The following is a 72,089-nucleotide window of genomic DNA, read 5'->3' on the forward strand; positions in this document are numbered from 1 at the left end:
ATTTGTATTGTAAACCATTATGTAATGGTCGTGTGTAAACAGGATATTTTAGATTATCATTATTTGATAATCTACGTAAAACTTTTTAAACCTTTATTGATGAAATAAAGGTTATGGTTTGTTTTAAAATGAATGCAGTCTTTGAAAAACGTCTCATATAGAGGTCAAAACCTCGCAACGAAATCAATTAATATGGAACGTTTTTAATCAATAAGAACGGGATATTTCAGATGTCCTCAACACGGATTAGATACTTTTCAAATAGTGCAAATCTTCTATAAAGGTGTAGACATCGCTACAAGAAAAGACATCGACATAACAGCTGGTGGTTCCATTATGAAGAAAACCGCAACTGAAGCTTACAAAATTATTGATTACACAGCATCCCACTCTCATGAGTGGCACCAAGAAAAAGATATCGTTAGATCATCTAAAGCGGCTAGAGCCGATTCTAGCCATGATTTTGATTCCGTTTCCGCAAAAATAGATGCTTTCGAAAGACGAATGGAAAAGATGAATAAAGATATTCACGCAATACGAATCAGTTGTGAGCAATGCGGTGGACCACACTTATTGAAAGATTGTCACTTTGAACCAACCATGGAACAACGAGAGAATGTTTCCTACATGAACCAAAGGCCGGGAAATAATTATCAAAATAATTATCAACCGCCAAAGCTAAACTTCAATCGAAATCAAAACATTCTTTACAATCCAAATGGACCAAACAACAACTCGTATAACCAACAAGGTCCGAATAACCAACCAACTCAAAACAACACTTTCAATCAACAAAGACCTAGCTTGTATAAACCACCACAACAAACCGAAGAGAAAAAGCCAAATCTAGAAGAAATGATGGCAAAGCTAGTTGAATCTCAAACACAATTTATTACATCTCAAACCCAAACAAATGATAGGTTTGATCAGTCATTAAGAACTCAACAAGCTTCCATTTTGAATCTAGAAAAACACGTAGGTACTCTTGCTAGCATGATAAGTGAGAGGGAACAAGGAAAGCTACCGAGTAATACTGAAGTAAATCCTCGAAATGAGAATGTTAATATGGTTTCAACAGACTCTGAAAAACCAGCTCCAGAAGATGGGAAGGTTTTAAATGTTAGTAACAATGAAGAAGTTACACCACCACCACCGCCACCCAAGTATGTAAAGCCAGTGGTGGCACCATATAAACCACCCATCCCGTTTCCAAGAAAAGGAGTTGAGTATGAGCAAGTAATAGGTAATAAAGTTGGTGATACCATTGGAAAGAAGAAGAAGAAGAAGAATAAGAAAGTGCAAGAAACAAAAGCCGTAAAAGTAAACCCGGTGAAGACAGTTCCACCAAAACCTCCACCTAGGGTAGGTGATCCGGGTGAATTTATTGTTCCTTGTCTACTTAGTGATTGTGTCATGTATGATGCACTAGCAGATTTAGGTGCGAGTGTAAGTGTTATGCCTCTTTCCTTATATAAGAGATTAGGTGTAGGTAAGTTAAGTCCAACGGATATGAGTGTTCGACTCTTTGATCAAACCATTAAGCACCCAGTTGGAATTGCTGACAACCTACCCATTCAAGTAGGCAATTTAACCTTTCTAGTCGAATTCATTGTCATTGACATAGAAGAGGACCCAAACATTCCTCTAATTTTAGGTCGACCATTCTTAGCGTCCACCGGGGCGTTCTTTGATGTAAGAAACGGTAGAATGACACTTAGTAGTGGTGACAAATCAATCACCTTTATGATTCGAAAGTCTAAATCTCCACCAACCAAAACCGTTGAACCAATAAAAATGATTGGTAAGAACCATGTTGTTTTACCAACTCCAACGGTAGTGCTTAACAATAATAAAACGCCTAAGTGTGGGGAAGATGAAGTAACACCTAATGATGACATGATAACAAAGAACCCCGTTGTTGATACGAAATTAGATAATCCCGTTATTAATAGTTCAATGAAGAAACTTATTAAACGGATTCGCGATGCTAGAACCAAGGGGAACTTTAAGTTATGTAACCGATTAGTATCCAATCTGTCGCCTAAAGAAAAGGCGAAGCTAGTTGAAATTGTGGATATAACACATGAATCCGACCAATGGCTTAAAGAAAAAGTCACGGATATGCAAGTTGATTATGGACCAAGAGAAATTGACAATGAAGCTAATCACAATTTCGACACCACAGCTACCTAAGTGTGGGGAGATTCAAATGTTCTAAAAAGAAAATGCTGTCTAGAATTAGTTGTTCTGTTCTCGTGTAGTTCCGAGAATGGAATCCGATTGGTCTTTTCCGCTAGCAGACACTAAAGAACTAGTTTTCTTCCCCCATTCTGAATTTTTTTTTGTTTTGTAGGTTTTATATTAAATTAATATGCTTTTTAAAATTTATGTTTTGTGTGTTTTTTTTTAAAAACAAAAATGTACTTTATTTCATTAAGTTAAAAAAATGATTTCTAAAATTCGTCGTGAGTTGAAGATTAGGTCGTTGAACCGAAATTGCTTTACCCGAGGGCGGGACGAAAAATTTTGTTATCATTTTTTATAATTTTATTGATTTAAAGTATGCCAAAAAATACTATGTTTTATAAATTTTTGAACGTGGGGTTATATACCAAACTTCAAAAATATGTATATATGTTTGTATTTTGTGTTATGTACAAAACAGGGTAAAACAGCGCACTTTCAAAGACTAGTATTAAGTTCAGCAAAAGCTAATAATTTTGACGACAATATCAAATGTGAAATAACAACAATATGTTTGCAAACTCGGTATTTTTAATCACTTTTCTACGCTAATCACCCTCATGAATTTATAATTGTAGTCTGATTTCATGCAAATGAGGGCATTGCATGATCTCAAGTGTGGGGAAAGGTTATAAATTCTCTCGGGTTTACACTTGGTTTATTTGCCAAATTTTGTAAAAATTTGAAAAATTTTCAACTAAACGAATTCAAAATCATGTTTATACATATTTATGAACGATGAAAACTAGGTGTTAATATCGAAATTATCGTTACCTAGAAAAGGACATAAATTGAGAAACAACCCAAAACGCTTAAATTCATTTAAAATGGAATTGAAGAGAATAAAAAGGCAAAGAAAGAAACTAAGTGTGGGGAGAATGTACCAAGTTATTTAATTAAAAAACTATATATCACATGTTTCTGTAAAGTTATTGCAGGTGCTTTTGTTTTGGACGATACTAATCAGTTTTACCCGATTTATTATAATACTTTTGAAAGAAAAGATGGATCTACACGATGAATCAATTCCATCATTAAAAGGAAGTAAAGTCTTCCGAAAAAGACACGCGCTTCTTGATTTAGGTCATGAAGTTGTCGTCCAGACCAGCTGTAGGTTGACGAAAAATCTAGAAAAGTCATCACTAAAATCGGCTGGAAATCCAGGGACCTCAGCATCAAACAGGGTAGCCAAGTGGTCAGATTTATCCTAACTATGAGAAGGATTTATCTCGTATAATGGGGGGGCACCGTGCAAATTAGCTGGATAAGACTAATGAATCAGATCCCCAGAAAGGATAATCTCCTTAAAGATTAAAAATCAGCTTTTAAGCCTGATATTAATCAATCCTTGAGATTGACCTTAAAGATTGAGAATTCAAACTCATGGAATTCGATGATATCTAAACTCGAGCTTGAACGAGAAAATATTTTGATCAAAAATTACAAACCGATTTGTTTTCTGAAAAACCATTTTCAATGCGTTCATTACCATTGAACGTAAAATCCTAGGAATTCACCTGGAATTCATTAGGTCACCTGAACCAAATCGGGTGTCAACCGTAAGAACGGTGGTTGCATAGCATGGTCAGAGACAGGACCTTGTGCCAGACCGAAAAATCATAGGATGATCTTTACTATCGCTCCTACCAAGGATAGTTCTAGCATCCGACACGTTAAAAGACCATAATCATCTGCATGTCACGGGACATTGCCTTAACAGTTTCTTGTTCATCGCTTTCCTTTACAACCGGACGGTAGTTTGCCGAAAGGTAATATACGGAACAAGTAAACTGGATGTGTGCTATTCGATACCGGGATAGCAGTGGATTACACGAACCTAAAAGTTTTAGCCAAAATATTGATCCACAAATATATTTTGCAACACCGATGATGGATCAAATCAGAAAACTTGTCTAGGGTAAAATCTAGCTTGAATTTTCAAAAGATCAAATGTTTTCATAAAGATCCAATTTCCTTAAAGGATCTAAATTTTTATAGTCATGTGGGACTGTAAACCGCCTTTCAAATGTGCACTTTGCTTTGGAAACCGAAAGTAAATCGGCTATTTGATTGCAAGTGTCGTTGACCTAAACCCAAGGCAACTGTGGATGACACACCCACCTTTAACCATATCGTTACTATCATTGTTTATACCGCCATATCAAAATCACTGATGTATAAAGTGTGAAGAATAAAGAAGTGATTTGTATGTTTTTATTTCAAGACTATATTGCTTGAGGACAAGCAACGCTCAAGTGTGGGGATATTGATAAGGCTAAAAAGGAACATATATTTCATAGCATTATCCCCCAAGAAAGACAAGATTTTAGTTGCAATTGTTCCATTTTCAAGTAATATTCGTTTATTTTAAATAAGTGCGAAGACAAAAGGCGAAAACGACGATTTGAAGACAAAAAGGTCCAAAAAGCTAAAAAGTACAAGATACAATCAAAAAGGTTTAAATTATTGATGAAGAACGTCTAAAAATGACAAGAGTACAAGTTAGAAAATGCAAAGTACACGATATAAAATTGTACGAAAGGACGTTCGAAAATCCGGAACCGGGACATGAGTCAACTCTCAACGCTCGACGCAACGGTGTAAAAATTACGAGTCAACTATGCACAAGAATAAAATATAATATTTAAATAATTCATAATAAGAATAATATTAAATAATAAAAAGTTGTTAATTGAGCATAGTTCAGGGGTCATAAATGAAAATTCAAATTTATAATTTGCCTATAAAAGGCTATGTAATTCGATCGATATAGGGACACCTTTTTCTATCATATTTCTATCGATCCATCTATCTATTATCAATATCAATTATCAATATCTATATTCTATATCTCTATCATAATGTTAATGTAATAAGATATAACAATAATCTTAATTTTAATTTTAAATTATGATAATAATAAGATTTATGATAGAGATCGTTTGAGTGTGTAAGTCGAAATTCTGTCCGTGTAACGCTACGCTATTTTTAATCATTGTAAGTTATGTTCAACCTTTTTACATTAATGTCTCGTAGCTAAGTTATTATTATGCTTATTTAAAACGAAGTAATCATGATGTTGGGCTAATTACTAAAATTGGGTAATTGGGCTTTGTACCATAATTGGGGTTTGGACAAAAGAACGACACTTGTGAAAATTAGACTATGGGCTATTAATGGGCTTTATATTTGTTTAACTAAATGATAGTCTGTTAATGTTAATATAAAGATTTACAATTGGGCGTCCCTATAAATTACCATATACACTCAATCGGACACGATGGGCGGGGTATTTATATGTACGAATAATCATTCATTTAACCGGACACGGGAATGGATTAATAGCCACTAGAATAATTAAAACAGGGGTGAAATTATGTACAAGGACACTTGGTATAATTGATAACAAAATATTAAAACCTTGGGTTACACTCAGTCGACATCCTGGTGTAATTATTAAACAAAGTATTAAAATCTTGTTAAAGTTTAAGTCCCCAATTAGTTGGAATATTTAACTTCGGGTATAAGGATAATTTGACGAGGACACTCGCACTTTATATTTATGACTGATGGACTGTTATGGACAAAAACCAAACGGACATATTAAATAATTCAGGACAAAGGACAATTAACCCATGGGCATAAAACTAAAATCAACACGTCAAACATCATGATTACGGAAGTTTAAATAAGCATAATTCTTTTATTTCATATTTAATTTCCTTTATTTTATATTTAATTGCACTTCTAATTATCGCATTTTTTAATTATCGCAAGTTTATTTTATCGCACTTTTATTATTCGCAATTTTATTATCGTTATTTACTTTATGCTTTAATTTAAGTCTTGTATTTATTTTTAATATTTTACATTTGGTTTTAACTGCGACTAAAGTTTTAAAATCGACAAACCGGTCATTAAACGGTAAAAACCCCCCTTTATAATAATAATATTACTTATATATATATATTTGTATTTTTACAATTATTGTGTGTAAAAAAATATAGTGTTATACTTCACGAGCTCCCTGTGGAACGAACCGGACTTACTAAAAACTATACTATAATACGATTAGGTACACTGCCTATAAGTGTTGTAGCAAGGTTTAAGTATATCCACTCGATAAATAAATAAATAACTTGTGTAAAATTGTAGCATATTTAATAGTATTTAGCACTAAAAATAATACTATTTTGTATACACCCCTACGACATCAATATGACGACCCAAAAATTTCCGACCAAATTTAAACTTGATCTTTATTTGATTTTGACACTATAAGCAAAGTCTGTAATGATGAGTCTCAGAAATTTTGAACTGTTTCAAATATTCAATTACTCTTCGACTGTTCTCGACGATTCACGAACAATTAATTGTAAATAGATATGTGTGCATGTATATATAAATAATAATTCAAAATATAATTTAAAGTATTATATGTTGTTGTTATTAAAAATTAATAAAATAAAAATAGGATATTATAATAATTATTATTTAAAATATATCTCTATATATAAATAAAGTATATTAAAAAATAAATATTAAATGATTTTAATACTCGTTTGTTGTTCAGATTGATTAAGCAAGTTAAATTCAAACTTATGTAATTTTAAAATAAACGGTGATACGAAAATGAGTTCTATAAATTATAGACTCATTAAAAAATATATTTAGGAACTATTTGTTGAATTTTAAAACTTTTTATATTTTACTTAGGGTTGAGAGTGAATAATTAATGTAATTTTTATTTAATAGTTAGTGACTGAATTCTATACCATAATGACTAAAATAAATAAAGACATTTAATTTAAAATTTTGGGATTATTCTGTGGACTTTTATTCGCCACTGATTAACGACCGAGTAGAAAATTCAGTCCGTGATTTATGAACGAATAGTGTCGGCAGAATTCTAATCTATGATGCACGTTTAATTAATTTCTTTGTTTTCTTTCTCTTTTACTTTATTGACTAATATTACATTATTATTATTATTAATTATTATTATTATTAATTGTTATTAATATTAATATTAATATTAATATTAATATTAATATTAATATTACATCTATAACTAACATATATATACATGCATATACTAGGAGTTATAATCACCACCTCAACCCTTTCTATCACCGCCACCAATGAGACCATCACTAATCGATCACCACAACACCACCACTTGCAGAACCACCGGCTACACCGGCTGCTATAACCACCGAAGATCACCATTACCATAAGCAATCTTCCACCACCTCACCACTAACCCGCAAACCTACCTCTACACCATCGGCCACCATCACCCTCATATAACCCACAACAACCATAATCTATCGTCAACACCATCAAGAACCATTTTATGTTTTGTATATGATTATTTGATCCCCCACCACCTCTGCTGCCGTCACAGTCACCACTCCACCGAGAGCATCAACCTTCCATCACCAACTTCCATCACCATTTTCACGACAATCTCAATCCACCCCATGCTCGTGTTATTTCTGTAATATCTTCTTTGCTACTACAATCATAAACCGCCCAAGAACCATCTAAAAACTGCAGCTATATACGGTTGTCTGCTGTTATACCACGATCTTAAACCATCTTCATTACCCTCAACTACAATCATCAACAAATACAACCGGCTGGTACTGCACCTTTATTATTATGTTTCTTTCGGACGTCACCCAAATGAAACATTAACATTACTGCAGTGATGATGGTATTGTTACTCAAATTCGGTTTCTTGTTATAACGATGATGAAGGTGTTGGCGTTTCATTTGACGAGATACATGAAATCATGATGATGATTTCACGATAATAATAATTGCTCAATGAGGAAGACGATGAATAGTAGGAGGAAGAAAGAAAAACGATGATGATGGATATGATGATATTATGATGTTTGATGATGATTATGATAATGATTAGGATAATAGTGGTAATGATCATAATCGTTTCATGATAATGATATAGTGAGGATGATGCTTTGATTATGATACTGTGATGGTGATATATGATAAAAGTATGATGAAGATAAACAGTTTTATACATATTAAATGAATAATTGAGCGAATTAAAACAAATACAAATGAACGGCTCATTGGTTAGGGTTGTGGCTGTTAAACGAAAGGTCGCGGGTTCGAAGCTTGGCGACTACATTTTTTTTTATTATTATTAACAGTAGAAGACTGTGTTAAAGGCTTGGGCCTATTGGGCTTATTAATGTATACGGGCTAGGATATTAATTCCTAAATCGGGCTAGAAGATGAAATAGATAAATATGGGTTATAACCTGCTAATTCGTTAAATAAATCAGAAAAGTTACCGACGGATCCAGAGTTCAAGGTGTTGTGTGTAACCGAGAGGTCTCGGGTTCGAGTCTGGTTTGTGTCATTCTTTTTGGGAAAACTTGTGAGGTAGCTTTTATTATTACCCTTATTATTATTATTATTAATATTATTATTATTATTATTATTATTATTATTATTATTATTATTATTATCAGAATTATCATTATTATTATGAATACCATTATTAGTAGTATTATTATTAATAAAAATATTAGTACTATTATTACTAGTAAAATCATTATTTTATAGTTATTATTACTAGTATTCATTACCATTAAAAGTATCGTTTTTATAAAAATTATCGTTATAACTATTATTATTATTATTATTATAATTATTATTATTATTATTATTATTATTATTATTATTATTATTATTATTATTATTATAGGATGAAACAACTTTTTATTTATTATTATCAACATTATTTTGTCAAATAACTATTAGTTATATAAAACTATATTTACTACATATAACATAACTATATTAATATTTTAATAATAAATATTAATAAATGTAACTTATTAGGTTTTTAATGAAACACATAATTAAGATAACAATTATATCACTATTAGTATGTAAATTTGTTCAATTACAATTATATGTGTTAATATATATATATATATATATATATATATATATATATATATATATATATATATATATATATATATATATAAATGATATAGGTTCGTGAATCCGATGCCAACCCTACACTTGTTCAGTGTCGTCATATGTATTTTTACTACGAAATACAGTATAGTGAGTTTCATTACTCCCTTTTTATATATATTTTTGGGCTGAGAATACATGCGCTGTTTTATAACTGTTTTACGAAATGGGCATAAGTACTAAAAACATATTCTACGTTGAGTTGTACCACTTTGCATATTTTTCCCTAATAGCTTGGTAACTAATATTTACATGTTGTAAGAGCATGTAAGCGCGAATCCTATTGATAGATCTATCGGGTTTGACCACCCCAACCGGGCTAGTCGCTCTAGTATCGTAAACGGTTGCTTAGTACTTCGTTTTTACTACACTTGGTACAGTGTAGGGAGATTTCATAATAAAGGGAATATGCCACATAAATTGTTAAGTATGGTTACTGATATTGCGCAAAATGAACACATATTAAAATGCAATATCTCTCCTAAATAATAGATTTTTTATATGTATTTGTATTATATTTATATTGTAATTGTACAAATAATTAAAAGTGAAGACGGAGTTTGAAAATGGGAAACTAATCAAAAAGACAGTGAAAACGCTCAAGTTCAAGTGATACTCTAAAGATGTTCAAGACCTTAATGCTTAAGAAAAAAAAGTACAAGTTAACAAGCCAAAAATACAAGGATTTGAAGCTGTTAAACAAGACCCAACAAGTGTACAAGAGAACATGCAAAATGTACAAGCAATTCTGCATAATGAATACTTTGCATATATAATTAAAAAATGGGGCGGCCACTTTGAAGATATTGATAATATTTAAGTCAATTATCTACAACCATGGGTCAGATTTTATGCTTTTGATAAATAAATAAACAATGGAAAAGGAGATAGCAAAATTAGATTTTGAGGAAATAAGTGGGTTGCTTGATCGACCAATAGAATATGGGAAGTATTTTAATCAAGTAGCATGCTTGGAATTTAAATATATTTATACACGAAAGTTTGGTCTCTGTCTGCCAGAATTAGAGGGCTGCTACTTTTCTTTTTAAACAATGCAAAAGAAATAAAAAAAAGATTGGAATGTGGGGTGCTAGGTGATCGACATAGGGAGTATATTAAGAGAAGACACACAATTTGGAAGACAAGTGTGTCAAGAGTTAAAGTAAAAAGAGAATCTCATATTCTCCTGACACACATCGACATTCACATACACATATTCTATTTTTATTTTTAATTCCCAAGTTTCAGTTTATGTACTGTAATATAAATTTGTACGGGTGTTTGAAGTTTTCTACCGCGTTGAATTGATGGAAGCTAAGAACTTTTGTGTAAGTTTTATTTCCCCTTTATTATGTATTGTAACTAATTTATTATTATGCTTATTTAACCCAAGTAGTTATGATGTTTGGCTAAAAATAGGAAATGAGTTAATTTAATTTGTACAACGATTAATATTTAGATAAAGAACGACCTTAAGGAATATTGGGGTTTTAACTATTAATGGGTATGGTAAAATAATTAAGTGACAACTTGTTAAATTATCACTATTTATAATTTACTATATGTATAAATAATCACATACGTTGACCGGACACGGAAGACGGGTTATTTATATATATGGTAAATTATTCATTGAAATGGACACGTGAATAGATTAATGGTTAAAAGACTAGTTAAAATTAAGGTGGGTTACATTCAGTGACAACTGATGTAATTATTGACATACGTGACAACCGCGTCAAACCATCTAAATAGTAATTAGTTAGAATATTTGACTGTGGTTACAAGATAGAATGACGAGGACACTCGAATTTGATGCTTGTAATTATAGGACTGCGCTGGACAACTCCAGGTGGACATATTAAATATTCTATGGGTGCAAAGAAAATTAACCCAGGGTAAAAAAGTAAAAAAAGTAAAAGTCAAACATCGTAACTACGGAAGTTAAATAAGCATAATACTCTTTTATTGTATTTTCATCTCGTTTAGTTAAAGTAATATTTATTTGCCGCAGTAATTTTTATTTACTTCATTGCTATAATCTAGTTTAAATTTATTATCTTGTTGTTTAAATTAAAAAGAAAAGCTAAAAAGACAAACCGGTCGTTAAACGGTAAATCCCCCGAAGTTACTAAAATTACTATATATTACTAAATCTAACTTAGTTACTTAATTTACCTAGATAACCTAGTAAAGCACCCAATAAAAGTGTCCATGGATCGACCTCCCGGACTTTACCCTAGCTATATTACTATACGATAGGTATACTTGCCTATTGTGTTTTAGTTTAATTTAGGTAATTTCCTGTAGTAAATAATATAAAACTGATAACCGTTTCATACACCCTAGAAAACACATCAAGTTTTTGGCGCCGCTGCCGGGGACTACTTTTTGTGTCTAATTTAAGTTTTTACGTTAGATTTTGTAATTTAGATAATTTTTAGTTAATTGTAATTTTAATTAGGATTAGTAATTAAGTAAAAAAAAGGCTGAACATGCACTCGGTTTCACACACCTCTAGTGTAGTAGTTAGATAAAGTTAGATAATTTTAAGACATAAAGCGTACAAGTTTCTAAAAAAAATAATAAAAAAAAGGTTTTGTACTAAATAAAATTAGATAACTAATATAGAAATTAAAATCAACTTAGACTCGTTAAGTGTAAATTTTATTTTTGTTATCTTTATAGTTTTTGTATAAATTTAGTGTTAGTTTAATAAATTAGTTTAGATAGTTAATATTGTAGGCTAAATCTAGATAACTAAGTTAATTATAATTAGTGCATAAAATTTAAATCTTAAAAAAAAAAAATTACAAAAATACTATAGATTTAGAATTCCTTAGTTTTTAGTTTTTACGTAGTATTAATTGCCTTAGTTTTAAGATTAGTTTCCTAGACAATTTTAAGTAATCTAGACTGTGCTCCTCACAGCCTATACTCATCACATTCTTACTAAAGAAATTCGATTATTTTTCTAAAACTCTATCAACAATTAGATACGTAGATACCGTTTTTATGTTTCGTAGTAATAGCTTGGCTATTCAGACGTGGGCAAAAGCAGAAAATTTTTATCTATTTATTTGAGAAATTGATAGAATTAGGAAAAATAGATACGGATAGGTAATGAATGTACAAATTGAAACAATCACCATTACGTTCACCACCCGTAACACGATCTAGGAGTCTAGCTAATCCCAATAAGTTAAACTTTTCGTTAAGATCATCATCTAATCGTGCGTCCTCGCCGATTCAACTTTCTGAAAACCCGACTTTTGAACCAGAAGCAATCATTGAGCACCCGAAGGATATTCAAGGACAATTCAGAGATCCTGAACCTCTAATCATTTCTCCTGAACCACCAATCATTCAACCAGAGGTTGTCGAGGAAGAAACCATTAAATCAGAATCCTCTAGTGATTCAGATTCAACAATTTCAATCATGGAAAATCAGGAACCTCTAAGTATGGAAGATCGAATGAGAGCTACACGCACTGGCCAAGGTCATGCCATTACTCAACAAGATATTAATGCACCAGATTATGAAATCAAAGGACAAATCCTACACATGGTAACTAATCAATGCCAATTTAGTGGTACGCCAAAAGAAGATCCAAACGAACATCTTTGAACCTTTAATAGGATTTGTACTCTATTTAAAATCAGAGAAGTTGAGGATGAACAGATCTATCTCATGTTGTTTCCTTGAACTTTAAAGGGAGAAGCCAAAGATTGGTTAGAATTGTTACCTGAAGGAGCGATTGACACATGGGATGTTTTAGTTGAGAAATTTCTTAAACAATTCTTTTCGGCATCTAAAGCCGTGAGACTTCAAGGAGAAATTGTTACGTTCATACAAAAGCCAAACGAAACATTATATGAGGCGTGGACAAGATTCGGAAAGTTGTTGAGAGGATGTCCTCAGCATGGTTTAGACACTTATCAAATAGTGCAAATATTCTACCAAGGATGCGACGTTGCTACAAGAAAAGACATCGACACAGCAGCTGGTGGTTCCATTATGAAGAAAACCGCAACTGAAGCTCACAAAATTATTGATAACACTGCCTCCCACTCACATGAGTGGCACCAGGAAAAAGATATCCTTCGATCATCTAAAGCTGCTAGAGCCGATTCTAGCCATGACTTTGATTCCATTTCCGTAAAGATAGATGCTTTCGAGAGACGAATGGAAAAGATGACTAAAGATAATCACTCAATACGAATTAGTTTTGAGCAGTGTGGAGGACCACATTTGACGAAAGATTGTTTCGGTGTTGAGCAAACAATGGAACAACGTGAGAATGTTTCCTACATGAACTAAAGGTCGTGAAATAATTATCAACCGCCAAGGAATAATTTCAACCGACCTTACAACACCCCTTACAATCTAAATGGGCCCAACAATAACTCGTATAACCAACAAGGTCCTAGCAATCAGCAAAGACCCGGTTTTCTTAATAAGCCACCACAAACCGACTAGAAAAAGCCAAACCTGGAGGAAATGATGACAAAGCTCATGGAATCCCAAGCACAGTTTGTTGCATCTCAAAAACAAACTAATGAACAAAACTCACAATCATTCAGACACCAACAAGCTTCTATCTAAAACTTAGAACAAGAAGTAAGTAACCTAGCAAGGTTAATTGGTGAAAGAAAGCCGGGGAGTTTACCGAGCGACACAAATACCAACCCTCGAAATGAGGCAGCCAAAGCAATTACCACCCGAAGTGGTTTGACGCTTACGCCACCTGTTATACCAGTCATTTCTGATTATCCTGTTCCATCACCACAACCAGAACCAGAGAAGGCGACTGAACCAGTAATTGAGAAAGCCAATGAACAACAAGCTGAAGTCTCAGAAGGTTCAGTACGACCTAAACCATACGTTAAACCATATCAATCATCGCTTCCTTACCCGAGCAAACAAAGAAAAGAAAGACTCGAAGCCGAACAGTCAAAGTTTCTTGACATGTTCAAACAAATAAATGTCAATCTTCCTTTTATCGATGTAATTTCAGGAATGCCAAGATATGCGAAGTTTTTGAAAGACCTGATCACAAACAGAAAGAAAATGGAAGAACTTTCAGCTGTCACAATGAATGATGCATGTTCGGCAGTATTATTGAACAAGATACCCAAAAAACTCTCCGACCCTGGAAGTTTCACAATTCCATGTTTAATGGGTAGTCTTGATTCAATAAGAGCATTAGCAGACTTAGATGCTAGTATTAACTTAATGCCTTATTCATTATACGTTAAACTAGGCCTTGAAGAGTTAAAACCAACATGAATGAGCATACAACTAGCTGATCGATCAATCAAATATCCTAGAGGGATAATGGAAAATATGCTAGTTAAAGTTGGTACTTTAGTATTCCCAGCAGATTTTGTGATTCTGGATATGGAAGAAGATTCTCGAGTTCCTCTTATCTTAGGAAGACCATTCTTAAACAAGGCTAGAGCAATAATAGACGTGTTTGGTAAGAAATTGACCCTAAGTATAGATGATGAGAGTGTGACTTTTTCTGTTGATAAGGCCATGCAACAACCTCAATCTGCAGATGACGCGTGCTATTATATGCAAACTATAGATGAACATCAAGAATTGTTACAAGAATTTCCAGAATTACAAGGAACGGGTGAATGTTCTTTAGGAGAAGGAACGGAATCAATTGATGAAGCTGAATTATTAGCTACACTCATGGCTAATGAATACGAACCGACAACAGAAGAACTTCAAGTTCTAAAAGAGGAAGACAGATACAGGTACAAATCATCGATTGAAGAACCACCAACATTAGAATTAAAGCCACTCCCAAACCATTTGGAATACGCATATTTGCATGGTGAATCTCAATTACCTGTAATCATCTCATCCTCCCTTTCTGAAAACGAAAAATCTCAATTGATTTCCGTGTTAAAAGACCACAAACTAGCTATTGCATGGAAGATCCAAGATATCAAGGGTATAAGTCCTTCATATTGTACACACAAAATTCTCATGGAAGATGATTTCAAACCTTGTGTGCAACGTCAACGAAGACTAAACCCTAACATGCAAGATGTGGTGAAGAAAGAGATAATTAAACTACTTGATGCAGGTTTAATTTATCCCATCTCTGATAGTCCATGGGTACGCCCGGTGCAATGTGTACCTAAGAAATGTGGCATTACCGTGATCACAAATGAAAAAGATGAGCTTATTCCTACTCGGACTGTAACTGGATGGCGTGTTTGCATTGATTATAGAAAATTAAATGACGCCACCAGAAAAGATCATTTTTCATTACCTTTCATCGATCAAATGTTGGAAAGGTTAGCAGGAAATAGTTACTATTGTTTCTTTGATGGTTTTTCAGGGTATTTTCAAATCCCAATCGCACCCAAAGACTAAGAGAAAACCACCTTCACATGCCCATATGGCACTTTTGCGTACAAACGCATGCCATTCGGACTTTGCAATGCCCCTGCAACCTTTCAAAGGTGCATGATGGCAATTTTCCATGATATGATAGAAGAATGCATGGAAGTTTTCATGGATGACTTTTCAATCTTCGGTGACTCTTTTGAGTCGTGTCTTTCAAATCTTGAACGAATGCTTATTAGATGCGAGAAATCAAATCTAGTGCTTAACTTGGAGAAATGCCATTTCATGGTTAAAGAAGGCATCGTTCTAGGTCATAAAATCTCAAGTGAAGGAATTGAAGTGGATAAAGCAAAAGTTGATGTAATTGCTAAACTTCCACATCCTACCAATGTCAAAGGAGTTAGGAGTTTTCTAGGTCATGTCGGTTTTTACCGACGATTCATTAAAGATTTTTCTAAAATTGCCACTCCAATGAACAAACTCCTTGAAAAGGATGCTCCATTCGTCTTCTCGGACGAATGTATTAAATCTTTCAACATTCTTAAAGAAAAGCTCACCAATGCGCCATTCATGATATCTCCAAACTGGGCCCTTCCATTTGAGCTCATGTGTGATGCAAGTGATTTTGCAATAGGAGCCGTTCTAGGTCAAAGGTTAGAAAAGCGATTTAAACCCATTTACTATGCTATTAAGACTTTACAAGGAGGCCAAACGAACTACACAACCACTGAAAAGGAACTCCTTGCTATAGTCTTTGCTTTTGATAAATTCTGTTCATATCTTGTTCTAGTAAAAACGGTTGTCTATACCGACCATTCTGCTCTTAAGTACTTGTTTTCAAAACAAGATGCTAAACCACGTTTAATTCGTTAGATCTTGCTCCTGCAAGAGTTTGACATCAAAATCCGAGATAAAAAGGGAGCAGAAAATCTTGCCGCCGATCATCTTTCACGCCTTGAGAACCCTGAGCTAGAAACTCTTGATGAATCCGCGATACAAGATGACTTTCCTGATGAACATCACATGAAGATCGAGAGTGATGAACCACCATGGTTCGCACCAATCGCAAACTATTTGGCATGTGGATTTCTTGAAAAGGGTATGTCGTACCAAAAATGAAAGAAATTCTTTAGTGATATAAAACACTATTTTTGAGAAGATCCACATTTGTTTAAAAGTTGTCCCGATGGAATAATCCCCCGATGCGTATTCGGAAATGAAGCTAGACAAATCTTACTCCATTGTCACACAGGACCTACAGGAGGGCATTACGGATCTCAACTCACGGGAAGAAAGGTCTACGAGGCTGGATTCTATTGGCCTTCTATTTTCAAGGATGCCCATCTTCTCTGTAAATCCTGTGATGCATGTCAAAGGGTCGGGAGAATAAGTCAACGCGATGAGATGCTACAAAATGTCATTCAAGTTTGCAAAGTTTTTGACATTTGGGGCATTGACTTCATGGGCCCTTTTCCAAAATCTCATAATAATCTCTACATACTCGTTGCTATTGATTATGTGTCTAAATGGGCGGAAGCGCAAGCTCTCCCAACAAATGATGCACGAGTTGTAGTCAACTTTTTGAAACGTCTTTTTGCACGGTTCGGAACACCGAAAGCTTTGATAAGTGATCGGGGTACACATTTTTGCAACGCTCAACTTGAGAAAGTTCTTAAAAGATATGGGGTAACTCATAAGATATCGACAGCTTATCATCCACAAACAAGTGGACAAGTTGAGAACACTAATCGAGCATTAAAACGTATTCTGGAGAAAACTGTAGGTGCAAATCCAAAGGAGTGGTCCATGAAATTAGAGGATGCTCTTTGGGCCTTTCGAACGGCCTATAAAACTCCAATTGGAACCACACCTTTTCGACTCATTTACGGAAAAGCATGTCATCTCCCGGTTGAGATTGAGCATAAAGCATTTTGGGCTCTTAAGACATGCAATCTTGATTTGCATGAAGCAGGACGATTACGTTTAAACCAGTTGAACGAATTAGATGAGTTAAGGCATGATGCATATGAAAACTCACTCATCTACAAAGAAAAAACAAAGAAATGGCACGATAAACGTTTAAACAAAAAAGTGTTTCATGAAGGAGACCGTGTCCTTCTATTCAATTCTAGATTTAAACTATTTCCTGGAAAGTTAAAATCTAGATGGTCAGGACCGTTCATAATTACAAGAGTTTTACCTTATGGAATGGTCGAATTAGTGGACTCAAATGATAAACCATTCAAAGTAAATGGACACAGGCTAAAACACTATTTTGATGGACCACGAGAGATTGATAATGATCTTAATCATAAGTTTGACATCACAGCTAACTAAGTGTGGGGAGAGTCGAATGTTCCAAGAGAGAAAGATCTCGTGTTTGATATTCTGTTCTTGTTTAGTTTTTCAAGAATGGAATCCGATTGGTCTTTCCCTAGCAGACCCTAAAGAACTAGTCTTCTCCCCCCATTCTAAATTTTTATTTTTCTTTCGTGTGTTTTATTTTTGCTTCTATTTGTTTTCAGATGCATAAGTCGCGCACTTAGGTCGATCAAAACCATTCTCTTCTCATATACGCACTGATCTACACCTTACCAATTGATATGGTGTTGGAGATCAGGGAGAAAATGACTGCTATTAGAAAAGAGAAAAGGGCAGAACATAACATAGTTAATTTCCCACAAGGTACATCTAAATCTGCTGCAAAACGAAGGGCAAAACAAATCGAGAAATGTTACAAGTGCGGAAAGTGGTCCCACGAAGGAGAATGCCCGAAGAATCAAATGCATTCTAATTACGAGTTTGTAACTTTATGTCGAGAAGGGCCAGTCAAGTGTTTCCAAGAAAAATTACTAAACCCGAGAGGGTACGCATATGAAGCTATGGAAAATCAACTTGGTCGACTCGCTTTCGAAGCAATTTGCTCAGGTCATTTTCAAGATGATAATTCTGTGAGATTCTGACATTCTCACAAGTGTGCGAGTCTGCGAGTGTGCAAGTGTGCGAGTGTAATAGTTTGTTGTGTGATTTATTTTAGTGTGCTATTGTGTGATAAACATGTATGATTGTTTGTAAAAAATAATGTATTTGTATTTTTAGTTTGTTTGATGGTTTAAATGCATTTAATCTTCGGCTTTCAAGCGATAAACCTTCTAATTTAAGTGTTTAGATTGGTAATCGGTAAAATTAGGTACCCAAAACTGAAATTACTGCTATCAAACAAAATTTTGAATTTTGAATTAGGGAATATCGTTTATTGAGAAGATATAAATGTCTTAAGTCAAATACTTAATATAACGATTTCAAAATATTCATGAGTGAATTTAAGTTCCTGCTAAAATCACGCTAGAACGGAAAATTTTGTTATTATTATTAAAGATAATTTGACTTAAGTGGGATAAAAATTTACTTTTAATTAATAAATTTAAAATGACGATTGCTATAAATTGGTCGTGAGTTAAGATTAAGTGTTTATACTGAAATTACTTTACCCAAGGGTGGGGCGAGAATTTTGTTATCGTTATTTTATCCTTATTAATTTAAAGTATTAAAAAAAATTGTACCTCACGCAATAGCGTAGGAATAGATACAAAACATTAGGATTTCATATTTTTGATGTGGGAAAATAAAGCCAAACTTCAAAAAGATTGTATATATTGTTTCTTGTATTATTTTGTGTGCAAAACAGGGTAAAAGTCGAAATTTCAAAGACTGGCAGTAAGTTCAGCAAAAGTAACTAATTTTTGACGAAACATGTGAACAAGAGAAGATATTGGTAATAAAGAACAATTCAACTCCAAACAGCGCAATTTAGGGCTTTCTAGCTCTAAGAGGTTTTAACTCCCTTTCTATACTATTTACGCTCGTGAATTCTAATTTTTGTCTGATTTCATTGCAAATGAGGGCATTGCATAATCTCAAGTGTGGGGAGGGGTTATAATTCTCTCGGTTTATACACTTGGATTATTCTTTAAAATGTGTGAAAAATTTAAAAATTTCTAGCTAAATAAATTCAAATCATGTTTATATATATTTATGAACGGTAAAATTAAGTAAAATTTACTGAAACTATCGTCACCTAAAATGGACATAAATTGAGAAACAACACAAATGTTGAATTTATTTAATAGAATAGAGGAGAATAAAAAGGCAAAGAAAAAGCCAAGTGTGGGGAGATTAACCAATCTATTTGTTTAAAACTGCATATCACATGTTTGTGCGAAGTTTTGCAGGTACTTTTGTTGTAATCCATAAAGAACAGTGATTGAAACCGAGACATGGGCCAATTGGAGAACTAAAAGGGCGATCTACACTATAAGGGATAGTGTTGCACCCAACTGACCCTTCGTACAAAATGTTTTTAAAAGATCAAAATGTGTTCATAAAATCTTATTTTCCTTAAGAAAAACATTAATCTTTTAATACTAGAGGTCTTCAGGATGACTCAATTCCATCCTTAGAGGAAGTAAAGTCTTCCGAAAAAGAAACGCGCTTCTTGATTTAGGTCAAGAAGTTGTCGTCCAGACCGGCTGTAGAGTCTACGAAAAACCTGTAAAGTTTTCTCGAAAATCAGCTGGAAATCTACGGACCTCGGCATCAAACAGGGTTGCCAAGTGGTCAGACTTATCCTATCCATGAGAGGATCTGTCTCGTAAAATGGGGAGGATGCCTTGTAAATCAGCTGGATAAGACTGATGAGCCAGATCCCCAGAAAGGATAATCTCCTTAAAGATTAAAAATCAGCATTTAAGCATGATATTACTCAATCCTTGAGATTGACATTAAAGATTGAGAATTACAAACTCATGGAATTCGATGATATCTATACTCGAAATTGATCGAGAAAATGTTTTGAAAAATAAAAACCGATTTGTTTTCAAAGAAATTATTTTCAGTACGTTCATTACTGTTGAACGTAAAATCCTAGGAATTCGTCGGAATTCACAAGGTCACCTGAACCAAATCGGGTGTCAACCGTAAGAACGGTGGTTGCATAGCATGGTCGAAGATAGGACCTTGTGCCAGACCAAAAACTTCTAGGGTGATCTTTACTATTTCTCCTACAAAGGATAGTAATTGTGTGACGACCCGGAAATTTCTGATCAAATTTAAACTTAATCTTTATATGGTTACGATATGATAAGCAAAGTCTGAAAAGTTTAGTCTTAAAATTTTGAATTATATTCATGAGATCATTTGACCTTTGACCAATCCCGATGATTCACGAACCTTTAATTTTAAACAGAAATGTAGATATAAATAATTATATATTGAATTAAATATATTAATGAACTACTATGTGATTTAATTATTATGGAAAATAACTACAAATAATTAAAACTTGTTATTTTGAATATATATTGAAGATAAATAATCCCGAACATATATTGTCAACGACAACAAGGTATTAAATGTATAATGTTATACTTTGAGTTTATTTATTTTAATATATATAATTAACATATTTATCTACGTAATAGAATTTGATATTTAAAGACATAATTATATATGTAGTAGTTGGAATATATATATGTGATATCTATACATAATTAGTACTATATGTATATTGTTAGAATGTATAAATATTAAATATATATAAAATAAATAATTAATAACATATAAATAAATGTAACTACAAGATAAAATACAGATATTGTAATAAAGTTATTATTATTGCTTTCATGAATGTTAAAACTAAATATTTAATGTTAATATCAGTGTTATTGTTATTATTATATGTAATACATAAATATGAAATTTGATATATTAATTACTAGTATTATTATTATTATCATAACAATGTCATAATTAGTAGCAACAAAATTATAAATTTGGTTATTATCATGTTGAATGTTAAAAACTATCTTTTTTATTTAAAGATTTATTAATATCGATATTCTTATTACATTTAGTATAATTAATATTAAATTGATATAATTATTAATTTTATTCTTATTATTATAAAAATGTTCATTATTATATATTTTTCAAATAACAATAATGGATGATAATAATACAGAATTAGTTAGACATCAAGATCTGAATCTTATATTTGTCTGCTGGATTGATTGCGCCTGTAACAGATTGGTACGAATCTGTTTAAGGTCCTTTTCTGCTTTTGATTTTTTTTATCATCTTCTTCTGATACACTTGTTCCTGTCGACTCATTTTTTCCCCTTTACATACAATCGACTGGATTCATATTGTGAGAGAAGTCATTCAAATTCCCTTTCATTATCAATAACAATTACAACGTCTGGTAATCGATTATCTTTTAAAGAAAATAAGAAAAACAGTCTCGTACCCCTGTTCTTGATTATTTTAGCCAAAATTCGAATTCAAGCTTTATCCCAAAATCTATAAATATGGAATTGTTAGGAATCTTATATTCAACATATCTGGAAAGTTTCAAAACTCAATTCTTTTTATCGAATCCAAATTTTGGAGTCAAAGTTTCAATTTTTTAAAAGTCAACTAAAGTTCTTCAATCGAATTCGAGGTATATGTTACGATTCAAGTTAAATTGATAATTTTTAAAGTTTATAGGAAGTATTTGTAACCCAATTCATATTGTAACAATTGAGTAAAATGTTTTACATTTCAAAATCAATTTAATTTTTTTACCATCGACGAACAGCTCTTTCTGTTCTGTCATTTTTTTATTTTTATTTCCAATTAACCTCAATCAATCGATTATGTGTTGGATATTAAGTCTTAAAAATCAAACAAACTATTCGTTGTTATGATTAAAAGGATGTCTGATCGATTTACATGGTGGAGAGGAAGAAAGATTAGAGAGACAAACAGTTCTAGGATATATAATTAAATCGTGGTGTTAAAATCAGAAAAACACTTATGGATGGATGGTTTAAAAGGTGATCGGGTGAGCGAGAGGTCTCGGGTTCGAGCCCGGTCTGGGGCAATCTTTTTATAAAAGCATTCAGAAAGGGTATAATCTTTCATTTTCATTTTTGTTATTATTATTATTATTATTAATATTAATATTGTTGCTATTATTATTAATAGTATTATTATTGTTGTTAATATTATTATTATTATTAGTATGATTATTATTAGTAATGTTATTATGATTATTATTATTATGATTATTATGATTATTATTATTATTATTATTATTATGATTATTATTATTATTATTATTATTATTATTATTATTATTATTATTATTATTATTATTATTGTTGTTATTATTATTGTTACTTATTGGTATTATTATTGTTATATTAATTATTACTAGTATCTTAATTGTTAATAATATAAAAATTAACACTAGAACAAGTATTATTATTATTATTATTATTATTATTATTATTATTATTATTATTATTATTATTATTATTATTATTGCTATAAGTAGTATTAAAATGTTGATTATTGTTAAATTGTATCATTTATGAAATATAGATATTGTTACTAATATATGTATTAATATTATTATGATTAGGGTTATTAGTATTATTACAGAATATAATACAAGTTATCATTTTTCTCATTAATATTAGTACTAGTATCACTTTTACAATTATTAGGATTATTATCATTAACATAAGTATCATTATCAACAATATCGTTATTATTATTATTATTATTATTAGTATTATCATTATTAATAAAGTTATTATTATTATTATTAGTAACTTATTGTTATCAAAACTATCATTTTTAACAAATAAATATTATTTTCATAAAAGATACTTATTACATTTACTATAACTAAAATAATGTCCCATATAACTATATATCAAACAGGCTAACATTTAAAATACTTATACAATATCGATTTTTAGATATAATACTAAACATAGGTGTATATAAATATATATAGATATCAAGATAACTAAAAGTATAGATATTAATTGTTGTAATAATATATACATAAAATAAATATATATAACATATAAGTTAAGAGATGATTTACGTAAATAAAGAATATATTTTTAATGAAGTTTAGAATAAATCCCAAATAACTACAAAAATATATAAAAATGTTATAACTAATAAATTTATATATATATATATATATATGTGTGTTCGAATACAATTATGTATATTAATAAATATACAAATGATATAGGTTCGTGAATCCGAGGCCAACCCTGCATTGTTCAGTTGTGCAATGTCGTCATATGTATTTTTACTACAAAGTACAATATTGTGAGTTTCATTTGCCTTTTTACCCTTTATGTTTTTGGGCTGAGAATACATGCGAAATTTTTATAAATGTTTTTACGAAATAGACACAAGTAATCGAAACTACATAATATGGTTGAATGATCGAAGCCGAATATGCCCCTTTTGCTTGGTAACCTAAGAATTAGTAAACCGATCTACTAATTGACGCGAATCCTAAAGATAGATCTATTGGGCCTAACGAACCCCATCCATGGTTGCGGATGCTTTAGTACTTCGATGTTGTTTTTATCATGTCTGAAGGATTTCCCGGAATGATAGGGGATATTCTTATATGCATCTTGTTAATGTCAGTTACCAGGTGTTCACCATATGAATGATTATTTTTGTCTCTATGCATGGGACGTATATTTATGAGAAATGGAAATATGAAATCTTGTGGTCTATTAAAATGATGAAAATGATCGATTATGATAAACTAATAAACTCACCAACCTTTTGGTTGACACTTGAAAGCATGTTTATTCTCAGGTATGAAAAAAATCTTCCGCTGTGCATTTGCTCATATTAGAGATATTACTTGGAGTCATTCATGACATATTTCAAAAGACGTTGCATTCGAGTCGTCGAGTTCATCAAGATTATTACTAAGTCAATTATAGTTGGATATATTATGAAATGGTATGCATGCCGTCAACTGTCGATGTAAATGAAAGTTTGTCTTTTAAAAACGAATGCAATGTTTGTAAAATGTATCATATAGAGGTCAAGTACCTCGCGATGTAATCAAATGTAATGATTTCGTCCAGATGGATTAGGACGGGTTGTTAGAAATTGCATCTGACACGATATTGACCATGATTTTATGCAATGTCTTAAAAGACATCGCCTTAATAGTTTCTTGTTCATCACTCTCCTTTGTAACCGGACGGTAGTTTGCCGTAAGGTAATATACGGAACAAGTAAACTGGATGTGTGCTTTCCAAACACAGGGATAGCAAGTGGGTACACAAAACCGAAAGTTTTTAGCTTAAAATCAAAAGAGAATACGAAACCCACAACCCACAAAATGTTTATGAAAACTTACACCGGTAATGGGTTAATCTGGAAAACGTGTCTAGTGTAAAAACTAGCATGCATTTTCAAAACACAAAACGTTTTCATCAGGTTCCTATTTTCCCTAAGGATCCAAATTTTTCTAAGTCACGTAGGACTTTAACTACGACCCTTAAGTTTCATTAACTTGAAACTTGATCGTTGTTATGAATTGAATTAACGGAAAACGCTTCTAGATTAATATCTAGAGGTAGTATAAAATTTGTACCGTGACCTGAAAAAAAAAAGAAATTATCATCGATGTATATAGTGTGAAATAGAGTGTGAAAATAAAGGAGTAAATTGTGTGAAGTGTGATTTTCTATTATTTCGGAGCAGTTTTAATTCAGTAATTGCTTGGGGACAAGCAATGTTCAAGTGTGGGGATTTTGATATTGCGCAAAATGAACACATATTTAAACGCAATATCTCTCCTAAATAATAGATTTTTTATATGTATTTGTATTATATTTATATTGTAATTGTACAAATAAATAAAAGTGAAGACGAAGTTCGAAAATGGGAAACTAATCAAAAAGACAGTGAAAACGCTCAAGTTCAAGTGATACTCCAAAGATGTACAAGACCTTAATGCTCAAAAAAAAAAGTACAAGTTAACATGCTAGAAATACAAGGATTTGAAGCTGTTAAACAAGACCCAGCAAGTGTACAAGAGAACATGCTAAATGTACAAGCAATTCTGTACAATAAATACTTTGCATATATAATTAAAAAATGGGGCGACCACTTTGAAGATATTGATAATATTTAAGTCAATTATCTACAACCATGGGTCAGATTTTATGCTTTTGATAAATAAACAATGGAAAAGGAGATAGCAAAATCAGATTTTGAGAAAATAAGTGGGTTGCTTAATCGACCAAAAGAATATGGGAAGTATTTTAATCAAGTAGCATGCTTGGAATTTAAATATATTAATACACGAAAGTTTGGTCTCTGTCTGCCAGAATTAGAGGGCTGCTACTTTTCTTTTTAAACAATGCAAAAGAAATAAAAAAAAAAGATTGGAATGTGGGGTGCTAGGTGATCGACATAGGGAGTATATTAAGAGAAGACACACAATTTGGAAGACAAGTGTGTCAAGAGTTAAAGTAAAAAGAGAATCTCACATTCTCCTGACACACATCGACATTCACATACACATATTCTATTTCTATTTTTAATTCCCAAGTTTCAGTTTATGTACTGTAATATAAATTTGTACGGGTGTTTGAAGTTTTCTATCGCGTTGAATTAATGGAAGCTAAGAACTTTTGTGTAAGTTTTATTTCCCCTTTATTATGTATTGTAACTAATTTATTATTATGCTTATTTAACCCAAGTAGTTATGATGTTTGACTAAAAATAGGAAATGAGTTAATTTAATTTGTACAACGATTAATATTTAGATAAAGAACGACCTTAAGGAATATTAAGGTTTTAACTATTAATGGGTATGGTAAAATAATTAAGTGACAACTTGTTAAATTACCACTATTTATAATTTACTATATGTATAAATAATCACATACGTTGACCGGACACGGAAGACGGGTTATTTATATATATGGTAAATTATTCATTGAAACGGACACGTGAATGGATTAATGGTTAAAAGACTAGTTAAAATTAAGGTGAGTTACATTCAGTGACAACTGGTGTAATTATTGACATACGTGACAACCGCGTCAAACCATCTAAATAATAATTAGTTAGAATATTTGACTGTGGTTACAAGATAGAATGACGAGGACACTCGCATTTGATGCTTGTAATTATAGGACTGCGCTGGACAACTCCAGGTGGACATATTAAATATTCTATGGGTGCAAAGAAAATTAACCAAGGGTAAAAAATTAAAAAAAGTAAAAGTCAAACATCGTAACTACGGAAGTTAAATAAGCATAATACTCTTTTATTGTATTTTCATCTCGTTTAGTTAAAGTAATATTTATTTGCCGCAGTAATTTTTATTTACTTCATTGCTATAATCTAGTTTAAATTTATTATCTTGTTGTTTAAATTAAAAAGAAAAGCTAAAAAGACAAACTGGTCGTTAAACGGTAAATCCCTCGAAGTTACTAAAATTACTAAATCTAACTTAGTTACTTAATTTACCTAGATAACTTAGTAAAGCACCCAATAAAAGTGTCCATGTATCGACCTCCCCGACTTTACCCTAGCTATATTACTATACGATAGGTATACTTGCCTATTGTGTTTTAGTTTAATTTAGGTAATTTCCTGTAGTAAATAATATAAAACTGATAACCGTTTCATACACCCTAGAAAACACATCAGTTACCGAAGCGCTCAACAACTTATAGAATACTTTTATACACTTGCGAGTGTACATATATTTATAAACGAAAATCTTGTGGTCTATTAATATATTGAAATGGTTGTTATGATAAACCTATGAACACACCAACCTTTTGGTTGACACTTTTAAGCATGTTTATTCTCAGGTATGAAAGAAATCTTCCGCTGTGCATTTGCTCATTTTAAAGATATTACTTGGAGTCATTCATGGCATATTTAAGTCAGTACCTCGCAATAGGACCAGATGTTGATGACTTCGTCCAGGTGGATTAGGACGGGTCGTCACAAAATACACAAACAAATTGTCCCCAAAAAGCTAATTACACACTAATTAAGATATAATGGCTCAAACTTTCAGTCTAAACCATACTAAATAGATATAACAAAAACCTACTTAGAATATGCATTTAGTAATCATTCATACATACACACTTTGATTCCATCTATTATTCTAATCACCGCACTAATTAAGATATAATGGTTCAAGCTTTAAGTCTAAACCATATTAAATAGATAAAAAAAAAAACTACTTAGAATGTGCATCTAGTAATCATTCATACATACACACTTTGATTCCATCTATTATTATAATCACTTGCTATATTAAAATCCTTTTTTATCGACTAAATCCCCTGAACAACAAAACAAAGCCCTAACACAGAACTTATCAAATTCATCCAAGGAGGCATCATAGTCTTAGCTCATGGCAATAAACAGGCCACCCGCAGTCCTAACAAAATTGGGTCCTCCATGGTACTATCAACATATGAAAAAAAGGGAGAATATTATTTTTATATTATCAAGAACAATGTGATTAGTAGAAATAAAAGAACTCTTGAGTTTACCATATAATAATTAATGAACGCTCCACCAGTTTGAATGAATTTAACGGAAAATACCAAATCTTCAGCTGGTCTGTAAGGAGTTGGTCCTCCAACCTCTGTTAACCTACGGTAATTTAAAGAATAAGTAAAAAAATAAAGATAACAAATTCGAAGAGTTCACAACAAAAACAATTAATTAAACAAAATTAGATTCTAATCTAACAGTTAATTGAAAGTAACTATACATACAGAAAATTTGATCAACTAATATACCCGTGACGGGTTGTATGTTTGTGTATCACTTTTTGTTAAACACATATTTCAATCCTTCGACCAACAGGATTGACCTACACAGATGTCAATCCTTTGATTATCCATTCTTCATCATGATGCAGCTCATATTCGATTCAATATCTTAATCGGTTGATTATATGAACAACATATGGCCATCAATTGAGCAATAATAGTATAAGATGGGAGATTAAACGATTTTGTTGAAGAAGAATAGGAATTGAAGAGATGCAGAGCGATGAACGTATAATTTTTGGTTAACCCTAATTCGTTCAAACTGAAGATGCGATTTGATATAATCGACTGAGAATTCTAGATTTTGAATCTTGAAACCCTAAACTGTACAGAGCGTGCGTAATATCCTGCAAGTTACTAGGACGTGTGGCATGATTAGAAATTAAGTGGATTATTCATATGATTTAATGAGAAAATTACACCTCAACATTATTCCCTAGAGCTACTTACTGACTAACACGTCAGCAACATGCACATATAGGATGTTATAATATAAAAATTACACTTCAGCATTATTCCCTAAAACTACTCACTAACTAACACTTCAGCAACATGCACATGGTTTATAGGATGTTATTGATTGATTGATTGATTGATTGATTGATTATAGATTCCACTGAGGTTTCCTAAGCATGAAGATACAAATGGTCCTACTTGGGCCTTCTACAAATCTGGGCTTTCTAATAAATAATTTTTGGGTTGAATTCATGATTTGAAATTTATGACCCGATTTATCATTCGGGTCTAATCGAGAAGCTTGGGCTTTAACGCCACACTCTTCCGAAAGCATTTCTACTGTGTTTCTTTTTTCTCACAGTTGCCGGCGTCGTTCTCACTGCAAACTGACGGCAATTTTACGGCGAACGCTTCTTCTTTATTGGCTCAGGTATCCTCTAATCAAAACTTAAGAATGATTCTTTTATTTCATTCCATTTCTTTTACTATCCAAGTTTTAACTTTGATCTAGGGTTTTAGGAAAACACTAGTTATGAAAGAAAAAATCGTAATTAATTCAATGCATTTATTCTATAATATTTTCATACTTTGATAGCAGAAAATCGAAAGGTATCGTGTTGTTTGTCATTTCGTATGATCTCTGACCATATAGCTTATATGCTTAATATTACTGGTGTGTGTGTGTGTGTGTGTGAGGATTTGTTTGTTTATTGAAATTGATGGTGACTTAGGACAGAGTATTGGTGAATTACTGAATTGTCATTAATTTGATGTTTAACTTTGATTTAAGGTTTTAGGCAAATACTACTGTGAAAGATGTAATATTAATGAATGTGATATGTGTCGTATGATAATTTGATGCATATTGTGAATTTGAAATGGCGGTAACGTGTGAAAATTAATGTGATTAATAAGTTGCATTGTATATGTGCTGAGTAATTTGCTAATGGTTCACAATACTGTTACATATTTTCTGACTCACATAATACTGAAGTGACATTTTAAAACCTTAACAATTTTTTTTTTTTTTATCATTAAAGTGTTGCAATTTGTATGATTTGGCAATATATGATTCATTAATTGTTAATAATTATTGGTTTGTTATTGATAAGGGCGGAGTGTTCACAGTAAATTTTCAAGATTTCAATTCAGAAAAACAATGTCAATAGTTACTCGATCCAGACACATTTTCTCCATTGTTTCAAAGAGCAACAAGAATCTGCGCTCATATTCGAGTGTCTCTTCGAATGGTCCCAAAGAACCAATCATCTCTTCATCGATGCTTGCTGACGAAGCTACATCTTTAACACCGCCTCCACCTCCACCTCCACCTCCACCTCCGGAAGGTCCCACAGTGGTGGGACCCAGTAGACCAATGAGTTTTCTTAAGTATACGTTAATTACAGCAATTACTGCAAGTGTTGCTACCGCTGGATATGCGACCTATGGTATGTGTTCTTTAATCTCATAAATTGTAATGTTAAAGAATAGTTATTTTGTTTAATGCTCCTTGCTATCATCTTCTTGTTAAATGGAAAGACAAAATATAGTAATAAAGAATCAACATCTGTAAATATTTTCACGACTTTGAAATAAAGCCTATGAACAGATAACGGATGAACACATCTGATTTTTTGCTAGTTTCTTGGATCTAGGTTTTGCTTCTTTGAAACAAGATCATGTCTAGTGGCGACTCCATGTACAAGCAAGTGGGGTCAAATGACCCCATAAAAAAATGTTTTTATAGTAAAATACTACTAAAATTGTATAGGACACCATTAAGTTTATAGATAGGTCCCCATATATTTTTAAATTAGTGGTTTTTATTGAAGTAAATAGCAATTCTCTAGAAAAAATTTCAACCATGTATCACTCAGATTGTATAGGATCCCAATGAGTTTTAATCCTAGAATCGCCACTGATCATGTCTGACATAAATTCATCATGTTATGATTATTTGTCCCAAATACAGGTTGAGGTGGATGGGAATATTACAGATTTAGTAGGAGTGTGTTTTTATCTTCACTATTTTGCGTTAAACTCGTGTATATATTTGTCATTTTTCAGCATACACTTTAGAAGAAGTTGAGGAGAAGACTAAGGCTTTGCGGGCGTCAGCAAAAGCTTCTGGAGGCGATGATATTTCTTCCTCTAATGTGAGTATGACTTGTTGGAGTGGGACAGCAAAATGATAGCTTTTTTCACAACAAACACTCATGAATAGGTTAAATGCAAACAAAAATAGCCTAGATATAAGAACAAAGGTCAGAAAACAAGAAACATGTAAAATGTACAAAATGAAATCGAGTAATCTGCCTGCCTGAAAACAGTAGTTTACGAGGCTTGATTGAGTAGTAGGCCTATGATCTTGAAATCCTATCCTATAGATACTAAAAAACTAAATCTTGTAAATTGTCTTAATAGTAGGCTTAGTGGTGATGTTTAAAATAGATAATGCGGACAACAAATATAAATAGATAAATTTCTCCTAAATCCCTTTTCTGCCCAAATAGTGATCGGGGTGTCTTCCATTCCATCACAGGTATTTATGTAGAACATGTTTTGTTCAGTGATACAATGTTTGTTATATGGCAGTAGATAGCTTCAAAAGTAGGTCATGTAACTGATTATTTCTTGTTTTCTGGTCTTTAGTTGTTGATAAGCACCTTGGACTACATATTATAAATAAATTGTTGTTGATTTTGTAGTAGTAATCATCATGCAGCTTTATTAGATTAAGAAGTTTAGCTTGAGTGTATAAACACTTGAATGCTACTGCACCTTATTTTTTTTATTGCTTTAGTATATCAGCCTGTCACATCTATATGAGAGAGTGATATGTGAGTTTGGAACATTAGGCTGTATTTTTGAACCTTATACCAATTCAAGCTTGTAAAGATCACTTATCTGGGATTAATCGGGCAAATCAGAGATGTGTCGGGGTTTAACCGGATTGATTATACATTCAAATAATAAACAGTAAATATGTGTTTATATACTGAAGAAAATCATAAAGACGAAGAAACTAAAACTTTAAAATAATTTTCTCGGTGTAAATATGGAAGAATATCATAAACATATAATAAACAAATTAAAACCAAGTGTTGCGTGAAAATAATTGTCAATTTGAAATTCAGAAGAGTTGCGCGAGGGGGTCATTAAACAGTTGGAACTAGCCCGACTTTGACCCATTGACCAACATTGACCGATTAATTAGACAGATTTTGGAAAATCTAATCCGCTTGCTTCTATAGAAGATTAGGCGGGTATTAATCTGTATTTTTACAACCATGCAACTTTATAATAGTCAAAGAGTATTGGTTGAATTTCTTTGTTTTCTTATTTATTTATTTTCAATATGAAGTATCTCATGGTAGTATAGACCCATTATAAAAACCGAGATAATATATCGACTTATTTCCGCTTCATTATAAAGTTCACATATGTGTTTATGTTTTGGAGTAAACAGAAATGTAATTCTGTAATTATTTATATCTTTATATATTCATCAAATATGAATGTGAAGCATTTTGTCCTTAACACATATTTTTCATAAATGCAGAAGTTTCAAGCTATGCTAAAATCAACTGCAATGACAGGTGTTCTGTTTATATTCTATAGTATTATTTTTCATGGTTATACTTTTTTTTTTTTTTTTCCCTCTATTTTCACGCTAAATTCAACTATGATGAATTGTGCATTTTTATGCTCTTAGCTTTTGGTAATCTTTTAGGCCATGTACACATTAGCTTATCCTTCTAATCTGATGTTTCAGTTCCCGCAAAGTTAGTTGAGCTTTACTTGGATCTGCGTGCAGCAACAGAAGAACATGTTAAAGTGCGTATATAATATGCTCTGTTAAACTTATCTGTTATCATTTTAGCCTCTTTTGTAATTTAGATTGTAACTGTCTTTGTGTTCTTTTTTTATTTTATTTTTGGTTTATTTTCTTAGATTTATTATTGGTTTTATTTATGTAGGGTTTTACTGAACCTTCATCAGAGATGCTTCTTCCAGATTTGCACCCACAAGAACAGCACGTGTTCACATTGGTTTTAGACCTTAATGAAACTTTAGTCTATTCTGATTGGAAGGTACGTGATCCGTGTCATTATTGTATAAGTTGCATATCGGGATGAGTTGGTCGGGACCTTGGAGGGATGAGTTGGTCGAGTCGGGGTCTAGTTGGGTGTTGACCAACATTGACTTTTAGTAATATAATAAATATAAATAAATTAAACATATATATATATATATATATATATATATATATATATATATATATATATATATATATATATATATATATATATATATGTATATATGTATATATATATATATATATATATATATATATATATATATATATATATATATATATCATACATACGTATATAATTATTACACATAATAATATTAATCATAAAACATAAATATTTTAAACATATGATACAAAATCCAATTTTAAAAATATGACATTCCGACCTAACTTTGACTTTGACATGACTTTTTAGCGTTGACCGACTTTTAAGGCGAGTCCTCATAATGATACGTAACATTGTATGGTGGGCTATATGATGACATTTGCCTTTTTTATCGTGTGCATACAGCGTGATAGAGGTTGGAGAACATTCAAAAGACCAGGAGTTGATGACTTTTTGGAGCATCTAGCTCAGTTTTATGAAATCATAGTGTATTCTGATCAGCAACCCATGGTATATTTACATATATGTACCTTTATCTCTTTTATTTTGTTGTTATTTTTGTTGTGTTTTTCATAATCTCAGGCTTGTGTGTGTGTGCGCGCAGTATGTTGATCCTGTTGTTGAACGATTGGATGGAAAGCACTGCATAAGGTTTAGGCTTTCAAGAGCTGCAACTAAATATCAAGATGGGAAACACTATAGAGTATGTAACACTCTAAATTGTATTATATATTATCTTGCAATGTATATTTATCATAAATGATATATTTTTTTATCTTACAATATTTCCAATCATATATTTCTTATCAATTTATTTTTGATGATGATGTCATGATGCTTAAATATGCAACTATGCAAGTTTAATATGAAAATTTGAAGGTGAAAGGAGTGCTTAATATACCACATTACCACATTGTAGTCACTTAACAATTATCATCACATCATTAGGTAGATAAGTTGCAATGTTCACATAAAGTAGTTGTAAATAATATCACATTAAAATTTGTTTTTTGTTATTGTAGGACTTATCAAAGCTTAACAGAGATCCATCAAGGGTTTTGTATATAAGTGGTAATGCTCTTGAGAGTTGCCTTCAGAAAGAGAACTGCGTACCAATAAAACCCTGGAAATGTGAAGCTGATGACACAGCACTGGTCGATCTTATACCTTTCCTTGAATGTAATTAATTAAACACTCAATATTAATTACTTTCAGTTTGTGTATATCTATATGTATATATATATATCTAAATGTGATGCAAAGAATTTGTTTTCATCTTTATTTGCAGATGTTGCACGTCATAGGCCTGCTGATATTCGACCTGTACTTGCTTCATATCAGGGACGTGACATAGCAAAAGAGTTCATCGAACGTTCTAAAGATTATCAAAAGTAAGTTATAGTCTTTTTTACTGGTTTAGGATGTTCAGTTTTCTTTTTTGATCATTTCAATTCTAAATTACCCTTTTAGGTTCTTAATTTGCATTATAAATATTGAAAGCAATAGCGCAATTATTTTGGTAAAAATATACTTTTAAATTTCAGGCTCAGTGGCCTGTAAACGTTGATAGCCTTTGAAATAGCCTTTTCATATTTTACCCCTGTATAGTTGATGATAAAATATATCATCTCTTTGCATAAGTCCCAAAACTTTCTTCATACATGTCATTTAAATATATACCATTTAATATTTTGGATATGGACTTTAATTAGTTTATCAATCAATAAACCAACTTCATTTTTTTAGTAGTTACATTCTTCCTAAAATATCTTATGTAATATTTTTATTAATAAATTACCAATGGGCACAATACAACCCGTATTATTAATAAACAACCCAACTTTCTGTCAATGGCTTAATGATATGGAATTATGGATTGTGATCAGTTGGGCAGGTTATCAAGAGCTGTATCCTTAACAACACCTGAATTGTGCATATAATTTAATCATGTGGTCAAGTTTTTTTCTTTTTTTGAAGTCTTAATTTTTGGTTAGAAATATATACCTTGTTGTCCAGTCTATATAATCATAATAAAACCATATATGTATTTGTGTACATATATATGATGATGATATAATTTCGGGTTGATTCAGGAGAATGCAGGAACAGAAACAACAGGGCCGTCTATGGCGACGCTAAAATAGTGGAACGGAAGGATAATGTGGTCTGCTTTCGTTGTATGAGATGAAGATAAACTGAATCTGTTAGTAGAGTTGAGATATTATTGTTCTGATTAGGATAATATCATATCATGTAGCAAGTATATCAACAGGAAGAGAAACATTTTATTGTAATGGGCATTTTTGCTAGACCTGAAGTGTCTTAGCTCGCGTGTGTGGGAATAAAAATTAGTACCCGGGGTGCCAATTTTGGCAGTTCAAGAAAAAACCGTTCACTATCATTTGCATTGTCTAAACCGTTCACTATCATTGTCTAAACCGTTCACTATCATTTGCAATTCTTATGTTGTGAGTTTTAATTTAAATCACTTTGGTATATGAAAAATATGTCGTATGAAATACCATACTTGATGGCAGTTCAAGAAAAAACTTAAGTGGCTGCTGCAAAGAGCTCATCATCCTAATATGTTCTCCGCATTAACAAGCGCAATTCAATCATGCTAACAGGGTTGCAGGAATTGTTGGAGGAAGTTTTGGCTGTAAAAAATATTAAAACGTCATAATCGCTTGTATTTTTTAGCAAAATTTTGGATTTTACGATATTAAAAAAATATTAAAACCTTCATATTTTGCCCAAAAAAAATTGCTACGTTTTTAATTTTTTTTTCCGCCCCCGGTGCTTCCGCCACTGCTTGTGTGCTAGTGTTCCAAACATATCTCTTATGCGTATTCTTGATCATGCGTTGTATTCCTTCATAGGGTACATATTATGTCGAGGGTATAAAGGAGGTTGTCTTATCTCCTAGGCAAACACTATTTTTTATCCCTCTATTTGCATATATGTGTAATCTGTTAATGTAATGTAATAACCAGCTTATGTTGACTACTTTATGTATTATGCGAAACACCGCTACATTGGTTCAAATAATTTCAATCTGCTTTCTAGCCGTAGTCACACCATATTTTCGATGGTATGTAATTATCATCTAGTCTAGAGGTATTATTTTTAACTTTTTATAGGCTTGTGTTTGTTCTGTTTAGACAATTGTACACAGTTGTCTAATAATAACCAAAATTTGCTCTAATGTATATAGTAATAATGTATGTGCTTATGCTCTTCCTGATAATATTTATATTCAGTTCCTGTATTAATTAGCAATCAATTTAATTAGTGAATGTTAATGTGCCGTCTGCAACTTGTTTAAACTGTCATTTATCTATGTTTCTTACTGTTGAATCTCCTCTGTTGCACATCAGTTTTCAACTCTTCACTAATCAATGTCACTATTTATTTTATGCTAATATGTTACTTGGTTCTGTTGATAGTCATTTTCACAACCATTTACAGATTTTCTTCTGATACGTATTTGAATTGACAAATGATTGAGAGCAGTGCCCAGCATGGTGATAATGATGGTAGTATTTATAAAGTAATTTCGAGTGAAGGAAAATGAAGAGTACTAACTTCAAGCGTAGTGAAGACAAGCGTTGAGAAGATGAATGCTTTCGTGTGCAAGATAAAACAATGAAAAAAGCAAGGGGAAGGGTAATAAAGATGAAGATCTGAAAAAGTGGGAATAAAAGGTATTTATAAAGTCGGTTAAAAAATATAAAGGGTTAAGAGGAAAACACATGTGACATGTAAAGCTCAGATTAACGAGAGAATATTATATATACCCTTCATAAACATCAAAAGTACATATTTTTCCAACTAAAAATCAAAGTTACATAAATACTCAAAAAAACATCAAAATTACATATATACCCAACTTAAACCTCAAAACTCTCAAATTTATCCATTTTCTAATTTAATCATAATAAATACTTATAAATGTAGATTGGTTTGATAGGATTACAAACTCAGTTAGATATAGGGTTTAGGGTTTAGATTTAACATTTAACACGAATGGTTTAGAGTTTAGGGTTTAGAGTTTCAAGTTTAGGGTTTTGGGTTTGAGGATCTAAACCCAAAACACTAAACCCTAAACTCTCAATCGGGCTAAATTTAGGGTTTCGAGTTTTGGGTTTGTTTATATTATCTTGACAACACCTAAACTTTTTTTTTTTTTTTTTTTTCCGTAGTTAATACCTAGACTTTGTTTAACTTGCTTGGTTGGTACCCTGACTAACTGTAGTCAAATTTTAATAGTTAACCCCTCACATGTGCCACGCATGTGAGGGTATATTCGTCCATTTAACTGCACATAATAAATAAAAGGTTTAAATGATATGAAGATGTTAAACATTAAAATTCCATGTTTAAATAAAAATGAACACAAAAGCATAGATGCTCTCCGTACAACATGTATACACCAGGTACTTTTCAACTAAAAGTTGCCGTTAACGTCTCTTTTTTTCCAGGTCAAATCCATTTTCTACCCTAATCCACCTACTACAACTCATCACCATTATTAACTATGATGACCCGGAAATTTCTGACTAAATTTAAACTTAATCTTTATATGATTTCGACACGATAAGCAAAGTCTATAATGTTGAGTCTCGAAAACTTTTAGAACTGTTTTCATATATGCAATTACCCTTCGACTGCTCTCGACGATTCACGAACAATTGTTTGTAAATAAATATGTAATTATATATATATATATATATATATATATATATATATATATATATATATATATATATATATATATATATATATAATGTAAGAATATATAATAATTGGAAATAATAAAATACAATATGAACTAATAGGTAAAACAAAATACAAAATTATTATAATAATTTAAAATGAGTCTATATATATAGATACGAGATCTATGTATAATTATTATTAAAAGTATATTGTATATATATGTATATATATATGTATATACATATAGAGTATAAATATTAACATCATCTATAATTAATAAATCTTACATATTTAATAAACGGCAGTATTAATATATTAAATGTATTTACAAGATAAGAATATAGTTGTTATAATAAAATTTACATTTACTTCCATTATTATTATTATTATAAAATCTGATATGTATAAGTTGTTATATTATTATTATCAATATTATTATTATCATGAATAATATTATTATTATTATTAGCATCATTGTATTGATTATTTATTAAACTTATTTTTTATTTACGTTAACATATATGTATCATTATCTTTCTTTATTATCTTGATATCATAATTAATACTAGTATTATTTCGATAGTATTATTATTAACAATTTTATTATTATTATTAATAGTAATAATATACTTATATTTGTTAATTGTTAATTTTTTCTAAATTACGAAATATATAGAGAGATATATAAAATGAGATAAATACACAGTTATATATATATATATATATATATATATATATATATATATATATATATATATATATATATATATATATATATATATCTAATTATATACACTGTTATATAAATAAATATAAAGACAAATATATGAATTAAATAAATACATATAAAACTCGTACGAAATCATAATCGATTGAAATCAACTGTTTTCGAATTTTGTTTGTGTCGGTAGTTGTTACACGTTCAATTCATTACAGATACCAAACAGCAATTTCCTTCTGTATATATCAAACGTGCTGCTATGATTGAATCAAAAGTCGATTTTTTTATTTTATTTAACGATACCTCTGTTTCAAAAACCTTTAAATCATGAACTCAAAACCGAATGAATTCTCAAAATCTTTTAATGCAAAACTGTTAGAAATCTTCTAGTCAATCTACCTGTAAAGTTTCAGAGTCCAATTCCTCGAATTGGATTCTAATTTTCGAGTCAAACTTAATTTGTCAAAAAGTCAAAGTTCGCGTTCATCGCGAAAATTGAAATCGTTATTATGTTTTCAGTTAAATTAATGTTTGAGAAAGATTTTAGAAGTGGTTTAAAACGTAATTCGTTTTATAATCCTAGTCTATAATGTTCTGTAAATCAAGTTCAATTTTTTTTTTTTTAAAACCCATCGTGACTCAGCAGGGATTTTTTTTTTAAAAACTGTTTTTTTTTATATTAGCTATCAGATATGATTCTATAATTATTAAAGAACGTAACTGAGTTTAAGTAATTGATTGAATTGTGTTTTTTTTAACCGTTCCATGGTCGATTGATCATGCGAAGAAGATGAAGAAGAGAAGGAAATTGAAAACTGAGTGATACGGGTTAAATTTAAAGGGACTGTGGTTTTAATCAGAAAATCAATATCAGACGAGTGGTTAGAGGGTGAGTTGTTGAGCGGGAGGTCATGGGTTCGAGCCCGTGTGCGGGCTGTTTTTTTTTTGGAAATCATTTCCTTTAAGGTAGTTTTCAAATTATTATTATTATTATTATTATTATTATTATTATTATTATTATTATTATTATTATTATTATTATTATTATTATTATTATTATTGATATTGTCATTGTTATTATTATGATTATTGTTATTGTTATTATTAGTGTTACAATTATTATTATTAGTATCATAGTTATAAGTATTAAAGTTATTATTATTATTATTATCATTATTATTATTATTATTATTATTATAAGTATTACTAATTACTAATGTTATTATTATTATTTTTATAATTTTAGTATTAATATCATTATTATGATTACGATTAGTATCACTATGAACCTAATAAAATTCATTATCATATTAATTAATATTAAAACTAGTATCATTATGAATATTAGAATTATTGTTATAAACATAAGTATTATTAGTAATGTCATTAGTAGTAATAAAATAGTTATATTTATAATTACTAATAAAATCAATAATGTTACTGTTATCATTAATACTAGAAGTATCATTATTTTTAATCTATAATTTATTAAAACTAGTAATATCATTATTTTAACATTATAAGTATTATTAAAATTATTATATTAGATAAAATTTGTATTTTTATTATTATATTTAAATTTAATAGTATTATTAATCCTATCTTAATATTCTCATAAAATCAACTAACAAAGGATATTCATACGACAATATATTTAATACACATAAGTAAATTATAGTAAGATCTTATTATTTATTATGATATATATAAAATAAAAATATAATGAAATATATAAATTATTGATATAAAAACTTATGTTACTAATAATAATATATATATTTGTTCGATTACAAGTATATGTTTTAATATACACCAATGATATAGGTTCGTGAATCCGAGGCCAACCCTATACTTGTTCAATGTCGTTCTATGTATTTTTACTACAAAATACATTAGGTGAGTTTCATTTACCTTTTTTACCCTTTATATTTTTGGGCTGAGAATACATGCGCAATTTTTATAAATGTTTTACAAAATAGACACAAGTAATCGAAACTACATTATATGGTTGAATGATCGAAGTCGAATATGCCCCTTTTTATTAAGTCCGGTAATCTAAGAATTAGGGAACAGACACCCTAATTGACGCGAACTCTAAAGATAGATCTATCGGGCCCAACAAGCCCCATTCAAAGTACCGGATGCTTTAGTACTTCGAAATTTATATCATGTCCGAAGGAGAATCCCGGAATGATGGGGATATTCTTATATGTATATTGTGAATGTCGATTACCAGGTGTTTAATCCATATGAATGATATTTTGTCTCTATGCATGGGACGTATATTTATGAGAACTGTATATGAAAATCTTGTGGTCTATTAAAATGATGAAATGATTATCTATGTTAAACTAATGAACTCACCAACCTTTTGGTTGACACTTTAAAGCATGTTTATTCTCAGGTACGAAAGAAATCTTCCGCTGTGCATTTGCTCATTTTAAAAATATTACTTGGAGTCATTCATGGCATATTTCAAAAGACGTTGCATTCGAGTCATCGAGTTCATCAAAATTATTATTAAGTCAAATTATAGTTAGATATATTATAAAATGGTATGCACGCCGTTAACTTTCGTTGAAATGAAAGATTGTCTTTTCAAAAATGAATACAATGTTTGTAAAATGTATCATATAGAGGTCAAGTACCTCGCGATGTAATTAACTGTTGTGAATCGTTTATAATCGATATGGACGTCGTCCGGATGGATTAGGACGGGTCCTTTCATTAACCACATTAAAGTTTTCTTCCTTTTACAACCTCAATCTCCATCAGAATTAAGGGACACAAGAAAAAGAAGTTGAAAGCTAGGGAATTAAGTGAAGAGTTGGATACAGGTACAGACGTGCAAACTGTTGATGAAGAGGATGATGAACACACGTTGCTCGATCGAAATGCAGAATTACCTCGCAAACCTGTTAAAGTGTATGGTAAGATTCTAAACCCAAAGAAACATTTTAAAGATAATGAGATCAATAATTTCGGGAACTTTTTAGAAGGTATGTCCTACATAAGCCGTCAAATGAACATCTTGAGATCTCAATATTTGATAGCAAGAATATGGTATAAAAAACATGCTACATTTCAAGTTCTAAACTAGGAGATTGCATTGAAAAAAACATGCATACTAAGATTTAGATAGTGTGACCTTTCTAATATTGCAATTTTATTACGTTACCTAGACAAGTAAACAAAAAGAAATCAATTGATGTGCATAACTTGGGTTTAAACTGTTGGAACATCCCAAGAACTATTTAGAAAGAAAGATAATTCTATTGCTATCAAACAACTTGATTATGCGACAAAAATGAAAGAAAGAGACAAATTGAAGTAAAAGACTACATTTTGACAACTCTGCAATCTTTTCATTCATACCAAAACATGCTATGTATACTATAGGGGTGTTCATAATATCCGAATCCGAATCCGCAATCCGAATAATCCGAAAATCTGATCCAAAAATATCCGAAAAATCGGATATCCGGATTTTCGGATATCCGAAAATCGGATATCCGGTTTTTCGGATTCGGGTTTCGGATAACGCTTTCCAAAATTTTCGGATATTCGGATATCCGAATATCCGAAAATATATATTAAGAATTAATAATTTAATAATATTTATAAATTAAAAGAGATGAGTTCTCCACCATTATGAGTAGTACAGTACAAAAACCCAAAAAGTAAAAAAAAAAAAAAAAAAAATTCCCAAGATAACATCTTCTGATCTTCATATCACCACAAAATTGAATGGTCGTTGAAATCAAGTCAATGCAATTAACGATACCAAAATCCACCATCATCTTCACATGAGACTTTGCAACCAAGATCCAGATTTTGCAGATCCTTCTTTTCTTTGTCTAACCATTTCAGATTCGTCGATTCTTCGTGATGGTGTTGGATCTGGTTGTGCCTCGTGGAATGGTTAAAGAGGAGACACCAGAGCTTCTGATTGCTCTGAACAAATGATTTTAAGTTTGTGTATTGGTTCCAAAAATCTAGACATGTAATTATCATTTGTAGTATCAATTTAGCACACCAGAATTGTTGAAACTGATTAATTTTTGTGAACTTCTCAAAGTTTGTTTATAAAGTTCAGATATTCGGATAATCCGATATCCGAATCCGAAAATTCGGATATGAATTTTCGGATTCGAATATCGGATAACCAAATCCACTAACCGAAATTTCGGATATCCGAATTTTCGGATATTCGGTTTTGAACACCCCTAATGTATAGTCCTACAAGGTACAACATGTCTAGCATGAAAATAGCAACTGCTTCCCACTTGTTACTCCACTATTTGACCATTACTTACTCAAACAATTCACATACAACATTTTTTTTTTTTATTTTTTTTATTTTTTTTTTTGGCAAAAATAACGATAACATAGAACCAAATCTTTTCATCAATCGATGAAAAGACAAGCAAAAATACAATCGAACCAAAAGAAAACCAAGGCTCGGAAGCAGAAAACATTTCTAAAAACTAACCAAAGAACCTAATCTAACTAAGCTCGAGCCTTGAGCAAACGAAACACTATCACGAACACGGAGCACAATCAATAAAACAAGAACCACTACAAAATCCAAATAACCATAAAAACAAATCAAAACCGCTTAAAAAACTATCCGACAATTGTTTTACCTTTACCTTTACCTTTCCGGGTCTTTATAATCGGCTTAACAACCACACCGTCAACCTTCAAACGATTAAATTTCTTGCCTCCCCGATTTTCAATCGCATAAGATGAGACCTTTGTCGAAACGTTACCAATCCTAATACCCGGTACAGGAGTAGGGAGCGAATCTTCTTTAGCAAGACTTTCAAAAAAAACCAAGGTTCCGATCTTCTTCAACTAACCCGGGACCATTGTTGTTAGGATCTTCAAGATTTTCTTCATCCCGAAGCGCGAACTCGTTGACCTTTTGTAAACCTTTTTTAGTATGAATTGAGGCTTCCCCCACATTTTTAAAGACAATGTCATGTATGTAATGCATGTATCCATGTATGTAATGCATCCATGTATGCATTACCCCATGTCCTGCAGTTGCTACTTTTCTTAGCCATTATTTCCACTACCTGATTAACAAGACTAATTCTACTACTAATTCCAAATGACAATAACAATTAATTTAAAACAAATAATAATAATAATTAATAAATACTAATTATTAGACCCAACAATTCCACTAAACTGTCTAAATTACCCAACATAAACTCCTACAACCAACTTAGATGCAAGACTAGGTAATTACATTGATGAGAATTTCAGGACTTATATTTCAAGTCCACAAGCCTCAAACAGAAAGTTGAGCTTGTGATCGGGTTTTATTTAATTTGAAAGGTCATCTACAGAAAATGAATCAAATACCATTTTTTTAAGTATCGACTTTTTCATAGGCAGAGGTATAGTCGATCACTAAGTAAAAGACAAACAGAGAACAATTAAATATTAAAATTACATGGTTCAACCCACTTTTTATACAAATTCCAGTACAACAGTCACTGACTCACATGTATATTGGCTACCAACTGGTATTTCCCTACCGAATATTACACTAAAACAACACAAGTACACAATTTTCAACAGTAAAGTTACACACACAATCCTACTTTAACAATCAAGGTCCTTTCCCTTTTGTCCATCTCACTCCTTTAGCATTTTCATTTGGTGGGTCCTACTTCCATAAGTGTGTACGTGTGTAAGAGAGAGACCCATAATGAAAGCTTTAGAGCAAAAGCAGACTAAGCAAAAGGACCCTAAGACTGCAAATAATCCGGCGCCATCGCTTGAAAAATCCCACCATCGCGCCGTAGTGGGGCGTGATGGTGGCAAAAATCCTCCGGCGCGATGAAGCCGTCACCTGGCGTGGTACAACATTCGAAGCTTTTTGATTGGTTGAGGGTGGTAACGGTCGACTAGGTGGGTTGGGGAAATGGGTTTTTTATCCGTTATAATTTCAAACGGTAATAATAATAATAAAATTAAATAATTTATGTAAATAATTTATATAAACTCTATAAATACACCCCATTTCATTCCATTTTTATACCACAAAACACACTCATTTCTCTCATTTTTATACACTATTATAATTTATATTTACCAATTCAAAACCATGTCTCAAAACCCCGATCAAAATGAGTTCGGTTCCGGTAACATCTACAATTTCGGGTCATCTAATATGCCCGAATTGAGCTCAAATTCTCCTCAGAATGTTTGAGGTAATCGGCCATTTGGCAACTTCCCGCCACAAAATCTTCAACATGAATTTAATAATCCGTTACTATTTTCTCAATTTCTACAACAACAATTACTACAACAACAAATTCCACAACAACAACAATATCCAAACCCATATCAACAACAACAATTTCCAAACCCGTATCAACAATCTTCTAATTTTGCACGACCCGGTGTTATACCTTTTCAACTCCCAAATACTCAATCATGGCAACAATCACAACCGACATTTACTCCTTTAAATACCGAAGAAGTAGCAGAAATTCGTGGTGAGCCGAGCCAACCAAAAGTACGAGTTCGAAATAGTCATAAACGAAAGGGAAAAGGCGTTCCAAAAGAACCACAATCGAAAAAATTGTAGACTCCACAAGAAGAAATTTGGTTGGCTACGTGTTAGATTGATTGCTCGGAAGACGGAGTTCATGGTAACTCTAAAAAACATGACGCATTTTGGGTTAGAGTTCGAAATAAGTTTAACAATAACGATTTTGGTTATTGTCGAAATGATGATCAATTAAGTGGAAAATGGCGTCATTTGGATAAGGCGTGCAAAGATTTCACGGGCATATACAATGAAGAAGAACGTAACCCAAGGCGTAGAGTTCGCAATGAGGAAGACATATATAACGTATCGGTGCAAAGATATGTTAATCAGGCATCGAAGCCGTGGGCTTACAAGGATGTTTGGGAATTTTTGAAGAAAAGGCCGAAGTGGTATTCTCCACCTTCGATTAGTGGTATTGGTAAGAAAAAAGCAACAAAAAATGTAGTACAACTCGGAGACGATGATGATGATGATTATGATGATGTGGCCGAAAACCAAACAATTAATCTCGGAGAAGATCGTTTGAACAACCTCGGTCAGCTATTTGGCGACGATGCTATTATACGCCCAATAGGAAGAGATCGATCAAAGGCTGCGAGAAAATCTGTTTCGTCTGATGCGGCTACTTCATCACGTGGTACAGGCTCTTCACGAGGTACGGCCTCTTCGAGATTCGATGAGTTGTCTGAAAAATGGGAAGCAAGAAAGGAGGTGGAAATAGAAGATCGACAGACTTGTTTGCAGGCTATCGTTGAGGAGGAACGCCGTCGATCGGCAATAGATTGCGTTGCGAAATTATGGAACTTGAACGTTGATGACATTAAGGACCCGGTGGAGAGGCATAAAACTTTGAGGTTCAAGAAAAAGATGACACAAAAATACAAAGACTATATCGAAGTTTCAAGCGACAGCGACGAGTAGTAATTGTTATCTTTATTATTATTATTATTATTATTAATGTGTGTTTTAATTTTTAGGAAATTAATAAGGTAATTGTATTATGAATTTTTAATTATCGTAATTTTTATTTTTTAGGACTTTTATAAATTGTATCCGTTTGATTTTAATTAATTTACGTGTGTTTTTATAAAATTTTATTACTTATATTTATATTTAAATATACCAATTAAAATAATAAACTCAAACAAAAAATGAAAAATAAAATAAAATTGTAGGACCAATAACCCTCATCACACCCCCATCACGCCTATCATTACAAACTCCATCACCCCCATCACCTTTGCCACATCAGCACTATACCCCACAAAAACCTCATCACCCCCATCACCCCATCACCATTAAAAAGAGTCTAAGACTGAAAGCCTAAATATAATATGAACAGATTTTAGAAGTATTATCGAATCTTGTAGACAAAAAAAGAGATTCATTGCTCTTCATTTTGATCATCCTCAACATCATTATCCTCTTCCAAGTCATCATCCTCGTCATCATCATCGTCAGCCATGTTTTCATCATCTTGATTTATCCATTGCTCAAGTTCATCAACTTCCTCATAATCATGCATATAAATATCGTCCAAGTTATCCCACTTATCGGTCCCTAGCTCTTCACCAGGAGTCATCAAGTTCAAAAACGGCCTGTTTATTACCAACGAGTCAACTAATTCATGGTTCATAGAACCAGCTACTCCCAACCACCTTAACCGAGGGAAATAAGGCTTCAGCCATCGTCAAACTACTACCATGCCACCTGGCACCATTTCCAGAGTATCTCACCACAACTATATCACAACTCAGATTCTAAACCTTATTCATTCGCTCGTTTCTACCGACAATCATTCCGGAGTAATAAGTCAATGAGCTTCGCGCCCGAGTTGTAGTTTTGGAAAATATGGTGCAAAACTTACCAGCTTCAGCAACATCACCGACATCAACAGGACCACCAGTAATAGCACCCGTACCATCAACAACACACGCCTCAGCATCTCATTCTGTACCTCGAGTATAATCATTATTCTACATATCGTTCTACATCATTTATCTTCGTTCGACATGGCGATTATGTAATCTCTAATGTTTTAAAGATTATATATTCTTGTTCTAACAGTAAATCAGATGAGTTAATATCATATTAACTCATTAAATCCATGATTACATCTGAGGAAAATATATATGTAAGTATACTTTCATAAAGATTGCAATTAAAAATTCTTTTGTACAAACTGTTAATGGTGAAAATATTTTAACGGGTAGGTAATACCCTAGAAATATTTAGATTTCACATTAATAAGTTACACTGTACATTCTTCGAATCTGATTTAATAGTCATTTACTATCCTACTTACAACCACAGAAGTACGAATCCGTTCATCACAGAATAACCATTTTCATTCAATTTCATATTTGAATTTTGACCTATCAGAATCCAGCAAGTGACATAATGAAGAAAATATTGGACAAAATAAAATTTGTTAGAAACAAACAAATTAACCATGAGAAAAATTTTGTTAAGAGTCCACGCTAACTGTTCCTAGCTAACTGTTCCTAGCTAACTGATTACATTTTATTTATCGCAATTTATATTCTCGCAATTTTATTTATCGTCATTTAATTTCTGTTATTTATTTTACGCACTTTAAATATCGGGACACGTATACAAGGTTTTGACATATCATATCGACGCATCTATATATATTATTTGGAATAACCATAGACACTCTATATTCAATAATGATCGAGTTAGCTATACATGGTTGAGGTTGATTCTATAATAATATATATACTTTGAGTTGTGATCGAGTCTAAGACATGTACACGGGTCACGATACATATTAATTAATTCAAATATTATATATTAAACTATATATGAATTATTGGACTGTTAACTGTGGACTATCGACTGTGGACTAATAACATTGGACAATTAAAATGAATTAAAATATTGATTATAACATATGAAACTAAACAATTCTTCAAGTTGCCATTTGATTTCATTTTTAAACCTCATTTGTATCTTGATGATTACAATCTGCGTTCAAACCTTTCATGATTCTTGAAAACACCTCAATCGAGAGAATGAACCAACCGCACTTCATCTACGGAAGAAAAGATTAATGCATATAGTTATGCACCCAGAAAACTCTCGAAACCTGAGTAAAATTTTAACACGTATCCATGTCAGACCCTTTGGCATTTATTAGCAAAAATAACTTTTCAATCCCTTTTCAATATAGACAGTTTTGTCACAGCTCCAGCAAGTCAACTCTGACTTTTCAGTTGAAACATCTTATTATAACCTCGATATATACATTGCCCTTTCACCATTGTTATCGGGGAACCGTTTATGTTCCACCACATTAGCAATAAACTTACCAACAACTCCATTGATCTTTGATTTTTTTGAAAAATCATTATATTTATCAAAACCCCATCATTTATTCATCTGCATCTTGTAACGAGAATTGTCATACGAATCATCGGGAATTAGCAATCAATATTTTGAAATCTCGCAGCATGTCTACGCCAACAGTTATATGTGTACATATAACGGACTTACATACTTCAAATGTGAAGTTTCTGAAAAACACCCCGAACTGCAGAATAGTTCTCGAAATGCTGATGAAGCAGCAAAAACTATAAACGACCTTAACAGTAAAAAGTTTGATGATAAAGAATAGTGTGTTGAAAAAGCTCAGAAAAAGAGAAGGTTTGAAACTAAAAAACGGATCGAGCAAAGTATGAAGGAGGCTATGGACAAATCACAAGGACTAAACCTGCCTTCAAAGAATCCAAATGATTCAGTAACTGCTGACGTCATTAACGAATACCTTGCTCCTGACTCTAAACCCCTGCGGACAATATTCTTCATCATCCTCTGATATTAGAAATTCTAAGATATCATCGTATCTTTCATTATAAATATCCTCCATATTTTTGAAGATATTCCCATAATTATTCTTATCTGAAATCATTAATCTCTTCGCGCTATCAGTGTTACATCATATAAGAAACTGTTAGTTTCTATATTCTGTAAACCTTCGAGTTTGAATTATGAATGTTTTTGAAGTAGTGTTGGGAACTGAATCATGAGTTAGTATAATATAATGACACTCGATCAACGTGATTATATTACAGTAAGTCATGCTGAGTTTCTAATGAAACGTGATGATTCACAGATTTTAATGTCATCATGTGCCATGTTACATGACTCTTACATTCTATCTAATCTATAAACACATCAAGAACATATTTTCTTGATATTTCTATCTTTTCTCTTGAATTCTGGTAATATAACCGATCAAGATCGTGCCATTACGATTTTCTTCATAGAACATTAACCATGTTTATTCGAAACTCCATACCCACGAATTCTGGACCATTACTTGCGAAAAGAAAACAAAAGCATGAAGCTCCGAAATAGAAAGGGGGTATAAATCGCAGCAAATAAGAGAGAACATTAACTGTGAATGACGATGATTATAGAAGACGGAAGCAGGGACTCCGAAATATAAGGGAGAATATAAAGCCCGATAATAACACATAAATTACAAACCGTAGATATTAATATGAATAGCAATATAAAGACACTGTATAATTAAGAATAGTATCACCCCAATGTAATAGTAGAAGTAAACAGATTTTTCTGGTGGAAGATTGAAAAGAAGAATGACAGAAGTGATAATTAGAAAAATATCAAGGATTAGAACGGGATTAAGCATTTACACGATCTTTTGGATGAATGAACTAAGAAAGAAAGCATAGGAATGGTGAGAATAATGGAACGAAAGAGTTTAATTTATAATGGAAATATCAAACAGAGTAATCGAGGCAGATCACCGTATTTAATTATAGAGATCTTAATTTCCTTATTCGTTGAAGAATCAAATCTTTTAGATTTCGAAGATTTTCTTTAAATCCCTTGAATTCCGGAATTCAACAAAGACAACGTCAAAAGTTAAGACGCACCTTAGTTTCTAAATTCAACCATGACTATGTCAAAAGTTCTAACGAGTCTCTATTTCCTCATTTCACTCGGATGTGATAGCTTCACTCGTACGCTTCGAGTAATCGAATTATTTTATCCAAATTACTCAATGATGATAAACCTCTATATATCAACCCATATTCGTCATGAAAACATTTTTATTATTAGCCATGACGACCTCACTCAAATTTCGGGACAAAATTTCTTTAACGGGTAAGTACTGTGACGACTCAAAAATTTCCGACCAAATTTAAACTTAATCTTTATATGTTTTCGACACGATAAACAGAGTCTGTAATGTTGAAATCTTAAAAACTTCAACTGTGTTTAATATATTCAATTGACCTTCAACTGTTCCCGACGATTCACGAACAATTGTTTATAAATAAATATATGTAAATATAAATATATAATAATTTGGAATAATAAAATTTCAATTAAATAGTCAGAATAAGAATGTAAAATAGTATTCAAGATAATAAAATAATTAAGTTACTATTAAAATGAATACACATAAATAAATAAATAAATAAATAAATATATATATATATATATATAATATTTATATTATTATATTGAAATATATATATAATATATATAAATGTTAAAAATTCAAATATGTTATAGGATAAGCATTACATAAGTGATAAAATGTAAAGTTAATATATTATTTGAAATTATAAGTTAGAATATAAATGATATATCAATATTATTATTATTACTTTTATTATTATTACTAAGATTAATATTGATATTAATATTTGTATCATTAATATTATTAATTTATAAATATGTATATATAAAATTTGATATGTATAAGTTGTTATATTATTATTATTATTATTATTATTATTATTATTATTATTATTATTATTATTATTATTATTATTATTATTATCATTAATAATATTAATAGTATTATAACTAATTTTAGTAGTATCATTAATAATAGTATTATTATTATTATTATTATTACACTTATTATTGTTATCATTATTATTACTCTTATTAATATTATTATTATTATTATTATTATTATTATTATTATTATTATTATTATTATTATTATTATTATTATTATTATTATTATTATTATTATTATTATTATATTATTATTATTATTATTATTATTATTATTATTATTAATTCTATTATTAATATTATTATTTGTTTCATTAATAATAGATATTATTATTTGCATTAAGAACTACTATTATTATAAATGGTTATTATCATTAATATTAATGTTGTTATTATTATTAGAAAATAATACTTTTTATTATTATCAACATTAATAATACGATTATTATTATTTTTATTATTATTAGTATCATTATTATTTATTACTATTATTAATATAATTATTAATATTACTATTATATTTATTAATTAGCAAGAATTCGAATCATAATTGCAGATAGTCTGATTGCAGTTGTTACACATCCTTGTCAAATTCTTATTCCATTAATACCTGATGCTAGTCGCTAAATAAAATCAAACAAAAAAAAAGAATATAAATCTGTTTCAAGTCATTGTCTACCTTTATTCTGTTTTCTTTCCTGATTACCAATTTTTCGACCAATCTTAACTACAATACAAATGCAATCGAATCTATACGCTGTAGTAATCGTACAATATCACATTAAATATATAAACCTTGATCCACCACTACTACTTCTAACCTCTTTTCTTCTCTTGTTTCCACGTGAATCCACACAACTACCAAAAGCACTCTACTATACTATTCGATTTGGAATTAAACTAAACCCACTTGCTCATGTACCTGTCGAGCTCCACATCTAAACCACCACCAAACACAGTCACCTTACGCCACCATTACAACAACAAACAACCATCATCACAACCGCAACCATCAATTTCTCTCTCTCCCTCTCTACTTTTTCTGTTACAATTCGCAAACCAAATCACCACCTTCAAACTTTACGTCACTTGTTAGGACCATTACCACCATCGATCAATCCTCCATGAAACCCATAAAGAACCCATCACCAACAACGTTATTTTTTTTCTTCTTCTCGAACACGCCACTTCTGCTACCATTCGTTTGAAGCTACTGATTGCAGTTATGTTTTTTCCTTATGTTTTTCTTTCTATTAAAAGCCAATTATGATAATGAAATTAAAGAATGATGAATGGATGTAAGTGGGTAGCACCCATGTATAAAAAGGTGACATCCTCTTGCTTTCCAGCTGGTATGTTTTTAAATTATATTACTGATAATGGAAGGTGACGTACGAATGATTATTGGATACCAAATCCAACAAATGAATCCACTTAGTGATTAAAGGAACCGAACCAATCACTATCATTACTTTATTCTATTGCTTTTACCCTTTGAAACGAATCCAGCGACTACTACAACCGTTCTACTTCGATTAAATGAATTTAAAAGACACTTTTGAATTAGTTATTCTTTTGGTTGAGGAAGTGGCAGACAAAGTGGGTCTTGAAACTATTGGTACTTGATATTGAATAAAGCAAGGAGACAATTTTTTTTCCTTTTATCCTATTTCGATCAAACTGAATCAGTTAATCCATTGATTGGATTGGGCTGCGTTTCAAATTCGTTTTCAGTAGGCCTTATGTAGATGTTTTTATATTTGGGCCGATTGTTTTCATATTGGGTCACAATAACTCTTAGACTCTTCTTTTAATGGCCGTGATTTGTGTTACCAGACTGCCATTCCTATTTCTTCTCAGTCGGGCTTCATGAGAAAACCAAACGACCCACATATTTTCTTTCTTGGGTTTGCTTAATGATTTTATAATTGGGCCGATACCCTAAGCCTGCTAGACGTGATCCAGTTTCTCTTGTTACTTCTGTTTGAATGAACAACTACAATAGGAGATTTGATAATGAATCGTTAATGAATTATAATGATGATATGTGAACGGGATGAGGATGATGAGAAAACAACAAGTATATACGAGTTAAAATAACTTAACGCAAGGATCATACCAAAAACGAACCAACGGTTAAGTGGTTTAATAATGGTTTGGGTTAACAAGAGGTTGCGAGTTCGAGCCCGGGCAGTGGCGTTTTGTTTTAGAAAGCTTGTCATCAAAGGTTGTACTTTATTATTATTATTATTGTTATTATTATTATTATTATTATTATTATTATTATTATTATTATTATTATTATTATTATTATTATTATTATTATTATTATTATTATAAATATTAGTTATCGTTTATTATTATTGTCATGATTATAATTACAATTATTATTATTATTATTATTATTATTATTATTATTATTACTAATATTATTATCATTACTAGTAATATTATTAAGTAGCGTTATTATTATTATTATTATTATTATTATTATTATTATTATCATTATTATCATTAGAGTTAGGATTATCATTATTATTATTATTATCACTATTTTAGTAATATTATAATAAACAAATGGTATTTATATAAAAATATATTTTTACATATATCTTAACTATACTAATATTACATATTGATTTAACTAAAATGTTATTATTATAGAATATTAATTAAGTTATAAATAATAGATAAATACATTTTAATATATATATATAATTATCTAAAACATATAAAATAGTTATAATTAAACTATTTATTAATATAACATACAAAGTATAAAGTGTAACGACCCTATTTTTTCCACTTTTAATTAATAATATTTATTATTAATGTTTGCGTGTTAACGAATGTATTTTATTACATTTACTTGTTACCATGATTGACTTTTAAATGCCCGAAACGTCTTTGTGACATACGTACATTACACGAATAATATTTTTGAATATTATTTACATTCATGATTGATTTTATTAATCATTTTAATTAACTAAGGTTATTAGTTAATTACTTGGGCTTTAATTGGATTAATTTGTTAATTAATGGAACTTGGGCTTTTATTAGTGTTAATGGACTTAAGAGCCCACCTTACTTCTTTAATGGACTAGTTAGCCCATTTTATTATGTAAGTATCACTTAAGACTTAACTAGTTAGTTTAATGCTTATAGAATCTTGTTACTTACTTAGTTACAACATGTTCCAACACCATGCCATCTTATAACCATCTTTTAAGCCTTTACATGAGATTACCTTGTGGATCTTTCTCCTCCCCCTTCCCTTATACAAGCCGTCGGCCATAGGGCCTTTAGAGGAGTTTTTGGTTCATTTTTTTTATTACTTCATTCACTTGTTTCCTTTCATATTACACACACACTTTTACTTGCAAATTCCTCTCAACTTTTCTCTCATTTTCTCTCCTTTCTTGTAAGTAACTTGAAGCTTTTTCTTCTCTTCTTTTCTTTGAAAAACCGTAAACATATACATACATAATCATCATCATCACTTGTTTCATGTTGTTGTTTAATTACTTGTTTCATGTTGTTGTTTGATTTCTTGTTCATTGTTGTTGATTGTTACTTGTTCTTAGTTATTATTTACTTACTAGTACAAGAATCAAACTTTCTAGTTTGATTCTTCTTATCATCTTGTATTACAAGAACAAACAAGAACAAAACTTTCTAATTTATGTTCTACATTAAATGTTTTGAAAGATTTAAGGTTCATGTGTTGTTAAACTCATACTTGTGATTCATGATTGTAAACTTAAAGTTTACTTTCCTTAAAGATCAAGACTTTGGCTTGAATCTTTAAAGTATGAATAACCATGACTTGTTACTTGATTATTTAGTTTACTACATCATTTTCTTGTACATTTAAAATTCATGTTTATGGATTAATGGTCAAGAATTACAAGTTAATCTTGATCTCATCTTTTCTTGAACAAAAGTTAACTTTAAAAGTTCAAGAACATAGAAGTATAACTTTCTAGTTATAACTTCAAATACTTATGAAAGATCTAAGTTCTATAGCTTATGGTCTACTTATTTTGTCATTAACAAGAGCTTAAAAGCTTACATACACCTTACAAGATGATAATCTAAGTTTCATAACTTATGGTTTCATTAAAGTAAAGATTCAAGTATTATTACTTAGGATTTAACTTAATAACTTTAGATCTAGACTTTTGGGTCTTGGATCTTCAAGATCTAACTAAGAACTATGTTTTACAACTTAAGATCTTGATTAGTTAGTTTACTTTCAAGTTTGTAGTTCAATATTACTTTTATATTTCATGTATGTGTTAAATCTAAGACTTTGATGTAACTTTGGTTCATCAAAACACTTGCAACACTTAAGTGAGTTGTGCTACATATCTTAGACTTGAACTTGTGTTATGATGGTCAAAACTTGGTAAAGATGATGTAAACCCATCAACGAGTTGTACAATTGAAGCTATATGCATCAAGGATGAGAACCGTGATGAACATCAAGCACCAAGAACCCACCAGAACCTACTGTTTTACTGTTTCTGGGTCTGATCAGTATGACCTGGGCTACTGTAATGTTGATATTCAGTTAGCTCTGTTCGAGTAGATAACTTTTCATTTAGGACTCGTCTTAATCCGAGTTACGGTTTAGGATCTATGGCCCTCCGAACGTCACTATGTCCATTTAACGTTGTGCTGAAAATTCTGACCTACTAGAGCTTAGACCGTCGCCACGGTCAAAAGAAGACGAGTTTACTTCTGGAATTTTTACCACAACTAAAGGACTCATATATGGAGTCATGGCCACCAGTCTCACCTCATTTCAGTAGGTATAGAGGCCGTGGTGACTGATCCAAGTCAGCCTTTGTTTTAAACTCTTTTCATGAACGAAACTTACTTTACACCTTTTGTTTGATGATGAATGATGATGACCCTTAAGAACTTATTTACATACATTTAAACTTATTGAGACGATTTACTGACTTAGTACTATTTGACTTAGGTTGAGGACTTTCCGGACCTACGTACTTGCTTATTTCCCGACTCGACTTTACCACTGCTTTATCGCTGTGAGTTATAGCATCCCTTTTTACTTTAACTATTTTGGGAACTGAGAATACATGCGCATTTTACGTTTTACATACTAGGCACGAGTACTTAAACTTATATATGTGTGGGTTATACAACGGCATAAACATTCCCTTTAGCTCGGTAACGTTTAGTTATTGGTTTTTGAACCGGTGAACGCGAATCTTATATATGGATCCATAGGGTTTGACATCCCCACTCGGGCTAGTAGCGCTAGCATTTAACGGGTGTTTAATACTTCGTATACATACGCACTTGCCAAGTGTACTTTCAGGGGGTTATAAATGTTAAGTTAGTTACCAAGTGCCCACGGTTAAACATATACTTTATCATACTATTTTGAAACGCTCTTTGTAGCACTGAAATCTCGTGGCCTACCTTACATACTGTTATACTTAAACTATAGCTCACCAACCTTTGTGTTGACATTTTTAAGCATGTTTTTCTCAGGTGCTTAAGGTTGCTAGCTTCCGCTGTGTACTAGTCTTGCTGTAGACACCCGCTGCTTTAGAGATGTCACTGCATGAACGTTTATCTTGCATTCATAAATATTATTACTTTTGAAACTATGATTTGTAATGACCTATGGGTCACATACTATTATCCTTGCTTCTATTCATTGAAGCATACTTTGGTTGTTAAACATTGATGTTGGTTAAGACATCACCTTTTATCATGAATGCAAACGTATTTTGAAATAGCATATAGTGTTTGACCTTGTAATAACCTGTTGTTGATGATTCGTACACGATGGTTTTGTAAGGGGCATCACATTTGGTATCAGAGCATTGGTTGTAGGGAATTAGGTTGCATTAGTGAGTCTGGACCGACCCGAGTAGGATTCACTAATAGGACTAATCTACAACTTGCTAGTTTACTTGTTTCTGCCGAACTTACTGCATGATGCTGCTTACTTTTACTGCTATATGCCGTATGCTATTACATGATTTCACTACTGCATGCTATTATTTGCTTTCGATTGCATGATACTTGTCGTTATTGCCATGATACTTACTGTTACACATGATTTACACTGTTGTAGTTATTTGGCCTAATACGTGCTTGCTTTATGACTTACTGACATGGAAAATTTATTTTTCCTTGTTCAGATGTCGGATATTCCACCTGCTATCATTTTGGGCAGCGATTCAGACACTTCAGCCACTTCACCTGCCGCTGTTGCCGATCCTCAGATCCCATTGGTGACACACTCTAGTGACCCAGGCGCTTCGTCCTCCGGAGCTAGTAGTCATGCACCTGCCCCAGTGGGTACTGCAGACGGAGCCCAGGACCTCCCGCAGATTCCAGCTCCACTTGCCCCGGTACCTCAGGAGCCACAGCACCATCCCGGTGGTGTTGTGATTCCCACGGAATTTGGGGAAGGTCCATTCCGTAATCATTATCGTCATTGGTGCCGAAGCGCTCCTGATGGACGACTCGTGCCGATCCCGCCTTTCAGATACCGACAGATGATGGCCGCCCGAGGAGAGTGATAATGCTAAAAACAAACATATATTTTATAGCATTATTCCTCAAGAAAGACAAGCTTTTAGTTGCAATTGTTCTATTTACAAGTGATATTCGTTTAAATAATAAAAGGTGAAGATAAAAGATAGATTCGACGAATTGAAGACGCAAACGACCAAAAAGCTCAAAAGTATAAAATACAATCAAAGAGGTTCCAATTATTGATAAGAAACGTCTCAAAATTACAAGAGTACAAGATTCAAAACGCAAAGTACAAGATATTAAATTGTACGCAAGGACGTTCGAAAATCCGGAACCGGGACCAGAGTCAACTCTCAACGCTCGACACGGACTAAAAATTACAAGTTAACTATGTATATAAATATAATATAATATATAATTAATTATATAAATTATATATATATATATATTATATTTATATATTAAAACCGTCGGCAGACTAGGATCCAAACTTGTGTGAGCTGGGTTTACGAACTCCGCGACTTGCGGAGTTTGTAGTGCAAAGGGACCGCGACTCGCGGAGATACCCTGGACAAAAATGCCTATAAAAGCTAACGCATTTTGATCGTTTTATATATCCATATATCATCTCTCTCCCTCTCTATATGTAAACGTATATATATATATATATTTATATTTTAATTTTAATTTTAATTTTAAATCCTAATAATAAGGGTATGTTAGCGAATGTTGTAAGGGTGTAAGTCGAAATTCTGTCCGTGTAACGCTACGCTATTTTTAATCATTGTAAGTTATGTTCAACCTTTTTAATTTAATGTCTCGTAGCTAAGTTATTATTATGCTTATTTAAGCCGAAGTAATCATGATGTTGGGCTAATTACTAAAATTGGGTAATTGGGCTTTGTACCATAATTGGGGTTTGGACAAAAGAACGACACTTGTGGAAATTAGACTATGGGCTATTAATGGGCTTTATATTTGTTTAACTAAATGATAGTTTGTTAATTTTAATATAAAGATTTACAATTGGATGTACCTATAAATAACCATATACACTCGATCGGACACGATGGGCGGGGTATTTATATGTACGAATAATCGTTCATTTAACCAGACACGGGAATGGATTAATAACCACTAGAATTATTAAAACAGGGGTGAAATTATGTACAAGGACACTTGGCATAATTGATAACAAAGTATTAAAACCTTGTTACAGTTTAAGTCCCCAATTAGTTGGAATATTTGACTTCGGGTATAAGGATAATTTGACGAGGATACTCGCACTTTATATTTATGACTGATGGACTGTTATGGACAAAAATCAGACGGACATATTGAATAATCCAGGACAAAGGACAATTAACCCATGGGCATAAAACTAAAATCAACACGTCAAACATCATGATTACGGAAGTTTAAATAAGCATAATTATTTTATTTCATATTTAATTTCCTTTATTTTATATTTAATTGCACTTCTAATTATCGCACTTTTATTTATTGTTATTGTATTTAATTACACTTTTAATTATCGTACTTTTTAATTATATCAATTTTATTTTATCGCACTTTTATTTATCGCAATTTCATTATCGTTATTTACTTTACGCATTAAATTAAGTTATATTTATTTTTAATATTTTACATTAGGTTTTAACTGCGACTAAGTTTTAAAATCGATAAACCGGTCATTAAACGGTAAAAACCCCCCTTTATAATAATAATATTACTTATATATATTTGTATTTTTATAAATTAAAACTAATATAGCGTTAAGCTTTGTTTAAAAGATTCCCTGTGGAACGAACCGGACTTACTAAAAACTACACTACTGTATGATTAGGTACACTGCCTATAAGTGTTGTAGCAAGGTTTAGGTATATCCATTATATAAATAAATAAATATCTTGTGTAAAATTGTATCGTATTTAATAGTATTTCGTTGCAAAAATATAAGCTATTTCATATACACCTCGCATAGCATCAAGTATTTTTGGCGCCGCTGCGGGGATCGCCGAAGCGAAACGCTACAGAAAATTTTTTTTTTATTAAGTTTTAATTAGTTTTTTTATAAAAATACATTTTAAATATTAAAAATATAATTAAAAAAATTAAAAACCGGAAAAAAATAAATATATAAATTTATTTTTAAGATTTTTATAAAATTATAAAGTATTTTATTTCTATTTTAGTTTTTAAAATATAACTTTTATTTAATTTATATAAATATTTTAATTAAATTAAAAACAAAAAAAATATATATAAATCTATTTTTAAGATTTTTTATTTATAAAATTATAAAGTATTTCTATTTTTTTTATTTTAGTTTTTAAAATATAAGTTTTTATTTATTATATTTTATATAATAATTAAAAACAGAAAAATATATAAAATATAATTTAAAAAAAACTACAGAACCTGTCGAACGATATTTGTGCATTTAAAATTTTAACCTCCGCGACTCCCGGGGTTTTCTGGTACGTGGCACCGCAAATCGCGGAGCCACCCTGACACGAGCAGAAGCCCTAATTCTACATTAATTACGTGTAATTATTATTATTATTTATTTAAAAACCTAATTAGGTTTTGTTAATTAATTAATTTAGTTTAGTTTTAATTATTTTATATATTTAGTTTAATTAGTTTAATTAAATTTTAAAATTAATAGTTTTAATAAATAAATAATATAAAAATAATATTTTTATAAAAATTGTATTTTTACAACTTTTAGTATATTTTTATATTTTGTCCCCTTTTAATTGTTTTAGCATAATTTTTTGTATTTTTTGCTCATACTTAGTTTTAATCCATAGTTTTTGCCATAGTTATTTTTACTTCTAGATTTTTAAGCTTTGCCATAAAATCCCTTAAGTGCTTTCTCTTTAGACTAAGATTTAGGTGCTTTAGAATTTTGCGACGCCTTTTTAAGTTTTAGTACCTTTTTAAGATATTGCCATTTGGGATATAGTTTTTCTTGTAAGCTTTAATATTTTTAGACGCAACTTTTAATTTTTAGTTTTTAGTTCTTTTTTTTTAAGTTTCAACGCGCTACTTTCTTATTTTTATTTTTCGACGCCTTTTACCTATGTATCAATTATCACTCCAATTAGTAATCTCAATTTGCAATTTTAATTTTAAGTTAGTGATAGTAATAAGGTTGGGTTAGTCGAGTGTTTTAAAGTTTTATAAGTCATTTTTTTTTCGACGCCTTTTATTTTTCAACCCTTTTCTTTTTCGACCTATTTCGACGCGCTCTTTCTTTTTCTTTCTTATTTCTCGCCATTCTAGTTTTTAGGACATAGATTTTTATTCTATTTCTTATCTAAATTTCTTTAAATTACGAAAATTTATTTTAAGTGGTTAAATTGATAGACATCAAAATTTTCTGGTTCGTAGTAATAGTTGGATTTCTACGTGGACCGGGTTATTGGAGCCAAACAGTACTCAATTATATTGAGACCAAACGAATCCTGCCCCTCTGCTGCATCTTTTGGCTATTCGAAACGTGGACAAAATCAGAAAAGTCTATTAATTGGATAACTTATATAATTTTTCTTTCCTTTTTAAAAACTAATAGGATATTCAGTGAATGCACCGAGCAAAACGTTCACCACCTTTTGTATGTTCACCACCTGTAACTCGATCAAGACATCTAGCTAATATTATCGCCGTTGATTTTTCTTTAGAATCGTCATCCAGTCGACCAAGTACTCCAATTCAAATTTCCGATAATCCATTTTTTGAACCCAACCTCACAATTGAGAATCCAGAGAATATTCAGGGACGATTCATAGATCCTGAACCATTAATTTTTCCTCCGGAACCACCAATCATTCAAACAGAGATTGTTGAGGAATGAACCATTAAATCAGAATCCTCTAGTGATTCAGATTCAACAAATTCAACCATGGAGAATCTGGAACCTTTATGTATGGAAGACCGAATGAGAGCTAAACGCACTGGCCAAGGTCACGCAATTACTCATCCAGACATTAATGCGCCAGATTATGAAATCAAAGGACAAATTCTACATATGGTGACTAATCAATGCCAATTTAGTGGTGCCCGAAGGAAGATCCAAATGAACATCTTCGTACCTTTAATAGAATCTGCACACTATTTAAAATAAGAGAAGTTGAGGATGAACATATATATCTCATGTTATTTCCCTGGACTTTAAAGGGAGAAGCCAAAGATTGGTTGGAATTGTTACCTGAAGGGGCGATTGATACATGGGACGTTTTAGTTGAAAAATTTCTTAAACAATTCTTTCCGGCATCTAAAGCCGTAAGACTTCAAGGAGAAATTGTTACGTTCACACAGAAACCGAATGAAACTCTATATGAGGCATGGACAAGATTTGGAAAGTTATTGAGAGGATGTCCGCAACATGGTTTAGACACCTGTCAAATAGTACAAATATTCTACCAAGGATGCGACATCACTATAAGGAAAGACATCGATATAGCAGCTGGTGGTTCTATTATGAAGAAAACCGAAACTGATGCTTATAAAATTATTGATAACACTGCTTCCCACTCACATGAGTGGCACCAAGAAAAAGATATCGTTAGATCATCTAAAGCAGCTAGAGCCGATTCTAGCCATGACTTAGATTCCATTTCCGCAAAGATAGATGCTGTCGAGAGACGAATGGAAAAGATGACTAAAGATATACACTCAATACGAATTAGTTGTGAGCAGTGTGGAGGACCACATTTGACAAAAGATTGTCTTAGTATTGAACTAACAATAGAACAAAGAGAGAATATTTCATACATAAACCAAAGGCCTGAAAATAATTATCAGAATAATTATCAACAGCCAAGACCGATTTACAATCAAAACCAAAATTATAATTGAAATATTCCATACAACAACCAACAAGGTCCTAGTAATCAACAAGTATCCAATAATACTTACAATCAGCAAAGACCTAATTTTCAAAACAAACCACAAACCGATGATAAAAAGCCAAATTTAGAAGACATGATGTCAAAGCTAGTTGAATCTCAAACACAGTTTTTCACATCTCAGAAACAAATGAATGAACAAAATGCTCAAGCATTTAGAAATCAACAAGCTTCTATTCAAAATTTGGAACAAGAAGTAAGTAACCTAGCAAGGTTGATAGGTGAAAGAAAATCGGGAAGTCTACCTAGTGATACAAATGCTAACCCCCGGAATGAAACAGCTAAAGCCATTACCACAAGAAGTGGTATTACACTTAAACCACCTGAAATACCTGTAATTTCTGATGAAGCTATTCCTACTCCACAAGAACCACAACCTGAACAAGATAAGGAAAAAGAACCGATAGTTGAAAAGGTTAATGAAGATAACACAGTTAAGGCTAAACCTTATGTTAAACCATACCAACCACCACTTCCTTACCCGAGTAAAATGAAAAAAGAGAAGAAGCCTAGCAATCCAAATTTTTGGATATGTTTAAACAGATAAATGTAAATCTTCCTTTCATTGATGTAATTTCAGGAATGCCTAGATATGCTAAATTTCTGAAAGATCTAATCACAAATAGAAAGAAAATGGAAGAACTCTCGGCTGTTACTATGAATGCTAATAGTTCAGCAGTACTGTTGAATAAGATACCATAAAAACTATCTGATCCAGGAAGTTTCACAATTCCATGTTTTCTGGGTAGTCTTAGTTCAATAAAAGCATTGGCAGATTTAGGTGCTAGTATAAATTTAATGCCGTATTCACTATACACTAAACTAGACCTTGGAGAATTGAAACCAACAAGAATAAGCATACAACTAGCCGATCGATCAATAAAATATTCTAGAGGGATAATGGAGAACATGCTAGTTAAAGTTGGTACTTTAGTATTTCCAGTAGATTTTGTTGTTCTGGACATGGAAGAAGATTCTCAAGTTCCTCTCATATTAGGAAGATCATTCTTAAACACGGCTAAGGCAATGATAGACGTGTTCGGTAAGAAACTGACCCTAAGTATAGAGGACGAGAGTGTTACCTTTTCAGTTCATAGAGCAATGCAACAACCGCAATCTGCAGATGATACATGTTATTATATTCAAACTATAGATTCACATGCAGAATTGTTAGAAGAATTTCCAGAATTACAAGGAACAGGAGAATGTTCTTTAGGAGAAGGAACTGAACCAATTGATGAAACTGAAATGTTAGCTTCACTAATAGCTAATGGATATGAACCAACAACAGAAGAAATTCAAATGCTAAAAGAAGAAGACAGATATCAATATAAATCATCGATAGAAGAACCTCCGACATTAGAGTTAAAGCCACTTCCAAACCATTTGAAATACGCTTATTTACATGGTGAATCTGAATTACCTGTAATAATATCGTCTTCTCTTACTAAAAATGAGAAATCACAACTCATTTCTGTGTTGAAAGCTCATAAACCAGCTATTGCATGGAAAATTCATGATATTAAAGGAATAAGTCCTTCGTATTGCACACATAAAATCCTTATGGAAGAAGGTCATAAAACGTATGTGCAACGCCAACGAAGACTAAATCCTAATATGCAAGATGTTGTTAAAAAAGAAATTATTAAACTGCTTGATGCAGGTTTAATTTATCCAATTTCTGATAGTCCATGGGTAAGCCCAGTTCAATGCGTGCCTAAGAAGGGTGGCATGACTGTCATTACAAATGAGAAAAATGAACTTATTCCTACTAGGACTGTAACATGATGGCGTGTTTGTATTGATTATAGAAAATTAAATGACGCCACCAGAAAAGATCACTTTCCCTTACCTTTCATTGATCAAATGTTGGAAAGATTAGCCGGAAATAGTTACTATTGTTTTCTTGATGGTTTTTCCGGATATTTTCAAATTCCAATAGCACCCGAAGACCAAGAGAAAACCACATTCACGTGCCCTTATGGTACTTTTGCTTACAAACGCATGCCATTTGGACTTTGCAACGCCCCTGCAACCTTTCAAAGGTGCATGATGGCGATTTTTCACGACATGATAGAAGAATGCATGGAAGTTTTCATGGATGACTTTTCAGTCTTCGGTGATACATTTGAATCATGTCTAGCTAATCTTGAACGAATGCTTATTAGATGCGAACAATCAAATCTAGTTCTTAATTGGGAGAAATGCCATTTCATGGTTAAAGAAGGCATCGTTCTTGGACATAAAATTTCAAAGGAAGGAATTGAAGTGGATAGAGCTAAAGTAGATGTAATTGCTAAACTTCCACATCCCACTAATGTTAGAGGAGTTAGGAGTTTTCTAGGGCATGCCGGTTTTTACCGACGTTTCATAAAAGTTTTTTCTAAAATTGCCAATCCTATGAATAAACTCCTAGAAAAAGATGCTCCATTCATCTTTTCAGATGAATGTATCAAATCTTTTAATATTCTTAAAGAGAAACTCACTAATGCGCCGATCATGATAACACCAAATTGGAATCTACCGTTTGAACTAATGTGCGATGCAAGTGATTTTGCAATGGGAGCCGTTTTAGGACAAAGGATTGAAAAACGATTTCAACCTATATATTATGCTAGTAAGACGTTACAAGGAGCACAAACGAATTACACAACTACTGAAAAAGAACTCCTTGCTATTGTCTTTGCTTTTGACAAATTTCGTTCATATCTCGTTCTAGCTAAAACGGTGGTCTATACCGACCATTCTGCTCTTAGATACCTATTTTCGAAACAAGATGCTAAACCAAGATTAATCCGTTGGATCTTACTCTTACAAGAGTTTGATATTGAAATCCGAGATAAAAGAGGAGCAGAAAATCTCGCCGCTGATCATCTTTCTCGTCTTGAAAATCCCGAATTAGAAGTTCTAAATGAATCGGCCATACAAGACAACTTTCCTGATGAATATCTATTGAAGATAGATTATAATGAAATTCCATGGTTTGCAGACTATGCAAACTACTTAGTATGTGGATTCCTTGAAAAAGGATTGTCGTACCAAAAACGAAAGAAATTCTTTAGTGATATAAAACACTATTTCTGGGAAGATCCACATCTGTTTAAAAGTTGTCCCGATGGAATAATACGCCGATGTATATTCGGAGATGAAACTAGTAAAATTTTAAACCATTGTCACACAGGACCAACAGGAGGGCATTATGGGCCTCAACTCACAGCAAGAAAAGTTTATGATGCTGGATTCTATTAGCCTACAATTTACAAAGACGCACACCTTCTTTGCAAATCCTGTGATGCTTGTCAAAGGGCCGGAAAAATAAGTCAACGTGATGAAATGCCACAAAATGTCATTCAAGTATGTGAAGTATTTGACATTTGGGGTATTGACTTTATGGGTCCATTTCCAAAATCTCATAATAATCTATATATTCTCGTAGCCATTGATTATGTATCTAAATGGGCGGAAGCACAAGCTCTCCCAACTAACGATGCACGAGTTGTAGTCAACTTTTTAAAACGTCTTTTTGCAAGGTTTGGAACACCGAAAGCTTTAATAAGTGATCGGGGAACTCATTTCTGTAATAATCAACTTGAGAAAGTTCTTAAAAGATATGGAGTAACTCATAAAATCTCCACCGCATATAATCCACAAACAAGTGGACAAGTTGAAAATGCCAACCGAACTTTGAAACGTATTCTAGAGAAAACCGTAGGATCAAATCCGAAGGAATAGTCCATAAAATTGAAGGATGCACTCTGGGCTTTTAGAACAGCCTACAAAACTCCAATTGGAACTACACCTTTCAGACTCGTTTACGGAAAAGCATGTCATCTTCCAGTAGAAATTGAACACAAAGCATTTTGGGCTTTGAAGACATGTAATCTTGATTTACATGAAGCTGGACGTCTACGATTAAATCAATTAAACGAATTAGAAGAATTAAGACATGAAGCATATGAAAATTCGTTAATCTATAAGGAAAGAACAAAGAAATGGCATGATAAAAGAATCAGAAGTTCAAAAGAATTTAAAGAAGGAGACAGAGTTCTTCTTTTCAATTCACGATTCAAGCTATTTCCTGGAAAATTGAAATCAAGATGGTCTGGACCATTCATAGTCAAAAGAGTTTTCCCATACGGAACAGTAGAGTTGATAAATTCAAATGGGATTGAATTTAAGGTTAATGGTCACAGAGTTAAACACTACATAGATAGTCCGATGGAAGTCGACAACGAAGTTAATCACAATTTCAATACCACAGCTAACTAAGTGTGGGGAGAATCAAGTCTTTTAAAGGATAATATGTATTTCTGTTAGAGTTAGATTTTCTGTTTTCGTGTAGTTCTCGAAAATGGAACCCGAATGGTCTTTCCCTAGCAGACCCTAAAGAACTAGTCTTCTCCCCCCATTCTGAATTTTTATTTTTTGTAGGTTTTTACGAAATGAAGACTTCCTGTGAACTAAACCATGGTCTAATGCTACACGCTTTGATCACTAAATGTAATGACGACCCACTATCGAATGAACTGGTATCAGTAATCAGAGAAAAATTGGACGGAGTAAGAAAAGAATCCAGATGCGAAGATAATAAGTTACAATTTGGTAAAGGAAAATCAAAATCTGCAGCGAAAAGAAGAGCACGACACCTTGAAAAATGTCACAAATGCGGAAAATGGTCACACGAAGGTAAATGTTCAAATAATCAAACCTATTCAAACACCGAATTTGTTACTTTATGCAGAGATGGACCGTTCATATGTTTAGAAGAAAAAACACTGAATGCTCGAGATTACGCCTATGTAGCCATGGAAAATCAATTAGTCCAACTATCTTATGAGTGGACTAGAGCATATCACTAAGAAATATATTTCACAGGTAAGTTTGTACAGTTTTTATTTTTATTTTTATTTTTATTTTTAACCTTTTGATAATAAACGCTAATTTGTTCGCTATAAAGTATTAAATTGGTATTCGATGAAATTAGGTATTGCGACCGAAGTTGTTGATATCATACAAAAATTTATTACATCACTGCGAAATTTACGGATTATTCTTAAGGTATAAATATCTTTAATCAATCAAACTCAAAATATTTCAAAAATTCGTCATGAGTTAAATTAGGTTATGGAACCGAAATTACTTTACCGAAAAGAGGGGCGTATATTTTTGATAATATTTGATTGATTAAAGTGGGATAAAAGCTAAAAAGATTTTTAATTTTATTTTTACCATTTTTTTAAAATTAATATATAAATATTAAATTAATATTGTAAACTTCTTTAAAATTGTAAATATTTGAAAAATAAATATTTTTTAAGTTTGTATGTATAAAAACAAAAATATAATTTAAGTTTGGTGTGAATATTTAATTTTTAAATAAAATATGAATTTTTAATTTTATGCATTTTAAATTTAAGTTTGGTGTGAATTTAAAAAAAATTTTTTACTTTATTTCGCTAAGTTAAAAATATGATTTTTAAAATTCGTCGTGAGTTGAAGACTAGGTCTTTGAACCGAAATTGCTTTACCCGAGGGAGGGACGAGAATTTTTATTATTATTATTTTTAATCTTATTGATTTAAAGTATGCCAAAAACATTAAAAAAAACCCAAAAATCTTTGCTTTTAAAACCGCGCTTTAAATAGACAAATTTTAAAATTTTGTCGAGGGACGAACTAGGACATCGATCCGAAACGACCTCGTTCTAAATAACAAGGAATTTTTTTTTTTAAAATTAGTTAATATTTGTTTTATAAGTTAAAGATTTAAAAAAAAAAAAAAAAAGCTCCGCGACTCGCGGAGTTTGAAGGGAAACACCACCGCGACTCGCGGAGGTTGCAAAATCCAGAAAAAAAATAAAAGGGATCGAACAGACCAGTTTCTTCCCAACCAAACTCAAATACTGGGAAAAACACACACGAAAACACACACAAATTCGCAATTTTTGGCCAATTTTCATCAAATCTTTCACAAAATCATGTTGAGAAGGATGCTATCAAGGAATTACTCAAGGAAAACGGTAAATTTCTACACCAAATCACCATTTAATCCGAAAAATTAGTGTTCTTGAGCAATTTTATACCCAATTCGATTTTGATGATTTTTAGTGTAATTATGCTTAAATTGCTTATATATTATGCTTGTATAACCTAGATTGATGCTACTTAACATGATTAGAAGCCTTAAACTTCAAATTTTGAGTAATCTAGGGTTTGTGTTCTTGAGCATTTTGGGACTTTTTGATATAAACAGGTTATGGCCGATTTTTGTCATGAATTATTGCTAAATTAAGTAGTGTAACATGTTTAGGTAGTTAAATGATCCAAACTTTGAGCCTAAACATGATTTTTGAGAATTAAAGTGGACTTTTTCAAGTCTAAAATTCATGAACTTGATTTTTGAGAGATAATGCCATTTGAAACTTGTTTAATTGTTAATAATGATTATTTTGACATGTTATTTGAGTTGAATGCTTATGAACTTGGCGAACATTTTCGTATATGCTTATTTGAAAAAGTGTAGATTTGATAAAATTATGAAAATGAGCATAAGTTTGATATAAATTGAACATGTCATTGTAATTATTTTGATTGATGATTTTGCTGACACTAATGCATATTTGGATGCACAAAAATTGTGTTTGATGTGTTTTGCAGACTGAAAGGGTTGAATCTTCATCCCAAGCTCGCATTGCTCCTCCTGAGAATGCGGAACAACAGGATGTTGATAACTATTACAAACAAGATATACCTCATCCAGTTATGAAATTTTCAGATATGCACGTGGAAGATTTGCACCCGAACTTGAGATTAGACAGACGTTGGATAGATTATCCAAAATACCAAAGGGGCTTGCACACTCTTCATTCTAAAGCTGTTGAAGTACCTAGGGTAATAGAATGGGAACCATTAGAGGTAGTGGAATTGGCCGAGCCAATCAGGGAATTACTTACTCAAAGATATGGTAATTCTACTTTTAGTGATTGGGTACGTTTATTCAACATGCGTAGACCTGTATATAAAGTATGGTGTGAAGAATTATTGTGTAGTATAGAAATAAATGATCGGGTAGCTACTTTAACCGATCGAACTTTTATTAGATTTTTGTTAGGAGGTTCGATGCGCCATATATCTCTACTAGACATGGCTCAGGCCTTACGTATATATACGCCTGAGGAGCTAGCATCTGCCGATTGTCGAGGGTTGATATTAAATGGTAGGAAGATTGATGAAAATTTTGATACGCATGGTGTATGGAGTCAAATGACTAGCCATCACCGAATTAAAGGGGGAAATTACTCTTATTTGGATATAGATAGAGCCGAGTTAAGAGTAATTCACAGGTTTCTAGCGAACTCGATTACACAGCGAGGTAAAAATAAGGAAAAGGTAAATGAGCAAGATTTATTTTACCACATGTGTATTCGAGACCCACAAAGCGCTGTAAGTATACCTTATTGTGTGGGTTATTATTTATCAGCTATGGTTAGGGGGATGAGACCGCACAGTATAATAGGAGGTGGTATATTTATTACATTAATTGCTGAGTATCTCGATGTGGATATAAGTCGGGGGGGGGGGGGATTATTAATCGAAGAACCAGAACCCCACGATACAATTGGTTTAAATGTATATCATGGTGCTAAGGTTTTGAAGAGGCAAAATAACGCCGCAGTACAATATAATGGAAGACATCCACAGGTTGAAAGAGATCAACAGCCAGGTAATGTGGGAGGGGGAAATGAAATGACAGAAATGCAAAGGTTTATAGCTTCACAAGAGTATGAAAATGCTAGACATCGAGCATTTGAAGATTGGCAAGTTCATCAAAACCACATCATAGCTCATTGCCAACATATAGGTAGAAACTATATTCCTACTCCAAAGCCCGTATTTCCTCCCTGGTCTATAGAGATCCAACCACCGTATCCTACTTATAACCCAGCTGAAGCATTCTATAACACATACGGTTATGCATGGAACCCCTACTGGTATCAGTATCAACCCTAGTTTATTTAGTTTTATTTATTTTATTTTTGTAATGTTACTACATTTAACACTTATGTTGATATTGTAATAGTTTTTATAATTTTCTAACTTTTATTATTAGATTTTAATAATTTTTGAATGTGGAGTAATATACCAAACTTCAAAAATATGTATATATGTTTGCAGTTTATCTTATGTACACAACAAGGTAAAACAACGCATTTTCAAAGACTGGCATTAAGTTCAGCAAAAGCAACTAATTTTGACGACAAGATGCAAAATATATGTGAAATAACAACAAGACGGAATGAACAAATGATGTGCACCATTTATCATTCAACACAAACAAACGCCAATATGTTTGGAAACTTTGGTAAAAATTTAATCATTTTTCTGCGCTAATCACCCTCAATAATTTAAATTGTTACTGATTTCTTGCAAATGAGGGCATTGCAAGATCTTAAGTGTGGGAAGGTGTTAATTTCTTTCGGATTTTAAAAAAGTTTTTATTTAAACACTTGGTCACCATTAAAAATACTAGTAACGCAGTAGTTGTATTAGAATCTAGTGCTCTCTGATAACAAAGAACAGCCCTAGTCTTATATACTGACTACCCAATTCTAGTAAAATTTTTCAAAATTTTCAATTAAATGAACTCAAAATCATGTTTATACATATTTATGAACGATAAAACTAGGTATTAACACCGAAATTATTGTTACCTCGGAAAGGACATAAATTGAGAAACAAACCAAAATGTTAGAATTCATTTAAAATGGAATAGAGGACAATAAAAAGGCAAATAAAAGAAAATAAAAGCCAAGTGTGGGAAAATTTACCAAGTTATTTTAAACATATGTCACATATTTCTGTAACAAATAATTGAAGATACTTTTGCTTTGGACTAAACTAAACAGTTTTACCCGATTTACTGTAAAAAAAAAAGATGGATCTACACGATGAATCAATTCCATCATTTAAAGGAAGTTAAGTCTTCCGAAAAAGAAACGCGCTTCTTGATTTAGGTCAAGAAGTTGTCGTCCAGACCAGCTGTAGGTTGACGAAAAACCTAGAAAAGTCATCACTAAAATCAGCAGGAAATCCACGAACCTCAGCATCAAACAGGGTCGCCAAGTGGTCAGACTTATCCTAACCATGAGAGGATCTGTCTTGTAAAATGGGGGGGGGGGGCACCGTGCAAATTAGCTTGATAAGACTAATGAATCAGATCCCCAGAAAGGATAATCTCCTTAAAGATCAAAAATCAGCTTTTAAGACTGATATTACTCGATCCTAGAGATTGACCTTAAAGATTGAGAATTACAAACTCATGGAATTCAATGATATCTAAACTCGAGCTTGAACGAGAAAATATTTTGATCAAAATTTCAAACCGATTTGTTTTCTGAAAACCTATTTTCAATGCGTTCATTACCATTGAACGTAAAATCCTAGGAATTCACCTGGAATTCATTAGGTCACCTGAACCAAATCGGGTGTCAACCGTAAGAACGGTGGTTGCATAGCATGGTCAAAGACAGGACCTTGTGCCAGACCAAAGAATTATAAGAGTGAGCTTTACTATTGCTCCTACCAAGGATAGTAATTGCGTCCGACACATTATAGACCATAATTAAAAGCATGTCAGGGGACATTGCCTTAACAGTTGCTTGTTCAACGCTTTCCTTTACAACCGGACGGTAGTTTACCGAAAGGTAATATACGGAGCAAGTATACTGGACGTGTTGCTTTCCCAATACAAGGTTAGCAAGTGGGTGACACAAAACCACAAGTTTTGAGCTAAAATTTTCAAATCTGAAACCCACCAAACCCACAAAAATATTTTGCAAA

The 72,089-nt window shown here is 31.7% G+C and overlaps 1 protein-coding gene and 1 non-coding gene across 2 annotated transcripts; one reads left to right on the plus strand and one right to left on the minus strand.

Annotated features, from left to right (window-relative positions):
- Nucleotides 1-13,090: 13,090 nt before the first annotated feature.
- On the minus strand, nucleotides 13,091-13,197 carry LOC139860692 (small nucleolar RNA R71). The gene has a single exon (XR_011763320.1). It is a non-coding gene; the product is annotated as a small nucleolar RNA R71 (small nucleolar RNA).
- A 15,911-nt stretch (nucleotides 13,198-29,108) lies between these two features.
- LOC139857828 (mitochondrial import inner membrane translocase subunit TIM50) lies at nucleotides 29,109-35,367 on the plus strand. Its single transcript, XM_071846666.1, has 11 exons — nucleotides 29,109-29,218; nucleotides 29,901-30,236; nucleotides 30,856-30,944; nucleotides 32,351-32,387; nucleotides 32,564-32,625; nucleotides 32,769-32,882; nucleotides 33,399-33,503; nucleotides 33,598-33,696; nucleotides 34,016-34,172; nucleotides 34,282-34,384; nucleotides 35,087-35,367. Exons 2-11 carry the CDS (start codon nucleotides 29,948-29,950, stop codon nucleotides 35,130-35,132), a joined length of 1,101 nt encoding a protein of 366 aa, XP_071702767.1. The 5' UTR covers nucleotides 29,109-29,218; nucleotides 29,901-29,947; the 3' UTR covers nucleotides 35,133-35,367.
- The last annotated feature ends 36,722 nt before the right edge of the window (nucleotides 35,368-72,089 follow it).

Source organism: Rutidosis leptorrhynchoides, chromosome 7 (genome assembly GCF_046630445.1).
Source record: "Rutidosis leptorrhynchoides isolate AG116_Rl617_1_P2 chromosome 7, CSIRO_AGI_Rlap_v1, whole genome shotgun sequence".
Taxonomy (NCBI): Eukaryota; Viridiplantae; Streptophyta; class Magnoliopsida; order Asterales; family Asteraceae; genus Rutidosis; species Rutidosis leptorrhynchoides.

Coding starts and splice junctions, on each gene's coding strand:
- LOC139857828 (XM_071846666.1), top strand. CDS start 29,948: ATGTCAATAGTTACTCGATCCAGACACATTTTCTCCATTGTTTCAAAG. Junction 32,388..32,563: donor AAAATCAACTGCAATGACAG/GTGTTCTGTTTA, acceptor CTGATGTTTCAG/TTCCCGCAAAGTTAGTTGAG. Junction 33,697..34,015: donor AAGATGGGAAACACTATAGA/GTATGTAACACT, acceptor TTGTTATTGTAG/GACTTATCAAAGCTTAACAG.